The sequence below is a fragment of the Ceratosolen solmsi genome, unplaced genomic scaffold (assembly GCF_000503995.2).
Source record: "Ceratosolen solmsi marchali unplaced genomic scaffold, CerSol_1.0 scaffold13, whole genome shotgun sequence".
In the NCBI taxonomy this organism is placed as follows: domain Eukaryota; kingdom Metazoa; phylum Arthropoda; class Insecta; order Hymenoptera; family Agaonidae; genus Ceratosolen; species Ceratosolen solmsi.
The window spans coordinates 13,708-85,796 of record NW_011948418.1 but is presented as its reverse complement, the minus strand read 5'-3'; the positions used below and the strand labels follow the sequence as shown (position 1 = coordinate 85,796).

Here is a 72,089-nt window from a genome sequence, read left to right as displayed (position 1 = left end):
TATTTCCTTTGTCTTCCTAATCAGTATTACCATCATTAATAATTAATCGGCGCCATTCGTTGATGACTGTACAGAGTTGGAATGTAAATATTTATTGAAAATCTACTATTACTTTTAATAATTGTAATTTTATTGAAAATTTGAGATGTTTAATAATTCATTCATTTATATACATATATATTTAACTCCCTAAATATATTTAAAATATGGTATCTTATGTTTAACAACTTCAACAATAAGTAGTTAATTAAATGAATTATTGTGAGAGATTAAATTTAAAAAATAAATTTTTCTACAACTTATATAAATGAACTTCTATTATGACAATAAGTCTGAGTTTATTTAACAAGTGCATTTCTTACCCTATTACTATTAATTTAATTATAAATAGAAACTTATAATGCAGCTAATGATTTAAAGTTGGACAAGATTTTGATAAACAAATTCTTGAGTAACGATATTAAATAAGTGTTATGTCTATAGAGCAATAAACTATTCACTAAGTGATCCATAAAATTACAATCACCAAAACAGAATAATAGCAATTCACTTTTACATTATAAATATCGCCCAACTCTGACACGTTAAAGTTTCAATATCTCTAAATATGCGTGTTCCTAATAACATCACACGGGTAAAAATGCGTAAGTTTGCAATTTTACTTAATAATTCACGCTATCGCTCGGTGTACAAAAATCGCAAAGTAGGTTAAAGAAAAACGCTTTTTTGTTTTTATCTATTATTTTCAAGTATAAAAAAATACGATTAATGATAGATTTTAAAACGATAGATTTAAAAGAAAATTTTATGTTGCGTATAAATATTTCAATCGAGGCTTCTTCGGAACCTTAAACGTTTTTCCATTTATTTTTAAATACGAATTATTATACTTCTGAACAGTTTTATTCTCTTTTATGCTTTTTGTCAAAGGAATCGAAAATTAAAACGACTATTATACGATCTATTTCGACATTATCAGATTCGGTAAATCGAAAAAATTAAATTTTTGAAAACAATAAGTGCAAATAAAATATGAAAATAGGCTTCCGAGTATCTGACTTTTTTTTTTTTTTTTTTTTTTTTTTTTTTTTTTTGTAGTGACCGCCTTCTGGTAAAAAAATATTGTTTTCTATAAAATATCAATTTGAATATCATCGTCGGTGCTCTTTCTCGAAATTAAAGTTTTTAAACCAACGAGGTCTGGAAAAATACCAGTTTTCCCCTTCCTTTATTGTTTCATTCATATTATTGTTTCACGTCATATTCCTAATTTTTTCTTTTGTAAGTTATTGTGTGTGCATATACATACACGCATATATGCATATGCATATATATATTTATATATATATATATATATATATATACACATATACAAATACGTATCCACGCGTATAAATATAAATATGTATATAACTTCCGGGAGCGTGTTAATCTTTCGATTGAAAAATGGCGCGTGAATCGGCAATGAAATTGCCTAGTGGGTGGTAGATACACACACACACACAGAGAGACAGAGAGAGAGAGAGAGAGAGACGCGTTAGGATTTCACGACGAAACAATTATACAATATTTGGGCACGTTTCAAATTATTTCACATAATAGTCCCTATTGTAGGCATATTTTTCCCAGATCAGCTCGCACATTTAGTCTAGTTTTGCATGTTATAATACGCCAATACACTCCCGCCAACAATAGCGGCACCTAGACCTAATGAAAGGGGCGAAAATAATGACCTCTTGAGCTTCTGCCAGTCTTCCGATTGCTTTTGTCGTCGTTTCATTTCCCGCACCTGCGCATCAATTCTGTCCTTTTTCTCCATTCGCCGTCGACGCAATTCGTTCTTCCTAAAAATTAAATAAAAAATAAAATCAAAATATATGGTATCAAATAAGAAAAATAGATCAATGAAAGTGAGGAGGCGTGTTAACGATGAACCAAATTTTTAAAAGAAGACTTTTTAATTGCAAACTTACGAATCGGGACTGGACGGTGGACTATTTGTCTGAAATGAATTGTCTCCATCGCTTTTACTACGTTTTGTTGATGCATCGCCACTAGAAGCATTTTGTTCACCAACGTGATTCGACGAACCAGTAGAATTTGAATCGATGCCTGCTGATGGTTCGCACGGTAGTGGCTTGTCAGGAGGTTTGTTTCCAGAATTTTCTACAATTTATAATGAAAATTCTCGCTTATTAAATGAATTTAATTTATATGTAATATAAATACATCAGATGTATTGAATAAGAATTTCAGCATACACGAGTAATTAATTGGATTAATTTCAGATACATAAGTGAAATGGAGTTAAGAATGTAACAAATAATCATTTCTATCAAAGCTTTGGCCGTAAAATGAAGAAATTCCTTGAAATGCAGGCTGGCTCACTTTCACGGTGCTGCGTATCTTCCGTTATCTATTGTTGTATATTGTTTCTCTAGGGCGGAAATAAAATGAAAATAGGTTTGCCAATAATTACCATTATCCGTAATGGGGCCAGGCGTCGAATCCGACATCATGCTGCGAGTTAAGGATTCCCCCCTCGGAGGTGGCAGAGGAGGTTGTTCCACAACTTCTGTAACTTCTGGTGTCGTATAATTAAAACTATATATATCATTTTGCGCATTTCCTATTTCACTATTGTCCACATTCTGAAAATTGAATGCAAAATTGATTTTTTTACAATGAGTTTATTAATTTGCCGTTGACACAGCAGACCAATGCCATTAGAATATAGGATAAATGTATGCTAAAATGCGGAATAAGAAGGAAAATCATGAAATAATGCAAATTAATCAATCGCAAACAACACTAATAGCATTGTGCCACTGTGAATTGGTATTAGTTACCACGTTATTAAGAGGCAATTGTTTCGATCCCACGATGATGGCTGCATACGAGAATCGTAATTGGTCTGGCGTTTGAATCAAGCCCATTCGAGATTGTCTCATTTCTATCAAGACTTCTCGTACATTAACGGAATTCAAACCATTCTCTTCAATCTGAAAAAAAAAAAAATTAATAATAATAATAAGAAGAAGAAGAAGAAGAAATGACGGCGGCAACAACGACAATAACAATAATATCGTTAAATTATTTCACTATTTTTGCAATTATCGAACTTTTATTCATCATGATAGTGTATCCTAATGATGTTACATTAATCCTTAAACTATAAAGCAACATTTTATTCTAATAACTTAACAATAAATGAAATTTATCGACTCAAAGTAAATTAAAATATTCTAGTTTCTATATGAGAGTATAACAAATTAGAAACTTAACCAATATCGACAAAAATATTGATACATAGTTCAAAATTTGCAAAAATGTTGCTTAATTCATAATTGTATATTAAATTTTAAATACCATTCCCAATAAGTGGGCATGAAATAAAAATGAAGGAAGGTATTAAAATATTCAGTGGTAATTGCCTTTTAATTCGTTAAATATATGCTGCTTATTTAAAAGCTAAATTAATAAATAATTAGAATTATCTCACAATTGATTATTCATGTTACATTGTGCACGTTATTTTAATTGCTTTTCTCACTTAATTTACAAGGATAAAATTATAATAATAACAATAAGAGAGGACAATAAGAGTAAACATAATAAAACTATCTGGTTAAGTATCAATTATCACAAATTACATCGATTGGTTTTTTATTTAGCGTTAGGCTTTCATTACTACGCCTCTGCCCTTTTACTTGTCATCTCATAGAGACGAAACGCGAGAGAAATCTCAATTGTTTTTAGTTTCGGATACCCACCAATACTAAACATGTGTCTACCAGGCAGAATGTGCCTGATCTGCCAATGCCGGCCGAACAATGTACAATGGGTGGGCCGACGTTCTGGTCCAGGGCACCGGATTGCCTCACATCCGCCAAAAATCGTAAAAACGCTGCGGGACTCCTGGGTACACCGAAGTCCGGCCACGTGGTGTAGTGAAAGTGCAGTATGTCTCGGCTTTTTTGCGATTCAGTATCCGTTAATCTAATTTAAGATCATTATTAAAGATAATTTACATATAATAATATCAATTTTAATGGTCTTAAATAACTTTGAAGGAAAATGCCCGAGATGTGGGAGATTTGTGGTTCTTGGCGTCAAATCAAAACGCCGTGATTTTTGCGGCTATTAAGTCGAGCGTTTTCTCGAGGTCTTCATCGAGCCTTACGCATTATTTATCCTCGAAATGCGGGAAATTTTTCGATTTTACATTTTTAGACTTTAACCACATGACGTTGCATTATAAATCTATTCATGATGCGTAGTATTTGTAATTAGAGCTCTAACATTCTCCTTGGAATTAGTTCAAACCTTTATTAATTTCACACTTATAAATTGTTTGCACTGGCTAATGATTTTAAATGATTTTAAATGACACACTCGTATAAAGTGATAGAGAAATAGATATTCTTCAAACGAATGGATTTTATTAAACTTATCGTAGTATCAACAATAAGATCCGATTATTCGAAATTTCAAAAGAAATAGTGGTAGTACTTGCTTTTGCCTCTCAAAATGCCTTAGCACACTTAATTAAATCATTTTCTATAGATTCTGATAGAATTCTAGAACATTGAGACATTCTGATAGAGAGAAACAGAAGGAAAGAAAAATAATAGTGCAAAATAAGGAACAATTTGTATATTATCGAATTAAAGAGAGTTTTTGGTTAGTCTGTTTTGTACAAATTAAATGTTTGTCTAGTTAAAGAATTATAATAATGGACACGAATATAATAATTCTGCAAAGTCTGTTTTCTATAAGTTAGCGTTGCTCACCTCAGTGTGCAAATCGTGTAATCAGATGACTCAGTTTTACTGATATATTCCACTTTGAGATCAACATCGGTAAGGTTCATTGTGTGATCGGATGAACCGTCGAGTGGCCAATATTGATGGCACTTCACCTGATTTTTCTCAATTACTTTGTTTAGCATTATTATTGCTTTACTATTTTGCTCCCACACCATTAGCCAAAAGTGGCTGATTGTGTTTGGCAAAGGTCCTTGCGTCAAGATATATTGCCTTTGGGCTCGCTCCATCTGTAAGTCATACGTAATGGTTCATTTTTTTTAATAAATATTCCTGACAAATTAATAAGCCACTGCATTTAAATGTTACAATATTATTAAATGTCGAGACGTGGCTTTACATTCTAATTTAATTAAAATTATATGTTAAGCTTTGGCTTCACATTTTGAACGTTTGGTCAAACGGTTGAGAAAATAATTTTCTTTCATTTACATTAAATAAATATAGATAACCGCTCACATTATTTTTGAAAGAAATATATTTAAACATGTAATTTTTATGATTTCGTACAAAAACTTTTTCTTTGATAGTGTCCAGGAATATATAATGGCGAATGAAATGTTTTTTTTTTTTAATCTTACTTTAGTTTCTTCTATTTCTGTTCAAATGGCAAATAAGTTATTTTTAACTGATTAAAGTGTCATTGATGCGCGTTGAGTGAAACTAATTTAAAACAATATGATCTATTTTCATTTCACATAGTTGCAAATATTTTAATTATACATACTGATTTTACTTAAATACTATGCGTTTAATAAAGAATAAATTTCATTCTTTAGCCAAACTAAATATAACATTCGGACTTGATCAGTCACTCTCAACTTACCCGCACAATGTTTGCATTAATATAGTCGCATGGACCTTTTTTGAGGACAATTCTTGTATGATCGTATGGCCAGACATCTCTGTAACGATTTAATGATCTATTTTGTGGTTTTGTACTTTCATCGTAGGTATATTCAAAATGACTGCACTCATTACGCGTATACTGTAAATGATAAAGAAATCACTTTTAAAATAAAATTTCAGAATAACAAATTAGACGGGATTAAAGCTTTAAATTCATAGTAAGGTAACGATGTAATTTTATGAATGTCTTTAAAGTTTGAACATTTATTTTCAAAGGCTTTCTGCTTTTAGTAATAATTCACAATCTTGGAAAATTTTAATTAAATCAAATAGATTCATTTTGGATAATGTATTTATGGATTATTGTAGCATATATTTCCCTTTCAAATCATAAAATTACATTGTAATAATAATAAAATGTACAGGATGCTCGAAGCAAATGATATTCTTGTAAAATGATTAATGACATGTAACGTGGAACAATGTTAGGAAGCCATTATTACAGCTACTAGTTAGAAATATTGATTATCAATTTAACTCATCCAAATGTCAGTGCGATAAATAATTCAAAAGTAAGGCTTGTTTCTACAAGGACAAAGAAAAAAAGTTTCATAGAATATTGAAAAGAGTACAAAGGCAAATTCAGTCACATACACGAGAAAGTTTTTTACTCCCTTGCATTGAAACGTTTAATTAATTCATTAAGAGACATTTGTAAATAGCATAGTAAACAATGTAACGATAATTATTAGTTTTTAGTTGGATCCAAAAATACAATATATTTTGAGAACATATTTTTCATTCAAATCAGACGTAAAAAATGGAGCTCAAAGGTAATAGTTATATTTAGCATTACAAAAGTTCAAAATAACAGTTCTTGAGTTCATATTCCAGTTATACTTATTTCAAGTATAAACTATACAATTTAAATCAACATTACAGCATATAATGATTATTAATTTTGCATATTATTGTTGCTTATTTAATACAGTATGTGTGCAACAATAATGTAAAATGTGCAACTTTGTCATATATTTTTGACAGTTTTAATCCGATTTTTTCTCTCAAAGTTTTATGTAATTGTATGCTTATAAAATGCTCTTGTGATTATTAATTATGTAATATTAATACAAAATTTATAATATATTAATAGGTAATAAAAAATTGGATAGAAATACATAATAGTAGAATGTAGTTTAAAATATAAATATAAGGAATTTTCTCTTACTTTTTCAAAGTTCATTGACTCTATAAGTAAGGTAATCTTTTAAAATAGCGTAACACGAGAACGGACAGAGTTGAATTATATTAGGTAAATTGTATTATAGTATTACTCCTCTATTGGATTGACGGATAACTTTTTACACAAAGAGGTTATTAAAATGACTATAGCTTGGCTATTTGTTATCATACACACGTGATAGCTATTTCTCTTATGCCAAATATCAATAAAAGAAAATTTACATAAAACGCCATTTAAATGAGCTTTTTGAACAAAGTTTTACATAAAAATAAAGATATCTAATTAACGGTACAAATGTCTGTTTTACATTGATTAAGTATTAAACATTCGCATTCATATGATAAATCTTTGATATTCTCAATGTGCAGAATATAAATTTGGAGTAAAATTAAATACAATGAAAATTAATTAATTATTTAGATAATCACTAATATATATAAAATGAAAATTGCAATATATAGTATGAGACATTAGCGTTAGCAGTGCGATATCCAATGAACAAAAAATAATAAAATAATAGGCTTTAGTTTTTAGGATAGCTGCCATAAAATACAAATGAAATTCACAGTTGTCCAAGAAATGCTTTCCTCGAACAATGAGAAGCATAAATTGAGGATTGTAAAGAAAACGCAATTTTAGGTTATTTTTAATTTTAATTTTAGCTATCCTATGTTTATAATACAGTGATTGGGTATTTAAAAGAGTAAAAGTTTCTAATATCGAAAAATGATAAAAATGCACTATAATTATAGAATAAAATTATTTTTAAAGTTCCAAAATTTGTTTTATATAATCCTCTGAAACTATACAAATCATAAATATTAATATGACAACGAAATATTGCAGATTTAGTTTAGCTTCATTAAAGCATATACCAGTGTTGACAAATTTTTTCCCTTACAAGTGTGTATTTCTTAAAATTTTTTCCTCCCTCATACTGTGGCATTCAAGCGAAGAGCACATCGGATTAGAGAATTTTCCGAGGAAAAATCATAGATTAAAGAACAAAAGGTGACTTTTATACATGAGCCTTTGGTGTTATACAGCTACAATCACAAAGGCCCAAGCGAGTTAGGATGACGAATACTGAGAAGAACCAAGATTAACGAACGAGTGAGAGGGATTGTGTGTGTGTATGTGCGTGTTTGTACGTATGAGTTCGAGTGTGTATGAAAGAAAGAGAGAGAGAGAGAGAGAGAGAGAGAGAGAGAGAGAGAGAGAGAGAGAGACGGGAGAGGAAACAATAGAGATAAACTACTGACAACATGAATTGACCAGGATTAATAAGAACAAATTCTGTGACGAATAATCTTATGGGTATGGGTATGGGTGTGTGTGCGTGCATGTGTGTGCGTGCATGCGTGCGCGTGTGTGTGTGTGTGTGTGTTTGTGTGAGTGAGAGAGAGAGAGAGAGAGAGAGAGAGAGAAAGTGGGTCGGGAAAAAATAAATTATGATACTGCACCGAGGGGAAAGCGCGAGACAGCCTTTTTCTTATTTCGGAGCAAAAAGAAAACAATCGCGCGAACTGCTATATCCCGAGGGGGTGGGGATGCGATTTGCGGTAAAAAGGAAAATTTCGGAGGATGGATTATGAAGGTTTTGACGGCCGAAGTATTCGAATGTTTGTCGCTCGGAGGAGATATGAGTGGAGGAAGCATCGATTTGGTGAAAAGCAACGAGAAATAAAAAGATCTCCACCTGATAAAGCATTGGCCAGGCATTTTTCGAGTTGATCTCCAGATACTCCGTTTCCACATTACTCGTCGTCGGCGTCTCACTGCTGGTCATCCTGACTTACCCCAGACTCGCTGGAGTACGTGCGTGCGATAACTCCACACGCGCGCGCACACGCACACGCACACACGGAGACGCGCGCGCGCGCGCTATGAAAAGCGTACGCGCACCGAGGGTCCGTCTTTACCGGGTCTCGAGACTCTTCGTCCACGTCGTGACTCGCGCCGCCAAGCTGCTGCTCTCCTTCTTCCTTGGCTTTGGTCTTCCTTCGTTCTCCTACTCTCTCTTTCCCGACGACGCTTCGGTCCCTTTTCCCACCCGGTCACCTCACTCTCACTCACTCACTCACTCACTCACTCACTCTCACTCTCACTCTCTCTCTCTCTCTCTCTCTCTCTCCCTCTTTCGTTCGTTCGCCTCTCGCCCCGGCGAATATACGTGTGGTCGCGCACGCACGAGTACGCACGCACGCAAGCAGGCAGGCAGGCAGACAGACAGTGAAGCAGGAACGCGCGCAGGGAAAGACGACGCGCACACGTCGGGGTTACAATTCACTCTCGTGCTCTCCCTCTCGGCTTCTGGGGAGGCTCTTCGGCAGATCTTTCCTTTGCGGCGCTGTTAAATGAGCTTTCTCCGGCCTCGGAAAGCACGTTCACGCCGCCACTCCGGTCATCGTAAAGTCTCCAGGTTGCACGGATTTGTTGCCCCTTTATCTAACTCTCTCTCTCTCTCTCTCTCTCTCTCTCTCACTCTATCTATCTATCTCTATCGTATGGTTCTACGCTCCTCGCTCTCGCCCCTGTCTTTTTTCTTTCAATACAGCCACGAGATCCTATTGTGCACACGCTCGCGAGCGTGTAAATACGTGTATTCGTTTACTCCACTCTCCGGTTTTCTTCTCTTCTCCCTTTTTCTGCGTCTTCAAATACGCATGTGCGTGCGCGCGCGCGCATGCTCTCTCTCTCTCTCTCTCTCTCTCTATCTCTCTCTCACTATCGTCGCCTCGAGAGAGACGAGAGAGATTACACGAAGCACTATTAGTAAGTATGAAGTAGTAGAGTAGGGCCACGACGGAACATTATGCGATTGCCCGGCGGAGCATGACCATGGCTTGGGGGGGGGGTAGGTATTGTGCGGTCGGCGGGGTGGGGTAGAGAGAGGAAATAACGAGAGGCAGAGCGAGTGAGTGAGAAGGCGGTAGTAGCGGTGGTGCGTGGTGAGTCGCTCTTATTGTCGTCATTGGGCGTTCGGCAGTCGTGGCGTCGTAAACGTTACTTCCTCGCCTACGTACGCGAGACAGATGGTTTTCGTCTAAAGGTCATCTCTCTTGAATGAAATCATCCATGGTCGAGAAGTCCTGGCGATAAAGGATGAAAATGCCGAGGGAGCCCTCGTCCTCCCTCTCCACCGCTCCATCGTCAACACCACCATATTCCCCAACGACGCATGCGCGCCCACGGAATTCACGATTTCTACGTGCATTCTTCATTTTAAAGTTCTCTCGGCTTACTCACTCTTATCATCACAACTAATTTTTAAACGTACAATGCCTATCACAGCTTTTACTATGAAAACTACACGTTCTGACAAAAGTTGTCATTTGCACCTTATTTCATAGCTTTTTTTTTTTTTTTTTGTTTTTTTTGGGTCGCGCATGCGTCACCGAACACCGTCATCGCCAAAAGATCGCCGTCGGTGCGAATGTAGCGATGGGGCGGTTTAGCGGTCATACAGAGAGAGAGAGAGAGAGAGAGAGAGAGAGAGAGAACGATAGACAGATGGGGCGTCGGGGGGAGGCTGTAGAGAATTGCAGAGAGTCGGTAGGTAGGTAAGGTAAAGCCAATGTTTGTCGCGTACGCAACGATACATATTTGTTCTAAGCTCACGAGTTTATGACTACGCGGGCAATAAGTTTTCCGAACTATTTAATTCAAGGAACTAATCGACGACGAGGCCTTTAGAGAAACGCTGACGCAACGTTCTCTTCCGAGAGACAATTAATCCTTATAGCGTCATTATATCACTTTATATCGTCGTGTTAACATTAAAGTCGGACGTTCAAATAAGGGATCGGATTTTCATTGTAAAACGGTCGTAAAGCACAAGAATAATGGAATTTTGAGGGTAGCGCGCGAGGGCTGAGTGGAAAATATTCAATTAGCCCTATGAATTTTCATAATCGGCTATCTTTCACCATTGCAATACAAGAATTGTAAAGATCGTAGGGGCTTGAAAGTATTCGAAAAACTCATGGGACGCGAAGCCTCGAGCGTATCAGCTTGGAGCGTTTAATCGCGTATGCGACGACGATTACCTTACCCTCGCGATATCCGGCAACGGATTCTTATTAAAGACGCGGATTGTTGTCGCGTCTCGGGAATGGCTTCGGAGGCTGATTCAGTCGCGCGTAGCGATCAAGGAGATCCGGGGGCGGAGGACGGGATAGGGAGACATGTGTGCTCGTGCTTGTGCTTGTGCTTGTGCTTGCGCTTGTGCTTGTGCGTGCGTGCGGGCGGGTGTGCGGGCTGACGCAAGGGGAAGGGGCGAATAAGTGGAAAAGGAAAAGAAAGGCGCGTGCGTTCGTGAAGCTCCGTAGGAAAAGCGTCATCGAGCGTTTGTGGGAAAGAGGCTCGCGACGGGGCAGACAGCAAGAGGCAAGAACGGTGGCCGACGGAGGCCGATTACTAAGCCGACGATGACGTTCTATCGATCATAAATGTCCCATTAATCCAAAAAGCATCGATTGGTTTGCTTTAACTTGCTTTATAAGACGGCGGCCGACAACGAAGCTTTATTCAACTTTTCAAACAGACTGACATGTCTCTTAAAGACGTTTACAGTCTTCTATCGAGCTTAAATCACCTGATAATGACAAATTTTACAAACTGTATAAATAAATTGTCGCGGACCAAGAGAGGGGCGGATGGCGGATGGTTAGAGAGAGAGAGAGAGAGAGAGAGAGAGAGCGAGAGAGAGAGAGGGGGGGGGGGACGACAGTTATGGGCTTCTGAAAAAATAACTTTAACAAAGCTGGATTTACCGAGAGTAAATTAATCGCTTTGCCTCCGTCCGCTTCGTTCAATCAAGCTCTTCTTCGTTTTCTTATGTTTATTAAATAATTCTGATTCATCGCGTGAAAAGCTCGTCAATTGCATACAAGCCTCACTATTGCGTACAAGCGGCGCTGCATATATTAATGTAATAACTTATTTTAACAATAAGCGATGACATAGTAGTAGTATACAAAAAGAAGAAGAAGAAAAGAATATATTAAAAAGGAGAAAGCGACAATCGAACAAGTTTAATAAGCTTCAAAATTATTTCCATTCTCTAATTAAATAAGCATTCGCTTTTATTATACTTATTTCGAGGGAGTGACGAAGATTGACGAACAAAGTTGGAAAATATAGAGAGATATTGAGAAACATCAGACACAAGAAAAATCAGTCATTATTTATAAAAAAAAAGATATCGTTTAAACAGTTATTTCGCTTAAATTGCATTTTCCACGTTGCTTCGTTCTAAGCGGAGATCGCATAGATCGACGTCGAATCGTTAATTGCATTATGGAAGAGAGATCGCGATACATACCGATCCAAATGATCAAAGCAAATGCTTCGACATAGACTCTCCGCCACAATTTAGAATTAATTTTCCAGAATAATACGCGAACAAACACGGACTTACCGCGCTACGATGACTAACTCAAGACTTGCATTTGATCAAGATACGATCGATACGTTGCTATTTGACATTCGATTGCAATGGTGGGACGCGTCTATCGTTCCTACGATCATCGATCGCCAATAGTACGTGCGATCGGAGCTACGGAGTCGACGTCAGGCATATCGCGAGTCGAGTTACAACGACTCGCGTAGCATACGCACATTTTAATCGATTCGCAATCACGTGGAACGTCGCACTTCCATCCCCCTTGATAGGGACTCCGAGGGCGCAGTATTTCGTTCTATTTTGGTCGTCTGTGCCTCTCCCCCTCACCCCTCCCCACCAAGCCCGCCCTCACGAGCCACAGCCGAATGTAGTGTGACATAATGCGAGGCAGCTATTGCTCCCGAGTGAATTCCACCCTGCGATCCGATACGAATTAACGGCATTCACGGGCAATAAAACTTCTAGCCGAAATTTTTAGCCAAATTAATGAATTTTCATATAAACCGTAGGAAAGCATCGCTCTTATCGAGTGTATTCCATGCACACGCTCAATTGGAAATATTCCAGTGAGCCAAGTATTGGCTTTGTTTAAAATTGTTATCTTGTTTATTATAAGCGTGTTAAATAATAGAGCAATAATTTACAAACAATAATTCATCGGATAAAGTTTGTGAAAAAAAATTAAGTTGAATTAACATTGTTATTCCTTTGTTTTTCTACATTTCGGCCATTTAGTTTATAGTGCACACGAGCATGCGAATTCAAATATTGGTGAGGTCAGCTATTTTTGGTATACGTATTCTTCAACGCGCTCGCGTACGCTTAACTTCGCTCGTACTTCCGCTTCATTATTCCTACTTCTTCTTTATTACTTCAAATAGAAGCCTGCAAAATTTGGCCAGATTTTTAGGGATTAAAACCGATAAGAAATACTATGATATCCTTTAATACTATGGCGGCAATATTTCTTTATATTATTGATTCGTATCAATACATAGGGTCGACTATTTTCCATTTTCAATTTCTTGATAACGTACTGGAAATTTTAACTTATTGATGTTTTCTACGTCCCGTATATCTTTCCTTTCAAAATCCGTATAAAGAGATTGGGGAAAGGCGCTGATACCGAAACAGACAACATTTTCAATACTAAAATCAATTACATAAAATTTATTTACTTTAAGTTCTACATTGAATTAATAAAGCTAATATTAGCGAAGCTAATGTTATATCAATTCATACTTACGATATGACCTAAAAATAAAACTCCGTATCGGACACGATTGCTTAAATATTATTTTTTAAAATACTTTTAAAAGGATGACGAGTGTGCGATTTTTCACGATTTAGATAGTCAATTAATTTTTTTTTTTTCGTTTGTTTTGTTTTGTTTTGTTTTGTTTTGTTTACACTAACATGTTGACATTTTAGATATTTTTCCGAATGAAAAATCGTAACGATAGCAATTAGAAAGCTATTTGAACGTGTGAAAAGTGTAACACTTATATCGGATTATTGGTAAAATAGTATTTGACTTGAAAAGAGCTTTAAATTATAAATGACAAAGAACTAATTATTCGAAGACTTTGTTCGCATATAAAACAAAAAAAAAAACTGACAAATCGACCGAGTCAATGATTTGTGTCAATTTCAACATTATTAACACTTGAAGAATTGGTAATATTTGTATGTATGAGACATTTTAAAAGCAAATTCATCTGCTTTCGTAATTATTAAATATTATTTATAAAGAAATTATTCGATATATTTTTAACGATAAGTCAATCGTCTCAGCTTAACATTTGGCAAGATATTTATTTCTAAATTCTAAATTATAATTATGCAATTTGCAAATATTTAATTTTTCTTACGAGCTGTTGACTCGCAACTTCTTCTTCTATTAAACTATTGTGAGCTCGCAGTTGATATGCTTTAAGAAATGTTTAAAAAAAATTAATATACGCAATCATTCTTTTATATAGAATTGAAAAACTTTCGATAATTATTCTATGAATTTATTTTTATCGGCTACGAAGGTCAATAATATAAATAAGAAAATCAAATCATCAGATTTCCCTCTACTCTAGGCACACGTAAAATACACGTATAATAAATTTAATTAAGGAAATATTATTAACAATGGAATTATTAACAATATTACATTGACAAAAGCCTGTTGAATTAAGGCATCTGAAGATGATCAGAATGAAATATGTATAGAGTGATAATATGATCAATAGCGGACTCCAATGAATTATTAAAATGACAATGTTAAAGTTGCGTTTCAAATGTAAATTAAGGAACAATTAAAGAAAAAAAAAACAATATATATTTCCCGATATTTAATATTTTAAGTATTTCTCTGACAATATAAAGGAAATATTATTGCAATATTTTATTAATATCCTCATTATTTATTATACTCGCTTAGCAAGGTACTCATTTTGCAATAAAAGTAAACAAAAATTTCAGATTATTACTAGTATAGCATACATAATTGCTTATTAATTTATTATTGCCTAGTACTTATAGTTTTATAATACAGCACATCGATTATAATTGACAATCAATTGCAATCTTTCTACTTCGTTTACTTTTTATAAACAATAAAGTATCAAGCAAGTTATTCGATTGCCTTTGTTTCGTAATTTTTCACTACTACATAACTTTATACTATTTAAAATTTAACTTTCTGAATTTTTATATTGGATCAAATATGTTTTCACTATGGTTCCCTTCAAATGTAACGTGGACTAAGAATATTTGGTCCTGTTAAATTAGCCTTTCCTCTATTTTTAATATCTTTGTCAATTCTGTGAGAATTAATTTCCTTGCCTTCGAAACAAATTTCTTATTAAGAATAAACATTTTGTTTCTAAAACGCAATAAAATTTTTATTTAATGTATATACATACATAATTATGTATATATATATATATATATATATATATATATATAGATAGATATAATTATCAGTTTTGATATACAATTTAAAAGGCAATTTCATAATGAAGTTGGAAATAAGTGTGGTTAAGTGATTAAGGAAAATAGTTTTACTCTCAAACGAATGAAATTTTGATTTTTGCGATGAAAAGTTGAATCCAGTGACGAAAGCTCCATGGATATGCAGAAGCACGTGACTGAAGTTTGACACAATTTAATTATATATTATGTTGTTGTAAATTGATAATCTTCATTTAATTCATTGAATTAAATTCATCTTGTTAGTAAAGATAATCAATTAATAACGTTGTTATCCTATAAAATTAACTTGTTTATTCTAAAAACGTTCATTTAATATATAAAATAAATATAAATTACATACTTAATTACATCATTACGCAAAATTTACTCTTATAATTGTTATCCAATGGTATATACATTTTGTTATATTCCTCAAATAGAAATTGTGAATTACTAATTCTTAACTAAATTTCTCATTTCCGAATAGATATTGTATTGTATTAATTATAATTATGAAGAATGCAGATATAAGTAATTTGTAGGGAGTATAAAATAAATAAAAACAACTATGATACAAAAACATTGATTATATATTTGATTAAATATATATACATATACATGTACACACACGCGCGCACGCACACTTACCGCGCGCGCGCGCATCCACACACACATATACACGCACGCATATGTGTATGTATGTATATATATATATATATATATATATATATATATATATACATACATACACATATGCGTGCGTGTATATATATTTATATATAAAAGATGAAAATTACTAAATGCTCAATACAAATAACTGTAAAAATCTATAATTCTGATTCATTCGATAGACGCTGGAGATGATGTTACACATAAAAAATGTATGATTAAATAATTCATCTCAAATACTTCACAGTTTTGAGAAATAATTGTTTCTTAAAAATGTAAAAAAAGTGTCGCATGTAGTTTTATGTATCGAAAATACTATAAAGATTTTAATTGTTTATTAAAAGTGATTATTTTTTTAATTAATATATCAAGTATTATTTAAAATTCATATGCAATTGACACTTGTGAAAACGTGGCTTTATTTCTGTACATACGAAGATATATCGGTTTTCTTACTTTTATAGTAATTATTATAAAATGATCAATTGTAGCTTTATCAATTGGAGTCAAACACAAGAAATTCTTGGCTGTTCATATTTACTTATGTCGCCAATATTTATTGTAAAGAGGCTTGTGTGGCTTAATGACGCGATGTTTCTTAATGGCAATCAATTGTACGAAAATAAAACGAAAAGGACTGATTATTATAAGCAAACGGTGTCATTCCACTGATAAAGGTGATCCTGGGAAACGAAGAAAGCACGAGTCGGACACGAATTGTAAAAGTTATGAATAGATATGGGAAGAGAGGGTGAGTGGGGTCGACAGAAAGAGAGAGAGAGAGAGAGAGAACGTGTGTGTGTGAGACACAGAGGAAGAGTGGAAAAGTGCACAGGCCATATTATTATTTTAATTGTAGCACATATACTATCAAAGCAAGTTATTAAAATTACGCTGGTACGATGAGATTCACGATTGCACGATAAATTTTTTTTTTATCTTATTGAATTTAATTAATTATAATAATTTCATTCAAGTTTATGAACTTCCTATAAGTTGCTAGATACGAAATTTTGTCGGATCGAATATTTCATGTAAACAATATTTATCTCAAAGTATTTTAAGATTAAGATTTAAAAACAAATCTAGTTTGCGCTTATCTGCAGTTTGATTTTTGAGTTTCTCCAAATTCTGGATTATTCTTTCTCTTTTCACGTCATCGATTATTTATAATAGGCGTCGCTTGAAAAGGTCCACGAGCCTCTTTACAATATCTCTATATTGATATATATGCGTGTATATATACACATACATACATACATACATACATACATACACACACACACACACACACACATACACACATACATATATATATTAATATTAAAATTAATTATAAAAATTATCATACACGCTTTTCTTTAATTACACGAATCATATTATTTATTATATTGTTTCATTTTTTCATTATATAAAGTGTCCTTATGTCCCTATTTTACTTCACTGTCACAGGCAAATATGAAAATATTAACGCGTGATTAATGTAATTAAAAAAAAATCATTTAAATATATAACTAAAACGTGTATATTTTCATATTTGCTTGATTAAAAGTCTTATCTCATAATTTTTATACATTCAACGTGTAAGATTGTATGAAATTATACATATATACGTTGAAATTTTATTTCCAGTAGTACTGAATACTTAGAAGTAATTAATAATCTAAAAATTTGAACAGTAACAAATAAAAATGTAATACATGAATTTATTTTAATTATCCCCAATAGCGTATATGTTGTAAAAAATTTTTAATATAAAACTTTAATAGAAAATAACTAATAAATTATTTTTATAATCTATCACTCTACGATAGCTTAGTCATAGGCAATTTATCATTATTAATTATTATTATTATTATTATTATTATATATATATATATATATATATATATATATATATATATATATATATTATGAATTAATACCGAACATTAGAATTTTAGCAAATATTTTAATATCTCTTTTTTTTATGATTTTGGTATAATAATAATAATCTTCACCACTTGTTGGTATTGATTTTACAGTAATAACACTGATAAAGTCATTTCGATATTATTTTCGTTTTATAAAATTATTGATAAAATAAAAACTTGATACTTTTTAATAAAAAAAGTTTATTAATTAGATCAAATTTTTGGTATATGTTTAAAAATATAAGGTACAAATATAAGGTACTTTTTAATCAATAAGTCTGCATAAGAAAAAGACAAACTTTAAACGTAGTTTTTTTCAGTTGCGAACACAATTTCACTGAAAATCTTTAATCAATTTGAAATTTTCCAAAATTTAATCTACTCATGATTATCTCCACGCAGATACAAGAAATAATTTTATCTATTTTTTATTTATTTTTCTTTTTAATTTAAAAATACAAATAAGTCTTGCAAGTTTGATACTTTCGTTTTAAACGTCCATTTTCTTATTTCTTAAAAAATTCATTACTTCTAACTCCTGCGGTAATGATAACAATATTAATTATCATTATATTATCTTAATTTCATTTACATTAAATTGAGCCAATATCGTGTTCGCAATGAATTATAATTTTTGATAATTTGTCATTTTAGCAGAAGTAAATATGAAATTTAATCTGATTTTTTTTTCTTATTTCTAAAATAATTCGCCAAATAAAATTAAATAAGAATTTGACTATAAATGAAATGCCTTGTTAGGGGGCAATTTGAAATATGAAAATGATTTGCAAATGTAAAAAAAGGGTGAAATCTGTCCTTTTTCAGGGCGTCGTATAAAGAAGCTCATATTATGAATGAAATAATAAAATTACAACGCATTGATCCGTTAAAATAGCGTTTATCGCAATAATATTGCTAAATAATTTATATGTTCTGAAAAGTCGACGAATAAATGGCACCTTTTAAAAACTTATTCTTCATATCTTTTAATGGCCCAACAGTGTATTTTATATTTATTTCTATAAATCTTCTAATTTTTGTAAATAAAAATGATGCTTATAATAAAATTTTTTTGTAAATTCTTTGACAACTCAGTGTTATCAATGTAAATCTTATTTTTAAAAGTTGCTGCCGTATATTTTTACACAAGTCATGCGTACGTTAAATGCGAGTAAACATCACACATTATTTATCAGTAAATTAGCCTACGTATTAGTTTGTCGAAAATAATCGATAAAGTCAATTCATTATATGCTTAGACAATATTTAAATGCATTGCAGTCAGTGTTGAGTAAAGAATATTTTATCTAAAATTATATTGCTCGTAAGTGTAAAAATTATCAGTGACGAAAAATTAATCGTTAATCGCAATAAAACGCTTTCTTATAGACAATAAATCGTAATAGAAGAAACATCATGATTAGAAAATTCAACATTTAATAATCGCATTATAAATCGGAATTTTTTTAATCAATAAAATAAATTACTATTTAAAACTACAAGGTAACATTCATCGATCCATTTAGTTCCCCTATCTTTAAAAATTCATCTTCGTCGCTTCATTTATAGATTCTGGGCCAATAATACATCGAATAAAGTAAAATAAACTCGTATCGACCGAAAAAAAACGTACAAAAAAACGCGTGTGTAGCTCTTAAAAAAATTTCACCATTAATTTCAAGACTACCGCTTGTTTTTCTTATCTTTTTCTTTTTACACACACGCACACGCATATATATATATATACATATATATATATATATATATATATATATATATATATACGCGATTTGGTATTTATTTCTCGTTAGCAGGTAGGAGAGTACAAGTTTCGTTTACGCTTAGCAGCTGCCAAAATGCAGAAGTAAATGTATGCAGCATGTGAGCATGTGCTTTATTTTCGATAAAGTGACATTCATCCACGTACATATGAGTTAATGAGACGATAGGTGTGAGTATAGAGGCAAGATACTCAGAACGTGTATACGCTTTAAATAATATGCACGAAGTCCAGGGTGTCGGGAGCCTTGGGACGTATCGCGTGCTCTGGCGTGGCGTAAAATTCAGCCAACGAGCCGTCACGGAATTATTGTTTGGAGAGTCTCGTCTCGGTGAGGACTTTGCTGGGGTCGGGCAGCCTGACGACGAGCTGGGCCCCATTCTGAATGGGCCTCGTGCCGTTCGCGGGTCCGTTGCACTTGAGTGCCGGCTGGTGATGGGGCATGACGACCGCGGGCAGAACTTTCTTGGCGCCGCTGAGCTTGGGCGAGCAGCACTGCTTGTCGTCGTAGTCGGGGACGAGGGGCCCGTTCGTGGCCTTGTAGCCGAGTTTCATCGGGGTGACGCCGGCCTGCTCGGGATAGGTGACGCCGTAAGGGCCACAGTTGTTACCGACCCCGTTCCCGTTCGTGTACGGCTGCTGCTGGGTATTACAGTGGAAGTTCGGCGACAGGATTTTCATGACGTTGCCCGGCTGCTCGGGCGTCGTCGTCGCTCCCGAGGCGAGACCGTACATCGTCTGGCTGTCTGGCGCGTGCTTGTTCATTGAGAGCTGCGCCTGCTGATTCCTGGTTAGAGAATCGCTTTTGTAGATTGGCGCGGAGAGCTGAGTCGAGTTTGTTTTGTTGGTGCTCTTGTGACTGCTGCCCGAGTAACTTGTTATCGACTCGCAAAACTCACTGAGGTATGTTTGATTGACGTACCAGTTGTGCAGTCGGTGATGGATCTCGGGGAACTGGGGTCGGCGATTCGCCACCTCGTGCCAGCACTCGATCATCAGACTATAGATCATCGTTGGACAGTCCTCCGGGCAGGGGAGTAGCTGCCGCGAGCGAATCATGTCGATAACTTCTTGATTGTTGTATCCGTAGTATGGCTGTAAAAATTTTTTTCATCATTTTTATAATGACAGGGCCTTTCTTTCATCTTTTTACAACGTGATACTGATAATATTGGAGGAAGAGTGGGGGGGGGTAGTTGTACGATTGCATTTAATATGCATTGAATAATTCTTGGGAAAGAAATGTCAAGTTTGGGAGTAACTATGTGAGAAATGTTATATTTATTGCACGTTTCAATAATGGATTGGATGACAGATGAATAAATATGGCTTTGTAAAATTAATTTTGCAAATTGCAATGAAAGGATGCCGAATAGAGGACAATCTGAGAAAGGGCTGCTAAGAGGCAAGAGCAGCTTTAAACAATTAGAAAATCTTTTTTTTATCCATTTGGTATTAAATAGCCAGGGGGTGAATAATTCTTTACAATTTACCTGTAAGCCGTAGCTATAAATTTCCCACAAAACAACTCCGAAACTCCAAACATCCGACTCTGTTGTAAATTTGCCATATAGTATTGATTCGGGTGGCATCCACCTCACTGGAAGCAAGCTTTTTGATTGTACTCGATAGTAGTCGCTGCTGTAGATATCGCGAGAGAGACCAAAGTCGGAAATTTTTACTGTCAAATTATCACCAACCAAACAATTTCTCGCTGCTAAGTCTCTGTGAACGTAATGATGGCTGGCCAGGTATTCCATTCCTTGAAAAAAAAAAAAAAAAAATTCCTTTAAAAAAAAAAAAAAAAAAAAAAAAAAAAAAAAAACCATCAATATTAGTAACTGGCATTTCGTAACAGTTCGTTGTGATAAAAAAATAATTCTCTACAAATACGCTCTAATAATATTCTTATTTCGTTCAAATAAGAACATAATTCGGAATATTTACCCGATGCAATTTGAAGAGCTATATGTAGAAATTCGGGCTGCTCTAAAACTTTTCCATTTACGTTATTTAAAGGGACATCGGATCTCGGTGAATGACAAATTAAAAATTCATGCAGATCGCCTTGAGTCATGTATTCAAAAAGCATACACATTGGCTCGCCATTAAGTATCACACCAAGCAAGCATATGATATTTGGATGCCTGAGATCTGTCATTAGATCAACTTCGCGTTTAAAGTCGCTCTGAGTCTTCGGACTTGCGTTTTCCTTCAATGTCTTAACAGCTACGTAAATTATTTCGTCAGATTTATTTCCAGTCTGTAATTCTCCTTTATAAACTTTTCCTATAAAATGTAAATTCTCATGTTACATAAGGAACGTAAGGTGAATAATAATTGTATGCTCAAATTAATATCAATTAATATTTTGGATCGTGAATATCTTCTTCTTTCAAGACAAAAATTTTGTATTTATCTTGTAAAAATATTTGTCAGGATGAGATAATATTAGGTTTTGTTTTTGATTTCCTTTCTTTTTTGTACACAATATAAAAATAGTATTTTCTACACTATAGATTGCAAAGTTATTTCTCATGATTTTATCGATCTATTAAAGTTGATAAAAATTATAATTGACACATTGATAAACGTAGTGCAATTATTAATAAAAATATGCTGTTCTTTATCAATTACTCGATCATATTTTTAATATACGATTTATTTTAGTGTTATAAAACATCATTAAATATGAATGTGAAACTTGTAAATGGTATTTTTAAACTAAAGATGCACGTAAAAACTTGTTAAGGGTAAAACTAATGGATATCCCATCATCGGTAATTGGTAACATAAGTAACAATAATGCATTGATTTCGTACCAAATGCTCCCTCTCCCAATTCTTGTAATAACATGACATTATTTATTGTAAATTGTGGCACACGATTATTGGAAGTTCTACTACTTCCACTGCTTAATGTACCAGTACCAGGGGTAGTGTTACCGGGTCCAGCTAAAAGTGAGCTCATCTCCATTGGTTGTGTCGTATTACGTCTTCCATCGTATATATTTTTGTCGCACTGCAATCCAGTTAACATCTACAAGAAGACAAATATTGAATGTACATTTTCTTTTTCTTCCAATTTAATTTTTGTTATTATGTGTCGGTAAAGTAAAGCGCTCGAATTGTCGGCACGTGGTTGAAAATCAATATTTACAAGCTGAAAAATCGTCAAAAGCATTGTATTGCGAAGTATTGCGCGATATCTACGTGATACTACGTAAACTAAAAGGTAAAGATAAATAAACAAAGCAAGAAAAAAAAAAGAAAAAAAAAAAGAAAAAAAAAAGGAAAATGTCAATATGATTATAAATTGATGCAAATATTAAATAAATAAAAAGCCGTTAACGTAGAAAATTGCTTTGCCGACAATCATCTTGTATAATTCAATGGTGCATATGAAAATTCGTTGTGCATAATAATTATAAATTTTATGAATCACTTGGTGATAATTATATGTTGACAGCTATGCACTTATACAGAGGCGCGCGCTAATAATCGTTTATTTAATAATTTTTTATGTTTTATTTGTACACGTGATTATCGTATCACTGGCACAAATGGAGATTAATTTTTATATCTTTTTAAATTAATATCATTCCGATCGATTATTAATTCTGTTTGAATTTCAATTTTCAATTTTCAATCCAATTATGATTTCAATAAAATTAATAATGACAAGAAACATAAATTGCAACTTTTGAAATGCAATAAATTGTTTTTCAAGCTTACTTTATTTGTTGGTAAGTGGTTAGTCTGTCTCCTGGATTTTCTGCTTTTATAGCAACAACAATAACAAACTAATATAATTACAAATCCTCCAGTAAGTACAAACCCAACAACAGCATAAACCCATAAGTTTTCAACTGAAAGTAAAAGTTATTCGTTATTAATTTTCAAAGTCCAACTGAAAATTAAATAAGTGTCTCATAAGAAATAACTGCGCATATTTCATTGTATTTTATTTTATTCTTTAAATAATTTAAGAGCTCGAATGCATAATTGTCTAAATTAGTAATTAGTTCTTACACGTTTTAACAAACTACACAAATTATTGAAAACTTTCTTTTTCCTTAAGAGACCAATAAGATTTATACAAAATTCCGTATTCATTTACTTACCACATTTAGGTATATTACATATCTCTTTCTGACTACGATTATTCAAATCGACGTAACACCAGGGCTGTGGTTCGGTACTACCGGGGTTTCGACAAAACGAATGACGTCCTGCAAGCTCTGGATGATCAGATATCTGAAGATTAAATTGATTTATCCAACGCAAACACGGACGGCCGGTAACACTAGTTTTTACTACACCGCGATATGAGTTTCCAGTGCCCCAGTAACAATAGTCATCTATACGGCAAAGTAATTATAAATTTTATTATAAATTGATTATAATATTAATTCATCGTATTATTGATAATAATAGGAGTTGTAATTTTCCGTCTTTATACATATGTAATTCATACTTATTATTGTTGGTATACTTTTATCGTGTCATCCACGCATACTATAATATTCATTACCGTTCAAGCTTTATGAAATCAATTATTATTATTATTATTATTGATTTTCAATGAAAACTGCCAATTTAGCTTGTCTCTTACTTAGGACGAGAGATACGTTACAAAGCAATCGGCGAATAAAACTTTTGCCCCATTACGTAATATCAACCCACTTATAAATAAATTATTATAAATATATTTGTTCAACAATTTGAGATTCTAAATTAATTTGACCATATTAAAGCTTCAACGTTACAACGCACATCACCATTGTTGCCAACAATTACAAATAATAATTAGTAAGAAATCGGCGCTGAAAATTTAACGATAAAAGCGAATCTTGGCCCGATAGGATAGACTAAGGTGGTCGCCACTTACTCTCCTGGACATTGTTCTCCGTGGAGATGCCGATGCTCATGCAGTCGGCGGCCTCGGGCGTATCCTCGCCCGGTAGGTCCGAGCACTCGACAAGCGGCACCTGTCTGCCGATCTCCGGATGCCTTTTCGCGATCGCGTATTCCTTCCTACAGAGGTCGTTCTCCAGCATCTCGCATTCCTTACGACAGATCCTTCGGAGTTTACGGTTTAGGCTCTCCTTTTTCGCGGTCCGCGAGTCGCCGTACGTCGTACTGATGATCTTGTGATTAACACCTGCGGTTATTCCGAATGTTAGCTAGGCTTCTTTCAAAATGAAAGGTGGCTGAATCGTAGGCGTCAGTGGACGTGAGAATTAACGAAATCCAAAAGCGGCGATTCACAGTCACTGATAGTATCGCTAGAGCTTATCGTCTAATGACATTATTACATAGCCAAATGCAGCAATACGTAAGTTTTGATATTTTTCGCAATATACGTGCATTTTGTTTTGTTTGGCTAGTAATCGATGAAATTTTGGGTACGAGAACGGAATCGAACCACTCCAATGAGGATAATTTTTCCAATTAGGATATTTAAGTATTATATCGCGTGAGAAAAATCATAACACAGCAATACAAAATATTTTAGGTTCATTTTAATTTAACCGTCTTCTCGTCGATTTATGACCACTAGATCCATTATTTCCATTATTATATTTATCCAATACAGCCAATATGTTGTTACTAATTTACTATTCCAGCGCTGCATTATATTACACACGCGCGCGCGCGTATAATGTCATAATGGTATTTAAATTTTATGAGTAAACTATGAAAATTACCGAGGAGATAAATATAAAAAATGCCCACCTCGTTCCTTATTGTCCAGCGTCGGGTCGAAGCTCGATCGATACTTGGCACCTCGTTTGCGCGGCACGCCATCCTGAAGTCGGGATAAGTTGTCCAGTTCGTCCCAGGCATCCAGCTTCTCGAACGAGTCCTGCTGATTCGAGCTCTGTAGGTCGAAAAATTGGCTGTTGGGCTTCTGATTTCGCGTCTCTTCCCGGCAAATCGGGAATGTCGAGTAGCACAGTGACGGCTGCGCGTATCGTTCGCAATTCGATGATAATTCGCTGCAAAGGTATGCAAAGATGTATGATAACCTCGGGACTTCTCGCACACCAATGTACGAGGGCACGTAATTTGTGGGGCTGTGTATCGATGGACCGATCGAAGATCCGAACCGTTATGCACTTTGAAAGTTATTTTTAATGTAAACGCGGCTGTGCGAATGAACGGAAGCTCATTTACCGAATGCTTGTATGTATGTGTGTGTCAATATATATATATATATATATATATATATATATATATATCGGTTGCATTTATCGGGATAATAAAGGTTCTTGTATTATTCTCAAAAGTTTAGATAGTCGTGAATAATTCATCGTAAGCTCTGCATCTGCATACAGATGAAAAAAATAGTAAGATTCATAATTGGTAGTATTGTGCTAAAATTTATTAAATTACTTTGGTATTAGATTGTCTTAATCTAAATATTACGGGGGTGTCTTAAAAATTGATAATTATAATTAGAACTAATAAAGGTTACGTAAGTGTTAAAACTATGCTATAAATAATGAACGAATATAAAATTCTTACAATAAAATTGCCTAAGTAAGTGATTTATTAATTCATTACATCAATAAATTGTTTAAAAAATTCTATTGTTAATGAAATTCTGCACACAAATTCAAATTCCGGTCAACATTTAACATCTTAAATATACTGGGATGATCTATTCAAGCCAACACACTAATTGTTATATTATCATAAATTAATTGTAAAATTATCCTATTATTTCGCTCCGACAATTTTATCCTGTTAAGACATCGATCCTTCGACAAATCATTAAAGGCTATTTTAGGGCAAATAAAATATTGTTACTGCTACATTGGGAGGTACTTGAAAAGCCCCCTTTATAAGCATTTTAAATTAAAACAAAAGTTTAAGTACTGATTGTTATGGCAGGTGTTCTATTTCTTATTTAAAAAAAATTAAATAACACTTACTTTGATTGATTAATAACGTGAAAGGCTTTTATAAGTTTTTCTTCTAATAAGCTCTGTGTTATTGGATGAGGAATATAGACAGACTGGTTACCAACAAATTGTGCACAAATCCTGCCAACGTAAAGCTGAAACAGATATTGTTGTCTAGATTAAATTGATAATTGTACACAAAGTTGATATATATATTCAAGGGAATCTACAGATCTTTATCGACTATATGTAATAATAATATAAAAAAATAGACTCGACCTCGTTAGTTCAATCGTTTCGAATCAATCGATTAAAGTTATTCAAATTTATTTAGCTATATTACACAAAAGATTATACAGAAGAGAACGATAAATTGATAGTATCATGCGCTAAGAAGAGAAGTTTGTTTGATGTAAATTGTAACAAGCCTTACTTTTATCCATAAAACACTATCGTCTTATTATGGATAGCACGAGTATTATAAAAAATTTTATTAGCTTTAATTTAAAACCGACCTCGCAGATTCCTTCATGATTGTCTTTGCGTCCCGGAAGTGAAGATGCACCAGGAAGGCTAGCGAGACTAACACCCACTGGTAGTTGCATATTGACATTTTTAAGGCCGCTGATTTCAGTGAGATCTATGGTGCTGGTTTGCGAGCTAGTTGGCTGAGGACTAGGTGGCAATCTTCCAAAGGGATTCGTCGATCCTACCTGATGTGGAGTCGAGCCTCCGCTTCCAGAATTATCAAATTTGTCTCCATCCTCGTTGCTAATAAATAAATAAATGAAACGTAAATAATATTATACAAGGATATTATTAATGAATTGGAAAAAAAATATATAGAATGAAATAAACTACTCAAGTTTATTAGTGATAATAAATTGGACTCAATGAGTTTGCAATATAATAAAAGTAGCTGTTCAAAACATGTGATCGCATTAACAGAATCGTTAACAAACATATTGTAAGCTACTTCCTATGCTGGATTACAAGTATAACGATAAAGTGTAACATGACAATTGTCTACCGTTATGCATTCCTAATAAATTTAAAAGCATCACGAATTAATTATAAAGGCTCGTCAGCTAACAATATGTCGCTCACGCGTTTTGGAATTGTAAGCAAATTAACAGTGTTGTTTACAGTGAGATAAACATAACCTCTCAGCCGAATAAAAATAAAATTCGAAAAATAAAAGTAAGACTAGACAAAGCAAACGAGGAAAATGCAAGTGGTATTTGCATTTACTTATAATAGGGCAAAGACTCGCCAGAAGCCGTCGGAGTATAGAAGAAAGAGATAAAATGCACCGCACTCATTAAATTATACACACGCACTCGGTTGGTAAGGAATCGGATGTGCTCCTGACACTTATCCCTGCTCGTATAAAAATACCAGAATTTAGAAACAATAGTAGGTACGCGAGTAGCTTCATAATTACAACAAAGACAACAAAACATTAAGTATAATATCGAGGCTTGTGTCATTTCAGCGAGTGTTCGGCAGCCATTTCCGGGGACTCGCTGCGACTCAATGTCGACGACGTGAGCGCAAGAGCCTAACTAACTCTCGCTCGTCCTCGTCGCTCTTTCTCGCCTCTTACATCCCAGTATGTTTTGAGCGCCACCACCACGTGAGCAGCCAGGACGTACTGGGGTCGTTGAGATTCCAAACATAGGCGTCCAATGATCTAAGTATAGGAATCGCTTGGATGAGAACTGCAGGCGTTGGGGTGGGGGAACGGGCGGGGTGGCTGGGGCTGGGGCAGCGGCAGGGGCAGCGGCAGGGGCAGGGGCAGGGGCAGGGGCAGGGGTCTGAAGAGACCTCGAATTTATGTGCCCTTTGTGCGCCTCCGTGCCCATATGCTCGCTCGTGCTATTACGGGAGCGTGCACTTGGTGTGCTTAAATTATTATTATGCTGTAATGTTAAGAGGACGGTGGTGTGGTACTAGTACTAGGCTCTATACGTAGTCGCATTCTATTATTCAATTTCTTCTCAATTTCACTTTACGGCCTATTTTTCATTGGATCTTGTTTGTTGGTCCGGGCGTTATTTTTTTTTTTTTTTGTCTATCAACTTAAGTGCCAACTGATCGAAGATATGCGAATTCTTTGATTACGTATTTGTTATGAAAAGGTTTTACAGTGTTGCGACGAGGAGCGAATATTATGAAGGAAATAGGGGGATTATTGGGGTCATTGTGTACGGGGGGTTGGGGGAGGAGGGAATAGAATGGAATACGAAAAAATGATCGAATGCATGTATCATTCGGCTTGAAACGTACATAGGAAATATTACATTCCGTAGCATCGCTACGGATTGGCTGAGGATTGCTTGATGGTGAACAATGACACAATAAGTCGATTTGAATTATCGAATCGCATCTTTTCCAATGCTTCTTAATTTCTAATTGCACGAGTACGTTTGATCCTTTACTTAAATGGCGTCCCCCCCCCCATCACCCCCCATCGTTACCTATCAATCAGTATATATAGTTTTCATGTTGTTTTTCTTCTCCTCCTTCGTTCATCATCAACAACATTAGCAGTATCAAATATCGTATCCATAAAATCACGTATTATATCCTTTACCTTTATATGACTATTTTGCGCAATATCGTGAAAAAGATTAATAATAAGTAATAGGAAAATCATTGTACTTACTCGTCGAGTAAATCTGGTAAATGCGGCAAAATTGGGGAGTAGCTGCCTATAACGAGCGAAGGATTAACTCGATGTCCTCCTGCAAACATGATACATAATAAATCGAACGTTAGCTTTATTAGTAATGAGACTTAAATAAAGAAAAATAATTGAAAAACACAGATATACAAATTTCAATAATCGCAGCATTATAACTTGATTAATGAAAAATTAATTTCCCCCTGTATTATTATAATAATGGAACAATTACGTCAATTACAACGTTTTGCCACTGTACTAAATATATAATAATGTGTAGACTCATACATATATTTCTATTTCACTTTTTAATTAAACTTTTTAATTAAATATAGTCGATAATAATAATTTAATATAATTTAATTCGATGTTGTGTGTTGCACGCATAGAATGTAGATAATAATCGAATGTCGTATACAATTGTCGTTTACTTTGTAGTGGTACGGGGGTGAGGATTTTGCCGTTCGCTCGAGTGACTCTTGATCGAGCAGTTTTCTAAAATCGAGTCGAGCATTCGAGATCGGCATTCTGCGCATCGGACTTTACTAAACAAATTTGATTTTGTAGATTAGCAATGTTTCGACAGACATTCTTCGTTAAAAGTTAATATTACGTGTATCGGCGAGACATGGGACACGAAATTATAAAATGTTTACATTATGTTATAGGTCTTATTGAAATTTTATTTTCATAAGTAGGTTATACTTTACATGTATTTACAATACACACGCGCGCACGCACAGAGAGAGAGAGAGAGAGAGAGAGAGAGAGAGAGAGAGAGAGAGAGAGAGAGAAGATGTTGAAAACGTGCTAACACGATAATTAAAAAGCAAGGCGAAATACGAGACGTAGGAGTGGAAAGCATTAATTTGATGGAAGAGTGATATAAAATTGGCAAAACTTAATCACCGACGCAGATAGCGAACAATGCAGTAATTATCGTTATATAATTAACTAACTGCCCATGAAATTTCGGATATAAATAATATTATGAAAAAGTAAAAAATATTATTGATCGAAAGTGGCCATCGCGTCAATTTATCTCCATGCAGACGGCTTAAATGATATATTGCCGCAAAAAATCTAAAATATTCTAAAGTTTAGTAACTGCAAGCATTAAGTCCAATAATCTTCTTAAGAGTCGTTTAGTTAAAAGAATTTTAACTACGTCTCGTGCGTCTCGTGTTGATATTTATATCCGTGGTAAAAAAAAAGAAAAAAAGATAGAAAGTCGCCAATTATGACGTATTGGCTTATACGCACATTTTACGAAGGAATTTAATCTGTTTTGCAAAATCGCGCAGCTTAGCGGGGTAATTATCAAGGGAGGAGCTGTGAATCTTGGAGATTCGGAGAGAGTAATAAGACAGCGTGCATCCGTTATGTCAACTGTCCAAGTATTCACGTTGAAGAATAACAAAAAAAAAAAAAAAAAAAAAAAAAAAAAAAAAAAAAAAAAAAAAAAAAAGTAAAAATGATTCGCCGGGAGGAGATACGTGTTTTATCATTGGGATTTCGTGCTTTTAAATAGCTGCATTCATTAATTTGCACTTTCATTTCCACGACCACGAGCAATAGTATAATTATACTTTTTCATATTATCGATTTAATACTGAAATTAAACAATTTTATGATCGATACGCCAAAATATCATACAGTGAATCACGCTTGTAAGTTTAAACGAATATAATCATAAAAGCCAACAATTTATGAAATAAAGTTCGAAGCATAAGAACTAAAAAGTACTTACAAATTTTGAGAAATTTATGTATTCCTGTAAATCCTTCTATACGGCACTACTATAAGTCATTTATACAGACATAAATTGTATACAATTTCATTATATATCATAAAAAAAAAAAAAAAAAAAAAAAAAAAAAAAAAAAAAAAAAGACAATGCAAATATTGGACGTGCTAAAAGAATCAAGTCACCTTGGGAGTTCTACAAGATTTTTAATTTTAAATTTTAGATTGGATTCTGCGACACCCAGAGAGGAAGAGAGAGAGAGAGAGAGAGAGAGAGAGAGAGAGAGAGAGAGAGGGGAGATGTCTAGATCGAGAAAGTGGCTACTTAAGTATCCGAAGGCGATTGAACTCTGTTGGTTGAGTTCCAGGCGAATCAGGTGGTCTCAACGGCGACGAGCGAAATTCCAAGCTTCCATGGTTGGATATTTCCTTTGGCATTTGCGAATTTGCTTTGTAAGATCTGCGGGAGATTCGCGGAGTAATTTTCTGGCGAGGCAGCTCCTCCCGATGTTCCATGGGGCATTCTCTGATGCTTCCTCAGGGTAAATCTTATTCTCCTATTCTCGGATCTTTTATACCTTTATAACTTTAGGTTTTCTATAATTTTTCTCGCGTTCTATCGTCGGGTAGTTCTTGTTGTTGCGTCTCATTCCAATCAACCGGCTCTTCTCTATAATTATATAATTATCGCCTCTCTTATTTCTCACTATATTATTTGCAAGAGTCTTCTTCGTCTCCTTATCGACTCCCAACGACAATCTTACGCGACGCTCAAATCATTGTTTACAAATAATAAGGATAATTCTATTAAGCTTATAATTATAATAATAATTCTTAGCATCTGGCTTTGTTTATGTATTATAGTGAAATCTGTCGTGTTACAAAATTTACAAAATTTATGCTATTATTTCAGTGTGCCTTGAAATATTAAGACCTTACAAGGAAAATTAATTAAAAAAAAAAAAAGAAGAAAAAGAAGAAAAAAAAGAAAAAAAAAGAAAAAAAAAAGGAAAAAAAAATGTTGAAAATACGAGGATAAAAGAATTATAAAGTAAAGAAAAATTGTCTGCTTATGAAACAAAATATATTTCACATCATTATTCTTCTTAAATATTATTCTTTAGGTCATTAATTTAAAAATATAGCTCTAACTTATCTTAAAACTTTATGTTGGACTCTTTAAAAAAACATTATATTGATCTTAAGATGGAAGTTATTTTGTTAGGAATAACTGGATGAAATAAAAAATTGTACCTATACGGTGGAAAAAAAAAAAAAAAAAAAAAAAAAAAATTAAAATTAAAATTATATATTTATTTATTAAATAGGGATTTTTATTAAGATTTATGAGGTATAATTATGAATTATTATACATCAATGTAGCTAGGTATAAAGGCATATAAAAGATGTTTTAATAGAATATTTTTATTTATTGAAACAATGTTTTTATCAATTTTCCTGCAAATATGTGAACAAATTATGTTGGTTGCAAATTCATTTGAAATAAAGTTTATATATTAGATAAAAGCATAAGCATATTGTACATGAATTCATCCTTATATATTTTAAAATAAGCAATCAAAATTTTATGTAAAATATATATTAAAAAATAAAAATGACCCAATGGTTGTATAATGTTCAGAAACGCTAATGAAAATCTGATCAAAGTTATCATTTATATGACCTTTTAATTATGTTTTAGTAATGACTAAATGTTGAATATAATAAACTGACAGACTAAGTATAGATATAATTTTATTAATGACTTAACGAAAGTAATATAATTATAAAAGTTAATATACTTTTTTTTTATTTGATTTTTATTTTTCGTTATTACTAAATTATCGGCTTTGGATGAAGTTTCACTCTCTCGCACCGATAATTCCTTGGATTTTCAATTTTTCACAATTGAAAATCTTTATTTCATAATAATTGGATAATTAATATTTTGTTTATTATTTTTAAATGTCTTATCGAGCAATTCATTAAAAAGGTTTTGTAACTGTAGATTATTAGAATAAAATAGATCTTTCGAGTTATAAGTTATAAGTTTATAAGCTTCATTGATAATGATGTTTTATTTCAAATTTCCTTAGTTTATTTTTGCTTAATTCAACAGTTAAAAAAAAGGCTTTTAAACGGTTTTTTAAAGATAGGAATAATTTTTTTTTTTTTTTTTTTTGTGGTTCTACTATATGTTAGTTTCATATTGACATTTTAAAATTAAATTTATATATTATTATTTAATTTTTATATTTATGATATACAAGGCTTTGTTTATTTTCTATTATTTTCTATTATTTTCTATTATTTTCTATTATTTAATGATACATCGACTGGATGTGGAAGAATCGAATGCATCATGTAAGTGACAATATTAGAATTTATCTAATCTTTTCCTTTCCACTTATTCTCTTTCTCTCGCAAATATGGGTAGATCTTTTCGTTATTTCTTATCATCCCTAGGGTAACATGTATTTTTCTCAATAAAATTGTTTTAAACTTTCGACGTAGGAAATTCTTAACAAAATAAGTTGGATTTGCCCACATACGTAAATTATGATTGATAAAATGTAAAATTGATAAAATCAGAGTCTAAACATATATATTGTTTATAAGTTATGTAGGTAAGTTTTATACATAAAGTTTTGTACAGGTAAGTTTTGTAAATATCAGTAAATGATTTGTATACATTGAAATGTACAGTCATACTTATTTTCCGATATTGTAGATATTTTATTATAATAATTTTTAACGTAACAAGTCGAACGATTAGCAATAGTTTTGATTATTAAATAATTGATAATCTTTAGGGAAAATGATTAGAGTTATTATTGCCAAGTACTAAGATGAAATATATTTAATTAATTGTAGCATGATGAAAATTGAATTTTGTCACAAAGTAATTTTCATTCGTTATTATTAAATGCTACTAAAATTGCAATTAATTTAATTGTACAAATATGGTAATACATAATTATCGTTCATATGTATGAGTAAAGTAATTAAAAATCGTGTTAATATGTATTTGAAGACATTTAATTCATACAGCTTGTTCGTCGGGTGGAATTATGGAGGGGAGTTGAATCGTTTGTATTAAAAAATTAAAAAATACAATGAAAATGCACGAAAAATTCAGAATGTTCATCTCTGTTGGCTTAGAGTTGGTGAAAATACGTAGTAAAAGTATCGTTTGCCAAGCACAAATGAAAACTGTGGACATAGCTTATTATCGAATATAGCATAAATAATCGATGCGTTTTCAATGATCAATGAGGCGTTGAATAGACGTGACGATATATTGCTTGACACTCAACCATAATCATAAACATATAAAAAAGACACTGTAAGCCGCAGAAAATGTTGAGCATCGTAGTTAATAGCATTGATCGAAGGAGCGAAATAGCCATCGCAAAGTGACGAGGTTGATGCTGGAGAATCTCGGGTTCTCGGATGTTGTAGCCTTGGATAATGTCACGGCAAGGTCAGGTAATTTATCATTTTTGTCGCACATCGTGAAGGAGGAGTGGCTATTGTGCTGGGAGTCAGTAGTCTTTGAGAGGATGTGAGGCGCACATGCTCTTCTAATTCTAGACGTTTCATCGATCGACTGCTCGCGGCGACGTGAAAAGGTTTGATCGCCATGAAAAGGCAATGAGCCGAGACAAAAGAAAATTCGATGGTTGGAATGACGAGGGGGAAGATTGGTGAGGGGTGAGGGGTGAGGGGGGGGGGTCATAAAGTCGAATTCTGTAGGAGATGGTTGTAGGTTAGCCATCGGCTCGGAACCGAGGCAGCCCAATATAAACGAAACCTCTAATTATTACGTGGAACCGACGCAGTCTTTTGCGATAAAGGCATTGGCCAAGGCCTCGCTCCGACTCCAAGATCCTGCTTATTATTTACAAACCAAGTGCCAAGATTAATAAAGAAAAAGTAATAAACGCGGGCGCACACGACCACCTCACGCGCGTATCTCAAGACGCACAACTGACTTCGCGAGACGTTGAAGCCGAAACGAGGGACGGCAAAATCAAGAGATACGTGGATCGCTTGAAATTAATCTGATCTGCCCCTTTTGAGAGAAAGGATGATTCGCTGACAGAAGTAGGCGCAGCAGCACGGTTACTCGTCCAGATTTAACGCCGGAGATAAATAAGTACACGACATTGGCGGGCGCATCGCGAATTCGGGATGATTCGCTGACGAACAAAATAAAAAGGGGATTCGTGTGACGACCTCTGACGGTTTGATTATCGCTTCCGGGGCCGATTTTCATCCTTCGCAAAATGAAAATCCCACTTTAATTTTGCCGGAGTCCTTGCATCGGCAATTTTAATTTATATTATACATTCGCTTATTAAACGTAGGATTTAATTTTTCATTTTTGACGTCGTTTTCTTACCAAGCGATCGCTGTTTACTTTTTCATACCATTACGCGTGCTGTTATGAAAGCTCTACACGCAATAACCGCAAGTTTATTGTTTTTCACTGGCTGTTGGTTTTTGTCGAGATTACTTTATACTTTATAATTGGTCCGACATATTACTTTCATTACCAAATAGCAATTGCCACAATGTGTATTTTCAAGTAATATCTCTTGCGAGACGTAAAGCATTGCGAAACTCTAATATTAAATGTTTAACGAATACGTTTTATACGTTATGTCTAGATTTTCATTTTAATATGTCTAAAAGAACGAAAAAAAAAGAACAAAAAAGAAAGAACAAAAAAAAAAAGAACAAAAAAAAAAAAAATTGGACAAATAAACAGTGTGTACTTGTCGGTTATATCCTTAGAATTTTATTGAAAAAATAATTCAAACAAATTCAATAGTCGATTAAACTTAAACATCATTGCATACTTTTGCATTATTTTGAATAATTATTAAAAAGCAATTAGAATTGAATTTGACGCAAGCTTCTTATCATTTATATCATTTTATATTATTTCGAAGGAGTTTAGTTATTTAATTACAAGATGATAAATTAATTATCATAAAGAAAATCGACAATTGCTTCACGATCTACTAAGCAGTTAATCCGCATTTATCTTCTAACATATATTTAATGGCTAATATTTCGCAGTACATGAAGTACAACTAGGAAGTCCTATAGAAAATTTGCTTAATGAGAGGATGTATTTTATACATGAAAATACAGATTGAAGACTCTAAGCTACTTTTATTTGCACAGAAAAATTCCATTACCATTTAAAAGTCATCTTTCTTTAAAATCATTTTTATCCCAAATCACCGTTGTAGCATCTATTCGCAAGGAAACGAAATGCCACCGTACATTAGCAAATTATGATTTTTTGACGCGCAGCTCCACATATCCAATATTATTTATATTGTCAACCTACCCTCCTTCGACATTGTTGATGATACGTAGTGTGGCACTGTCTATCGGCCGATCGTCATCAAACCTCATCTATATATGTGTGTGCTATTCGCCCATACGAAATGAAGAGAAGAAAAAAGAATAAGAAAAGAAAAAAAGTACCTTCGAAATGCACGCGCGCTTTCCTTCCCCCGTTGGTACGGAACTTTGTTTAGCACTTGTCGGGGAAACTCATGGGAAAAGGCGTCGCGTAACGCCGCGGGCCAAATGGAATCCAGGCCGAGCGGGAAATTGGCAGGTTGTCAGACACGGGTCCCCGTCTCGGCCTGGGGAGAAAAGGCGCGAGGGTAAGGTCCCCCTGGATCTAGCCCCGCGCATTTTGGCCGCGCGGATAGGATCGAAAGAACATTCGCAACTGTATTATCTCGCGGTGACTGTACGGCCCGCGGAAACACTCGGCTCCTTGTCACTGTCGTCGTCGCGGGGTCGACGTGAAACTTGATAAAAGCGAGGAAGTCGTGCTGCCCTCGAGAGTGAAAGCGCTTAGCTTATCGAATGTAAAGTAGGGCGGAGCTGGTCGGGAGCGTTAACTCGCGTGCATTTGCTCCGCGCATATTGGTAAATCCGACAAAGTTAAGGGAATAGAGGGGGCATCGGCTGCTGCACGGACGGACGAGTAAAACAGAAACGCACATAGAGTCGTCAAGTATTATTATCTCGAGATGGCCTTGAGATGGACGATAAGGCGGCTGGGCTTTGGAATCATTCGACAAAGTTTCCTCGAAATTGCCTTTCTCGAGGTCAAACGGATAAGGATACGAGGAGCGGCCCTTTGATGTTGCGCCTCGTTCTCGGCTCGCGCGTTTCGATAAGTTTGATACTGGAGTGGCGGGTGGCGGTTGGCGGGTGGCAGTGAAGGTGGAGGAGGAGAAGGTGAAAAGGGGATGGAGGGGGGGTCGAGAATTTGGTGCACCTCGGCGCTTATTAGGGGCTCGGTCGTTCGATCGAACACTTTGCTATTTGGGGCTCTTTGGACTCGGCCGGCAGACTCACTTTTGTCGGATTAACTTCGTGCCGAGGCGAGCCAAACCCAACGACTCCCTCTTTCTTGTTATTCTTGCCGGGCTGTCGCTCCATTTGCCTCTACGCGCTCCCAACCGTTTGTTTACCATGAGAAATCCGATGATGGACCATTGATAGCGTTAACGCCGATACTCTTAATTCGGTTAAAGCAAACATTGCCGCGCGTTTCGCGTGACGTGTACGAGGAGATGAAATTGAAACACCCTTTGTAAAAATATAGTTCTGTCGAATTTTTTTTTTTTTATCTTTTATTAGAGTCATTGGAGGATCGCGGCAATGTCCTCGTATTTTAGGATCGTTATTCGTTCCAACGAGAAAATTAGCGGAATCTTAAAGCCGAAAACTTGAATTAAAATCTCAACAAAGTGATTTTGTTTTTGTTTTTCGCATAATGAAGATTTTAACTCGAAAGCGTAATGTTGGTGTTGCTTGAAATTTTTTTTTAATAAATGCACGCGACGTCTGGACAAATTCTATCCTACGAAGCGTATTATGTTGTTGTTGTTGTTGTTGTTGTTGTTGTTGTTGCTGATGTTGTTGTTGTTGAAATTTCGAAGTACTTTGATAAACAGATATCCATTGGAGATTTAGTTCAAAGCTTTTTGCTGCACAATGCGTTTTCACGATATAATAACATTTCTAATTTTCATAGCGAAGTTATGATTCTCATTATTGCCATCGTATCACCATCGTAATCATCATTATCGTTATTATTATTATTATTGTTATTGTTATTGTTATTATTATTATTATTATTATTATTATTATTATTATTATTATTATTATTATTATCGTTATAGTTCTCGTTATCGTTAGCGAACGTTATTTTGAAATCCATTAGGTGCATAACAGGATAATGCTTTAATTTTTTTATTACCGAATCCTTCTACATGTATTTAATTCGGCCGAATTTATTAGTAATAGTGTTTTTATAATATTAATAAAATATTATCGGCAAAGTGTAGTCTTTAAATGGAAATTAAATAGTCGAAGATATTTCAAAAAATTTGCATGCAATATTGATGAGGGAAAATTTCTATAATTAAATTAGCAGTCGGTATAGGACGTAATTTTATAAAAGCCACGTGGCTCACGGACGGATTAACAAAATTCTTTTCTAAATACACTTTATCCGCAGGGTAATAATGCTGATACATCCGAAGCAGTTCACATACCACGGGCGTAGAAGTTGTTTTCTATCACTATGACTACGAACGACTACAAACTAAGAAGATGATTCTCTCCCCGCTTCATCGAAGGTCTAAAATTTTCATTAATAAACTGAATAGATCTGGCTACTATTACCAAAATCACGCTTCAGTAATGAAATTTTGAAAGACCTATCGTTTGAATAAGTACTGTCAACTTATGCTTTTATCTTTCTCAAGAAAAAAATTGTTGAATAATCCGTTGCTTTTACGTCAGTTATGTAGTACATTAATGTTCTTCTTTGTAAGCGACAAGAAGCGTGACATAGTTAACATTCCGTAATTTTCAATAGATAATGTCGTTTTTTCGAATGAAGTATACAGAAAAATGCACAAACGACGCACAAAATTGTGATAAAAAAAAAAATTAACACAACACCGTGCTTTATTTAATGATATAATGCCTCTCTTATTTTTCATCTTTCGTATATTACTTTCAAAGCCCTAGCTTACGGAGCAGAAAGAGCGCGCCTTTAAACTCTTTGCTGTGTCCGTGCTCGTCGCCCCTCCCTCTTCACACCCCCCCCCCTCCCTCCCCGCCCGCCCGCCCATGTCACATCGTCCCATAGCCTCATCGCCCCATCACCGTCGCTCGCTCATTTGCTCTTCGCGAAAGGGACAGTGATTCGTTGGCACGGGGCTGCGGCCGCCGATGAATCTCAAGGGCTTGAGTAATTGTTCGGCGGCTCCGGGTGCAGCGGCGAGTAAAGACTTCCGCTGATGAATAAATAGGCACGCGAGGCTAGCGCGGGAGTCGGGGAGATAAGGGCCCGTTAATAATGACCGGCAGTATCGGGGCTCGCGGGGCTTCCGGCCAATTGAAATTCGTCCGTTACAAAGGGATTGGCCTTGGCTTAGCGGCTTTGGCTCGTTGGCCGGTAAATGACGAGAATCCTTATCTCCTTTGAGCTTGAATTTATTCAGCGATGCACTGAGTGAGCTTTCTTCCGGGCTTCGTGGAAGTTTGATTAGTTCTTAAATTGGCATTGATTTGAACCTGTGATTGTAATGTGTAACGAGTAGCCGTTTATGAAGTTATTGGCCTTGCTACATTAGCCGTCTGTGGGTGGTGAGAGGGGGATGGAAGGGGTGGGGGAGTGGGTTGGAGGTTTTACGTGTTTCTTACGTGTTTATATTCTGGTGATATCATCTAAAGGGCGCTTTCAGTTTAATCTTTCATTGATATTGCATTGACTATCCAAAGCCATTGACAAGGCAATTAAGTAAATGCATACTGTAAAATATCATTAAATGTAAATAATTCGCTAATGTAAGGGAGAGAGATAGATAGATAGATAGAGAGATAGATAGATAGATAGAGAGAGAGAGAGAGAGAGAGAGAGAGAGAAATTTAAAAAATAATTACAAAGGTAGTATAATGCAGTATTTTTTCGAGCATAAACGCAGCTGAAAAATGATTGTACTAGCATTAAATTTGTTGAAACGACTGCCTTTAGAAAGATAAAAAAAAAGGCAAGAAAAAAAATTCCGCACAACTTCGTGAATCTTAATAAAAATGTATTCTGCTTAAAAGGTATATAAGATATTCTTATACACGGGTAAATCGAAAATGATGGGCCACATGATGAACGACGTTAACATAATTCATGTTCGAAAAATTCCAAGTTCGTATTATCTCGAGTGCTTTATTCAAGCAAGGCGTATCGATATATTTAGAGCGAGCGATTACGAAGAAATAAATAAAAGTATGGAGCTTGTGATTCGTGGTCACGTAAAGCGAGAAAATGCTCTTATCCCACAGGAAGTACAATACTTTTGTTAAATTTATCTTAACCGCATGATTCATGCATCGGAGCTTATTGGAATGGATAAATTTATTCGCATCATGTACGAGGGGAGGTGAATTTTATTTGAAAAAAAAAAAAAAAAAAAAAACAAGCCGGGCATTAAAATGGTGATGGACAGGGGGTGGCTACGGGGATGGCCAAATAATCGTCGCAAACGGAGTATTATGGGTGCGCAAAAGCAATGAAAATAAAATAACAAGGCCAGGAAAAAACAAGAAAAAATGAATGAAGGAAGAGGCGCGGGAAGTACGTTGGCGTGTTGTAGAGAAAGGATGCGGAAAGGATGCGGAAAGGATCCGGCCAATATCGATTCCTCCAAGCGCTCGCTCTCCAGCCTCGTTGCGCAGCTTTTCGTCGGAAATCGAGGAGTCGAACGAGGAGCGACGGATGAGGAAGGGACGGAGGAGAGGAGCAAGCCAAGTCTCGCACTCCTCTGGATCTCATTGAGGAGCAGGTTATAAACAGGGGAGTTAAAGGCGTAAGAGTCCCTCCTCCTCCTCCTCCTCCTCCTCCTCCTCCTCCTCCTACCCCCTCCCCCTCCCCCTCCCCCGTCCGCGTGGCTTATCTCTCGATGAATAATTCAGGAGCGGCCCTCGCGGTAAGTGGCCAGTCCGTAAATTCAATCGCGCCCCTCGCGACGCACGCGCACCAAACTCCTGATAAGGGCCACCGGGCGGCTACTTCGCATCGTGCTCCTTAATTAATGCCGATTTGCTTTTTACGAGTCCGCGCCAAGGGCAGATGTTACGCTGCTCTTGAGAATCTTGCGTAACTCGGCACGCTAGTAGTAGCGCCTCTACTTTAATGCCAAGTGGATTCGCTTCAGTTCGGCCCAAGTGGGGATGGATCGTGGCTCTTCCTCTTGTCCTTCCGCGCTAATTCTCACGATGCTTATTCGATCATACTCGAGGCCGATTCCAATTTGGCTTTTCTGCCGGCATATCACAATTTAAAGATGATGACATTCGAAACGGCGCACGCGTACGTGTTGCCATTTGATTTTGTGCGAGCCTCGCTCACTGTGTGAGTGCATGTGCAACTGCATTTCATTTCATTCAATTTTTTTTTTTTCCAGAAAATTCTTGCTCTCTTGGGGTCAATGGGGGTACAATACGAGGTACACAATACCAGCGTACATTCGGCTATTGAGTTTATTAGATCAACCATCGTTGACGTGTAATTGACAACTCGGCTTGCTCGTATAGTGATATAATGAGAATGAGGGAGAGAGAGAGAGAGAGAGAGAGAGAGAGAGAGAGAGAGAGAGAGAACGGGATAATAAATATGATATTTCATTATAAGAAGTGATTTTTGTAAATATTCCAAAATTTTTCTCTCCAATGATGGGCCGTGATGAGGAGATGCGAGAGAAGACTATAAGCACGTGGAACATTGCATTATCGAATAAACGTAATGTTAGATAGATAAGCTTAAGCAATGAGACATAAATTTGAAAGTATTCCATTCGCAAAAAGGATAGTTTGCATAATACTGCGTCACATATTTATTCCCACCTATCAATAATTCACAAAGTGCTTTCTTGCTCTCAGCTCCTTCGCAGCCGTTCATTAGCCTCGTATTCCATATCGGATATGACGCAATACGGTGGAAGTCGCTGTCAATTTCGAAACATTCGCATTTCATTGGCTCGTAGGGTTCGAACAATTTCGTATTGCTCGCTCAGTGCCGCGGGCGACTTTTACTCGGCGGCAGTTTGAAAGAAAAGAAAGAGGAAATTAGAAAAGTCGCAATCTATTTCACTTTCCCGTAACGCCTTTTCGCACGTCTTGCGCTTCTAAAAAATTCAGCAGCAATACCGTTGATATAAATTTTGTATTATATGTATAGTACGGGATATGCTTACGTATTTATTCATCATATGCAATCAAAGATTATTGTCGTAAAAGAGAGAAAGGTAACCGCAGTGTTACATGGAAAGAAATTAAGATTATTATAGGAAAATGTGCCTCCATGCAAAGATATATATATATTTCAAATATTTTATAAACCAATTTGTTTTTGATTTGCATAATTTATGTTCCCGTATAATATGGTGTGCGTGCGAGTAAGTGAGGCTGTAACCGACACGTTATGATAATATTGTCAGTTTGATTTCCAATACATAGCCAATAAGAAAATGAAGAAAGAGAAGAAGAAGAAAAAAAAAACAAAGAATCAAATTTATTCATACTGCGTACTGCGCTATGTTATGCATTAATTTTGATAAATAATATTAATAGTGCCGTTATTTAGACTTATTTAGAATTTATTCCTACGCTATGAGTAGTTGATATGATTTTTAATTTATTATTAAAAATGTAAGTGCAGGTCGGGAGCGCTTTTCTTTATAAAAATTTCAAGGCAATCGGACATGCATTTACAAAGCAAATTTATATTGACTTTATTCCATTGGAAACGAATGTACGAGTTTGCTTGTATTTTATTTATTATTTCTATTTTTTTTTTTTTTTTTTTTTTTTTTTTTTTTTTACTGCATTGTCCGATTTTTTTGGAGATATTTGCGAGCTTCAAGGGCGGAGAAACCGATCGGTTATTATGAAAAATAAGTCATTCGCTGTGTTGCGGATTATATAAAGACTGTTACACACTTTGAAGCTTTGTACACGCTAACAAGATACCCAACGTTGGATTGTTTTACATGAAAGTATCCGTTCCCTCAATATTCAACAATATGTTTTCAGTTTGAAATAATGTACATAATATGCTAATATTGATTATGTTAAATTAATAATAGGTGCTTGCTAAGCTTCTCTTTCTATTTGCATTATATTGAAAAATAATTTTTTTCATCCTGACTTTTGTTAGAAAGTAAAATAATAAATAAGTTAGAAAAGGTTGAAATTAGAATATCTTCGCCTATTGTCCAACTCTTTAAACAAATTTTGATAAATTTAATATTAGTAATAATACGATATAATATTGGCAATAGAGTTTATCATAATAATTGAAATTATGATAATACAAGCATTATTATTCCCAAAGTCTTGTCTAACTTTTAATTAGCGGTTCAACATAAAATCATATTAAAATATTCAATTTAGCTTTTTGGCCTATTTATTATTTTATATATGTAAAGAGTACACGAAGAAATTACCATATTTTCACGATGGAAAGTTTTGAAACACTCAAAGCCTCAAGAATTTCGACTTTATCGTAAAAGTACAATTACCGTTATTCTAATTTTCCAAAGTTACTTTTTTTTTTTTTTTTTTTTCATTTATCATTTAAGCAATACAGCTGATTGTACATTTTGCGTACTTCATACTTTATATATACAATACTTATTTCAATATGACAAGTTAAAAAGTTAAAAAGCTCTAAGTAGAGCTTGAGAAAGTTAATTCGAAATGTAAATCTGTTTTAACGTTAAAATGTTTTTAATTTATTTTTATGTTAAACAAGCAAGGCTCGTCTCTACATAGTATATGAACTGAAAGAATAATAATTAAAATGAATGTAAAATTTATATAAATAAGTCTAATTTAAATTAGAGCATCAAATTTTTAATCTTGACTTTCTAGTTGAAAGTTCCACGCTACTTTTAGAAGAAAAATATCGCTTAGTCTTGTGGTTTACAAATTGCCGAGTACGATAAAAAGATGTAATTTAAATTATTATAAAAATGGCCGTTTTGCAAACTAATTAGTGCTGTAAGAAATTACTTGTTTATCATCAATGCTCGAGGATATACAATTTTTAATATAAATTAATTTATTGAATTAATTATTCACAATTTTATGATTATTATTTAATGAATTGAACACAAATTTAAAGGGTATAGTGTGTCTCATTTCCTTCCATATTAAGTTAAGGATATCATTTTCCTACTATTGATTTCTAATATTTATAATACTAAGCAAGGGTTTTCAGTAAAGGGTTTTCATGTAAAGCATATCAATTGTACGAAAGTATTATTATTATTATTACTAATACCATTTATAATATTGATAGTATGATTATTTCGACGAATAAAAAAATATATGCAAACTCTTCATCCGAAATTTAGGAAAAATACGGAAATACCTTAAAACGGAAACCTCTGTATGATAGAGTATTACATTCCACCAGCGGTTTTACGTAAAGGAATTTTCACAGTTGCAAAAAAAAAAAAAAAAAAAAAAAAAAAAAAAAAGAAATAAAATTTGCCACGGATTTTGTGGCAAAGGAACGAAAGGGCGGGCGAGAATAAAGATATAAATAAAGAAATAGAAGAAGACGATGAAGGAGGAGCGAGAATCAGAGGCTCGCGTGTAAGCCCTAGGGTCGCTTTACGTTTTTGCCATAATTTGCGCGTAATTCGCGCTAATAGAGATTAGCCAGGAAACGGGCATAAAATAATATTAAGCGGATAAAGGAGGAGCTTAGTCCCGCCTTAATTCGTCTCGGCATTATTTTTCGCGACTTCACGTAGGTCCAGCCGAGAACTTGGAACTTTCTCCAAGGGTCGTGTGCGGGCGCACATATGCGCTTGTCGCTGAACTTCGAGGGTCTCGAATTTATGAATTCCTTTTATTACAATGGCACGTTCGATCGGCAATCGCTAGACGGCCGATGATATTACATTTATTCTTGAAAATGTCCAACGCCTTCATCGACATTGTTATATTTTCCACGGATTTATAAGTTAATTATATTTGTCTTTGACGTGCGTTTGGGATCGAGTGTGCGGGATCCAAGGGCGTCTCACTCGCACTCCATTTTTCACATCGTGTAAAGTCGGACGTCGACAATGGCCAAATCTTTACAAATAACCTTGAAACTATTCTTGAAAGTCGCCAGCGAGTGTCTCTGACTTACTTGCGGCTGATTTATGAGATTAAGAGAAAAATTGGTTCTTTCACGTAAGTGGATTTCCTTTTTTTTTTTCTTTCTTTTTTTTTTTTTTTTCTTATTACCTATATCGCCGCTCACTCGATATTGCTTTCAATATAGTGCGACGCAGAATTGAAATATCGCGCAAATCTATCGAACAATTGTATGCTCTGCGGTACATTGAGTCGATGTGGTAGTTAAAGCTCGGCCTTGAAATAGAAATAAAGCATTAGAGAATGCGAGAGCGAGACGAGGGCCTAAGGCAGCCATCACAGGGACATCGTAGTTAAGTGACGAAATGTTGAGTAAGGTACAGGTACAGGATTTATTTTACATGGCCATTGTACCGTTTTATTAGTCTCGAGCAATGCCATTTCTAATGGGCCGGAGGACCGGAGAAGTGCGTCGGGCTGCATTTCGCAGGCTTGAGAGGAAAATTTAATTATAAAATCCGTCGCCGGCCTCGGTCCCTTCCCATTATTCGCGATCACCGCGCAGTTATATTCGGCGCAGAAATGTTTATGAATTACTACTGTGTGGCTGCGAAAAGCTCGCTTACTTTATATTGCCTGGGCGACGAGAGTGGAAATCGTTAGACAGCTTCCCGACGACGACGCCCGTACCATTTGTCATGGCCGCGCGTTAAAGTCGACTGCGTTTGCGAATAATGCGTGTATCGTATTTTTTTTTTCTTTTTATTTTACGGTCAAACTTGCCCGACTGCCCGCACTAACCGACCAATTATTTGTCTATTTATGAAATGGTCATTCAGTTGACTTTATGTACTTTATATAAATATTATACGCATCAGCTTATCAATAATTCTTATTTTTTTGCCGCACATTTAACGTTAAACGTGTGATACTTTAAGAATCATTAAATCATTAAATTAAATGGAAAATAATATCCTTCGCGATAAATACGATCGTTCACTTTTGTTAATATATTAAATATAAAATATGACGTTGAATAATTTTAACGCTACAATATTATTATTGACTTCGTTGAATTGTTTCGGCCTTTATTTGTTAAATAAAAGATTCGATGGTAAATCTCTGAATATTTTGAATATTTGCGACAGTATGGTTTGGCACGCGGCTGAAAATAGTTGAACACAGCTGCTGTAAAAGCGCGCATCTCAAAAATAAATCCTTTTACCGTACATTCGAGCAAATTCGCCATAAAATAGAAATATTACCCGCTGGCTCAAAAGTCTCAAAGTAATTGAAAATTAAACGAAAGTCGTACAAGTAAATAATTTTCAATATCTCCTGCAATGAATATCAGAGACGAGAGAGAGATTTTGAAGAAAGTGAATATTATAATTTGCAAGACTACGAGCTAATCAAATTTCTTAATGTTATTTGTTATTATAATTATAAAATTAATATTCACGTGTAATTAATTTTGGAATTTGAAGAGGAAATTACTCATTTTAATCAAGGTAAAATTTAGATAAGACTGCTAATTTTAAAATATTTTTAATTAAGAATTAATTAAAATTTATATTGTGTCTTTCCAACGTTAAACTTTCATTCCTATTAAAAGTTATATATGAAATTTTAAGCCATATGACAAAAACAATGTAAGTAAACATAAAAACAATGTATTTTAGCGGCTATTAATACTAAATATGGAGCCAATGTATTTTATAAAATATTCAATTAAGAATTCATTAATTAAATTTACGTGTTCATTAAATACGAGGAAGTTTATGTAATGCCAAGGTATTATATTCACTATTAATGATTTAATGAGTATGAGACAGCAAATATTTACATAATATTAAGTGGACTATAATAATAATAATAATAATAATAATAATAATAATAATAATAATAATAATAATAATAATAATAATAGTAGTAGTAGCAGTAGTAATAAGATTTTATAATATTTTAATAAATCAAAGGTTCATTTTAATAATTATAGATGAGATTCTACTTCCTCGTTAAATAACGAGAAAATATTTTTAGTTTTTTTTTTTTCTTTTAAATATCTTTTAATATACGAGGTTTTAGGCAAGGAAAGCTAATGTAGTGGTTATATTATAAGATATGTAAAGAATTTGTTTGTAAATGGTCGATGAACAGATTTGTCATCATATTAATTAATTATTAACATCTTATCTACATTTTAATTTCAGGGAGTTTGCTTGATAAGATGTAAATCTTTCGTCGTTTTAGTACGACTTACCCTCCTTAATTGCATTGCTTTTAAAAAAAATTTAACTTAACGATGATTAATATGTATCATGCAATTAAACATAATATCCTAACAGCGATCGAATTATTGCTTTAAAGAATGTTCGTACAAAATTTCATAAGTAACGTCCTACTATAGCTCAATGTTTTACAATCTTGTTACAAAATTTTAATTGCAATGCATAATAATTTATAAGACGCGTACATTTCAACTGCAACGGTTGACAATATTCCAACGAAGAGCTTAAACGACCGCCGAACATAAAGATACGAATCAAGTTATTGCCACAGCATAGAAATTTTGTACGCGAAACTGTTCCTGGAGCATCAGGTAAATTTAATAATCTCACTCCCCTTACATTTCCATCTCAGACGTTTGAGTTCAAATTTTTCAGCATGTTTATGTCGATAGTGAGATTACGAGGAGTAGAAGATAAAATTGCGACGACTGAGAAGAGCAGTAAACATCAAATTGTCAATGCTTTGTCGTGTAAGGCGTAAATATATTCTTGCGAGTCCTGCCAAAACATTAAGTTTCTATTGAAATTTAAACAGTGGATGCAAACAAAATTTACACAATACATTATTATAATTGTATTTAGCATATGAAAAATTTCTCATTAATTTACGATTATCAATTCATGAATATCTAAATATTTATTAATTTTTCATAAACTCACATTGCATAAGTATTAAAAAAAAAAAAAAAAAAAAAAAAAAAAAAAAAAAAAAAAATCCCTTATTGATTTATTTGTTGATGTTCGCTGTTGTAACAAACAATTGGTATTTAAAAGCTTTAACGGCTGTTGCAAACCTATATTACTGAAAGTGCGATGGAAGCTAGAGAACTGCTGTATCGATCGTCTCCACTACCATCGCATGATTATGTTGTCTAGACTGTTTATTCAAAGCATAACATAGTAGGAAAATTTTTTTTGCACGAGCCGTAGTTACAATATTCAAAAAGGTATCTATTTGTAATTTAATGCAAAAATGAGTGTCATACAACGAGTGAGAGGACTAGGCGGCAAAATTGTATAGATTTTTAATGTCACGACGAAATCAGTATTTTTGTTATGATATTTGTAAGCAGCATAAAGCTTTTTAACATTCATTATTATTGGCATTTGAAATGAATTTTCAGTTTATATTGTTTGGCTCGTGAAAAAGAGGATTTGCATGATACTTCTGCAAAACAAAACAAAAATGAAACAAACAAACAAAAACAAAAAAAAGATAAATAAATAGAAATCATTGACAGGAAAATTACATTCCGCACGTAGAATATACATAATATACATGCTCGGAATATAATACAAAAGAATGATTTATATCGTGTGTACAGATTTATGCTCTTTGAATTCGAACAGAGTCGGAGAAATCCGAGTTATTTTACTAGAACAAATCAATTTAAATTTTATTGGGAAGCAGCTTTGGCTTATTAAAATTCATAGCGAACCTACCGTCGAGTATTCTAGTTATTGTCCGTAATTATGATTATTATTTAGTATTTTGCTGATTACGTTATGTAATTGGTCATAATAATGTGTTTTGCATATACGGACATAAGCATTTCAAATGTAGAAAGTATTTCAACATATAATGAAATTATCTGGGTAATTTTAAGTATTTCAAATGGACGATAAAAATGAAAAAAAAAAAGAAAAAAGAAAAATGAAAAAAGAAAAAATTAAATTTTATACATTCCACTATAATAAATTTTAATTTAATTCCCATTAAAATTTATTTATAACTCTTGCTAATTTAATTAAAATTTGCTTATTTTACCTTTTAGGATTTTTCCTTTGGCAGGGGGGAGTCACATAACAATTATTCGTTAGACAAATCGAAACACAGATAATCCATGAAAATCAACATAATATACAAGTCGTAAGCTCACCCCGTGCAAAATCAGAATTTTCTGGAAATTAATTGATGATTATATAGGAATAAGTTATTATTATTATTGTTATTATTGTTATTATTGTTATTATTGTTATTATTGTTATTATTGTTATTATTGTTATTATTGTTATTATTGTTATTATTGTTATTATTGTTATTATTGTTATTATTGTTATTATTGTTATTATTGTTATTATTGTTATTATTGTTATTATTGTTATTATTGTTATTATTGTTATTATTGTTATTATTGTTATTATTGTTATTATTGTTATTATTGTTATTATTGTTATTATTGTTATTATTGTTATTATTGTTATTATTGTTATTATTGTTATTATTGTTATTATTGTTATTATTGTTATTATTGTTATTATTGTTATTATTGTTATTATTGTTATTATTGTTATTATTGTTATTATTGTTATTATTGTTATTATTGTTATTATTGTTATTATTGTTATTATTGTTATTATTGTTATTATTGTTATTATTGTTATTATTGTTATTATTGTTATTATTGTTATTATTGTTATTATTGTTATTATTGTTATTATTGTTATTATTGTTATTATTGTTATTATTGTTATTATTGTTATTATTGTTATTATTGTTATTATTATTATTCAAGTGTAATTTTCATATGTGTACGGGAACACACGCACACGCGCACACGCGCACACGCGCACACGCGCACACAGTGGTTATTCAAATTTAATTAAATCCTTCATATACAATACACGTTGATTTGACATGTCGAAATTAGTAATGAGATTTAAAACAAACGTAAACCAGTTGCATTTGGTGATGTACGCGTGTACGCATTATGCACTTTTGGAATGAATATGTTTCACTGTTTTTTCATTCTTTCTTTATTTCTTTTGTTTTTTTTTTCTTTTTCATTTGTAATGCATAAATATCATACAAGAAATGACGATGAGAAATAGTAACGATGCTTGCCAATAGAATGATTAGTCGCGCCCGTTGAATCATCAGTTATCGCTAGGTTTACATGCATTATCGAGTAAGTAGATTAAATGTCGCTACTAATGTCGCCGATGGCTCGAAACGTAACAATGCACACACTTACATTAGTTATCGGGCCTTTTCGAAATAAGTAGCAATGGCGATAAACGTTGTGCATGACGAGTCACCGCGATTCCCTACATTTTCATGCGCCCGGTCAATTTTATGTTCACGAGGCATTCGTTATTTCATATAAGCCTAGCGACAGCCGCTTTTCTCTGCCAAGGACACGGATTTTGTCGCTGCTCCGACAGAACTTGGAGGTTCGAAAAGCAATGACAAAAAACAAAAAGAGAAAAAAAGAAAAATATCAGCGACTGTTCGCGTCAAAGAGAGAAAATCCCACAGTGTTTTGCGCTTTGCTTTGATGTACGTCTACGTGCGCGTGGGTGTGCACGCGGCGCGCGTACGCGCCATCTATCGTCAGCAGCGTCGCTATTAAAAAGTTCAAGGAACAATATCGCCGGTGTTGTCGGAGCGGATCAAAACTCCGGTGCTGTTAATTGGAAACGCGAGCGAGTGGCAGAGTTGAAGCGCGCGGGCTCTCGTTAACTTTTCGGATTACTCGAATTAATTGCGTTCGAGAGTTTCAACTTTTTCTATCAATTTGAGCGGGCTTCCTCTTTTTTTTTATTTTTTTATTTTCGAGCCCGGATTTTCGTTTCAGTAGGTCGATATGCCTGCCATTATGCTTTGACATTGTCATAATGTCCAACAGTTTTTACGAGTGTTTCGTTATTTCATTGGGATATAAATGCGGTATGCTTTTGTTGGGAAAGTTGGCCCTTTGGCTCATACAGTCGGAGAATTTCGTTACGAACTTTTCCAATATAATTATGCATCGTTATTGATTTGTATATTCATTTACATGCTAATAAAGCAAATGTATAATTAAGTAGAGATATTATTATCCGAGCTTTGTTGCATAAATTAATTAAGCATTTTACTATAATTCACATACGTGGGGTTCTAGTTATATAAGTATTTCTTTAAATTATCTGTAATATAAGGGTGCACTCGACGTTATATATATTTTAATATTAAGAAATATCGTACAGACAAATTCATTTGTAATGTTAGATTTTTCAAGCTTTGCCTCACTTACACACGTGACTTCATATATTCGTTAGAAATACGTCGATAAATACATGCTGTTTTAACTATTTTTTTCTAGAAACTTTATTATTAGTAAAATGTACAAACAGTACATAAATTAATGGACATTGTACTGGAATCAAAGAAAAATGAATTTTTACAAATAAATTGATTACTCAAATTTTGTTTTACCGAAAAATATATATATATATATATATATATATATATATATATATATTTAGTTTTCTTTTCTATACAGTCGAAATCGTCAATATTGATAACTACATTTTCAAAATTGAATTGATACATAACGCTCTGATTGGAAATTTTCTGTTCGGATGTTTATGTTTTCAGTACATTTATATACGCACGCACTTTTATTTACCATTCCGAGAGATATTTACAATATTCCCGAAGCGAATATAAATGATTAAAGAGATCTTTTGCAATTAATCTCTTATCCCATTCTGAAATTAAATATTGAAATTCTTGTATATTAAAAAGATTATTGTAACTCTATAATCAGTAATCTGCTGAAATATGTAAAAGATTGATTAGCGTATTAACGAAATATTTTTCATCTGAAATTCGTTTTATTTTTAGTAGCTTTAGCCTTCGATTATTATAAATAATTTTGTTAGCAACATAAGAAAAAAGTTATTATTATTCAGAAAGATGAGATCGCAATTGAAATCGAGCCACTATCCCTTTATGTACACAAATAAGAGATTAGAATACAAGTTTTCCCAACTAATCTGACTATTTTATAATAATAATAATAATAATTTGCAACTTGAAAACTTTGCATTTTTACAATTACATGATTTTTTTTGTTCTTAAATAATTTTTACAAAAAATTAAATCTTACTCATTAGGCGAAACATTTTATTATATTCTACTTGTTAGCATAAAAGAAGCGTAAGATTTCAATTTGTAATTTATGTTTATTACTAAAAACTCTGATAAAATAAGTTATTTATTTAGCGGTATATTAGAATTATTACAGAAATTATCATTAACATTATTGAAATGTATATTGTATATATTATATAATGCAAAATTCCAATTGCAATCATACAATTTTTTTTTTACATTTATTTACTTATGTATTGGTAGGTTTATCGAGAAACTCGATATGCGAAATTATAGTGAGATTCAATGTATATTGTAGTTAAAATGAAAAAGAATTTATAAATTTTTGTTATTCGTAATTCATTATTTTGTTTTTCTTACATTAAACATAAAAATTAATCTTTTACGTCATAATATATGAAGAATGTATGTAATTTACATAATATTATAACTCATTCGTGATTATGTATTTCAAATGTATACTCTTTTATTCAGCCATTTTTTCAAACTTATTAATTATTATTAATAATTCTTGATATTCCTTTCTTTATTGTTCAACGTATTGTATTGACGGGCCTATGAGAAGTAATTTACTCCCACGTAAGAAAGCCTATGCATTCAAAAACATTCACAAACAAAATTCACAAAATTTATCCTTCTTATTTTCGTATCTCGGCCAATATTAAATGTAATATAAATATTTTTATGAACCCGTGGATGCAGAAAATAAAATTGGTGTCGTACAACTTATGGTTACAAGTAAATTATATCCGGGCTCCGATAATGTATACATACACATATGCTGATGTACTCATAAGTTATCTTAGTATATTGAAATGAAAATTAAGTAAGCGGATAGTCATAAAACAGATTTATTACGTTTATTATTTGCATTAAATTTGCCGTATGCGTGTGGTATTACTCACGACGACTTTCTAATGGTTATTAAAGAAATTTTCTCAAATGTGGCCGCATTTTCATAGAGGACCAATAACTGCTAAAACTTTCAGCAATTCACATTGTAGTAGTACACAATATTATTCTGTAGCATGTGATAAATAAAATTAATGATCTGTTTAGTTTGATAACGCGTATACGGGCGAATAATAGATTGTAATAACCGCCCAATGTCTACTGTTTTTTTTTTTTTTTTTTTTTTTTTTTTTTTTTTTTTTTTTACAAAAACGATACATCCGCAGTAGTATTCATATTGCTCTCACCTCGTAAAATCTAAGGCAATTTCTGTCTTCCTCGGACTTAAGGGCAATATAAGCAATTCTACATATCGATCTTGTAAAGTGGCTCGAGAGTCCGTTGATTATTCTCCAAATTGGCTGCATCATAGTTATATCCCGCCACGGCGTATTAGAAAATCATATCATACTTTGGATTATTACGTCTGACAATTTCTCGTGCAATTGTGAATCGGCATTTCGTGTACTTGAACAATATTAAATATCACAAACTCTATTGATCCTGAAGTATTGCGCACTAATGGCGCAACAACTGACAACAATTTAAATAAATAAACAAGTAAGTCATTAATTAATACTTTCGAAAGATAATAGAGATACTTCACTGCTCCCACCTCTAAAAGCTCCATCTCAAATCCTTGTATAGCAAATTATTCGTCAAGTATGGCTGAATCGGGAAGCATCAAGAATTTAATAAAAAAAAAAAAAAAAAAAAATCATTATTCGAAATGACTGGTGTGCGCGTCCGGTTACACATGCGACTGCTCAGGCATTAAAACGATAGGCCAAGTTGAAGTTTACGGCAGGGTTAAGTGCCTCGGGCGTTTGCCTGTGATGGCAATAAAAGTTTAGTGTTATCCCTTGAATGATGATCCACCGTAGTATCGAGTGCAAACGAACTCCTTTACCATCTCACTTTATGAACTTCACCGCGAGGAAGCTACTTCCGCTACTGCCGGTATTTATTAAATAAATTGTACTACACAGGTAGCTCGCATTTATATGGGAAGTGATAGTGTATGGGGGAGGCGTTAGTAATTGAGCGATCGGAGAAGCTGCCAAGATGAGATATTCCCTTGGATTTTGGCGTTCGTCAGTTGGGGCTTCTTCGCCCATCAACGAAAGCTGCATTAAATGAAATTTTATCTCGAATTCGTCCCAATGTTGTTTCATAATGTCTAACAGGTTAGATTAGATCAATGCTTGCTTCGGCACAACCTCGTACGTAACGCATTTTCAAAATTCAATATCCAATGCTTGCATGCTGACTTTTCGCATCGGCAATAATGCATCCTCTTTTTGAGATGAGATTGTTTGAAATATATTAGCAATGTTGCGAATACCGCGATCCCTCAAATATTCGGCATTGAGAGAGCAATATATCATACGACAATGTCGAATTTTCCGTCTCCGATATCGACTATAATTCCTATTAATGACTACATAAGCTCTCTCGAATAATTACAGACACGCGCACGCGTGCCCAAACAAACATACAATCAAACCATGGGCAACCAAATGTATATATGAGGAAAATTTGCCGTTGTGTAGGCAGACATTCAACACTAGTTAAAGCTAAATAATTAAACAATAAGATAATTTGAATTTTACAGCGTTAGGTAATGTAATTTTTGCAAGCTTCTTTGATACTCAAAATCCTCATTTAACCTATCATCTATTCCATAATTTTTAAGTTTTTAATTGAAGTCTTTATTTTATTGGTATTAGATTTTTAATTACACGAGGCGGAAGCTTAACATTGAATATAATTTTTCCAAAATCATAGAAATTTACTCTGGAAATTTAAAAATTTTAAAAATTTTGTATATTAACGAATATGTATTTTTAAGAATATGTAATTGAAGGCAAAGTACCGTTGAAATATATTATCATTAAAAATGTAACATTTATCGTTTTTATTTTGTTAAAAAATTGCAATACCTTTTTCTTCCACAATCAACCAAATGCATACAAAAGTCCAAAATAAATCCAGCACTTATATTAATAATTTTCGATCTATATAGACTTTGATCGTTTGTCTGGACGATGAGGCAATTAGAAGAAGAAGAAGAAAAAGAAGAAGAGTTAGCGAGCAATATTATATAATTGAAATTTAAAATTGAGTGTCTATTAGCTCTTATTTTATTACTCACATAATACAATATTTAATGCAATATAAATTAAAATTGTAACTATCATTTTAGATTTAGTCGTTGCGTAGATTTTAGTAGTGAGAGTGAGAGAGAGAGAGAGAGAGAGAGAGAGAGAGAATCTAACGAAAGTCACATGGTTCACCTCCTATTAGTATCCAAATTCAAGCAGAAACAGCACGAGAGTACAAGTAACGAGTTAGCGCCATGAGAGAGCACGAATGAGTTGTCAATGTATTAATTGTATTCGTTATACTCGGGCCCCAATGGTGCACATGAGAACTAAGATCGGCAGCTCGAAACAGACATATCCGCAATAATGCTCGATTGTTCACATGTTGTGCCATCGGAACAAGCGCATCTAATTGACGCGGTCGATTGCGGGTTCGTGGGCGGAGTCAAACAAGCCGCCGGCAAGTCAAAATTCGTATATACACGGATTCGAGTCACTCACACGGCAAAATACCTCAGATCAGGCTGGAGCTGCAGTTTCTGCTCTTTCTGATCAAGGATCCACTGCAATCCTCTTAACGAGAAGAGGGACTCTACGCCCTCACCCAACAACTACATACGATACATACGAGAGTCAGGATTATTTGTATATGCGTGGGCGCGGTGCTCGTGTGAGTAAATCAGTATCCGAATTTGACTTTGTGCTCATGTCTACGTCTACGTACTGCAATGATGCTCCAACGTATGTAGATGGGCGCGCGCGCGCGCGCGTTTGTGCGTAACCGGTCGCTGCGCGTGTGCGTTGGCGTATATTTGCGTTGAACTGATTAAGAGGGAACAGGTGTTTGTTTCTTTGTGCGTGTGTGCGTGTGTGCGCGTGTGCGCGCGCGCGCTGCGCGCTCGTAGAGTGACAAAGAGGGGGTGAGCGAAAATGCTGGAGGGGTTTGGCGCGTGTGCCCGTGTGGTCGTGTGCCCGAGTGGAGTGAAAGCCAGTGCAGGTGACGCAATGCGTGGTGTGTGTAAGGGATTGATAAGCGCAGATTGCTTCATTATCATGTAAACGGGTTTCGGCATATCTCCCTATTTGCGACGCAATGAAGTTTCACATCGGCGCGCGCGTGCCTTCCAGTACTGTCTTTAATCTTTGTCTTAGCGCTTCGTAATGGGATGTTTGTGCACTCGTAGAAACGTTGATGTTACCAAACATTTTGCTTTGATACCGTTTCTTCCCTCACCGTACTCCATACTTCGGGCTCGATGTAATTTGAAATTAAACTACAGCTCATTTGAAATTCATCTCACACAATGTGTGTTTAATCGTTACTCGATACTTGTAAAACCTTTGAAATTATAATCTTCGATTAGAGATTTTTCCCACAACATTCTCGCACTCGCGTTCTCAAAACTCATAGCTACGAATTAATTTGGCATGATACAATAATTAAAATGAAAATAATAAATAATGATAAATATAGATAATATATATAGATATAATAATATATATATATATATATATATATATATATATAGATAAAAAAAATAAATATAGATGATGTATACGGTTATAGTTTCTTGCGAGAGTTCGATTTATTTTAAAACTGAGCTTTAATAGATCAGCTACTGCATTAATAAAAACGTACTAGACTTTTCTTCACCATTATTATAAGTTTAATAAATCGTCGCACGTATCGCAAAAACATTTTCTCATACGATGATATTTTCTAATTGTAATATTTAATAACTCATCGACGCTTTCAAACAACAATGACAATTACTTGGTATAAAAATTTCTCTCCTTATTATTTTAACTTATGCAAGTAGGAGTAAGAGTTGTGGAAAATTGGTAATACTAATTTGACATTAACAGTTGCAATTATTTTCATTTATTTTAATATGATGTAGAAAATTTTATGAAATACTAAACGGCTTAATTAAGGTATAAAGCTTCATAATTTTTCAAATAATATTACATTATATCTTTTAATATTTCTCGTCCCATTTTCCGAGCCAAAAGAGCATCGAGCAGAGAATTTAACAAATTTTCACGTTTCATGATTCAGTCAACCAGAAAAACCAATTTCCGGGAATCGATGTTACGTTCTACTTTGTTTTCGCAATGCGAAGTAAAAGTAATAGAGTGAAAATTGAGGGAAACTGGCTGGGAGAAATAGAAATACTCGATTGATATGCATCAAACAGTTTGCGTATCGATCACTTATTAATACATTATTACCTATTCATATAATAATAATACGATTTAGAGATGACAGTACGACTTTGGTATCCAGGATTAAAAATATTAAAGGACAATTCGTTTGTCTATTTAATGTTTATATAAAAATGTTAATTTGCCTTTCATCATTGTAGGTAGTTTAACTTTGTTTTTATCGTGTACGTCTATATATATATATATATATATATATATATATATATATATATATATATATATATATATATGATTTAATTAAAGCTCCTAATAATTTTTTTCAATAATACAAATTCTACCTATAATACTACACTTTCAATTGTTTAAATGATTTATTTTTGTTGAAATTGCATTATTGTTAACTCGTATTGTTAAGCTCACGCTACAGTTTGTCACTTGATAATTCAATTCAGTCTATTAGGCAAATTTTTAAAACTTTGTATCAATCAACATAGGGAATAAATTACGTTAATCAACACAACAATCAACAAATTCCCTAATTAAGGACAATTTCATTATTAAACGTATGATAAATTTTCAATTATTGTTTTCAAATATTGTATATTTTCCCCCTGCCATTGATACTTTTCTGCCGATTAACTTAATCATCTATTTAATTAGCGAAAACACTTTTTTTACATCGATTGGTTAGATAAAGAGGTTCAAGAGACTCGATGAAAAGAATGTATCGATCCCCTATAGCGCGTGAAAATTTCCATCATTATCAATCGGGCAGATCGAAGAAAAAGCGTCAACGTTAAAATTTTCATAAATTTTGTATACCGTAGATGAAAGACCATTAAGCGAGAATTTATCACGATATGCTCGTTGACGTGATTTCCCGCTCTCGGTCCCTTGTACGTGTACGTGCACGCGCACATTGTCCTTGATAAAGTCCTACGAAAAGTTGCACTTGTCCCTCGAAAAGGCATTTTGTTTCACTCGTTATGCGAGTGAAATTGCTAGGGTGTATCGCAGGAGAGAAATTAAGGATAGTCTGATAGGTTATCCTTGAGAATTCGAGTGCTGCTCGAGGTTATACGCTGGATTTATAGCCAGGGAAGAAGAGCCGGAAGAAGTGCGGGAAGAAGAGCGGGAAGAGGGTTGAAAAAAACAATAGGGGCGTGGGGGGGGGGATTTTGAGGTAAAATGTTTTTGTAGTTCGGTAATCAATGAGGGTCGAGCGGTCGGTGAACATTTACTTGTCTTTATGAAAGAGAGTCGTGGATTCTTTGAAATTTTCCATTTTTGACTCCCACGAACAGACGATCGTTTCTTCCATTAGGAAATTTCGCGGCGCACGTTCGATTTAATGCTTACGCAAGTAAAATCATACGCTTTTCATTGCCTACCGTTCTTCTTTATCGACGCGTGCACGTCCGCCTGCACGCATGCGCACACTCTATTCCGAAATCGCGTCCCTATATAAAGCGACATTAATAATAGCGATTAATTTCAATTCGGGAAGTTTCTGTAATTTTATGATAATCCCCAGATCGGTTACTCGTTAGCTGTGATTTCGCCAAGGCGGCAAGTGAAAAACTCTCATTATCCACGCCAAAATAAATTTATAGACTCAATAGCCTCGCCGTGTATTGTAAAGGGAATCAAACGTTCCGTGCAATCACTCTCCCGACGCAATTATAATCCCTCGAAAAACGCATTCGTGTCGTTACATTCAAAAGCGGTCGGAGAAAGGCCACCGATGAATCCGAGGGCCCGTGAGTAAATATCATTGCATAATTAAGCGGCTTAATGAGCGACCAAACCCGCAAGTGGAAGATGCAAATGATGCACGCACGCAGAATGCGCGGCACGCGAGGAGAGAGATTATTTCCGGCCTTTTAATCCCTCGGCGTGTGCGTGCGCCGGAAGTCCCGAGCTTGCCGAGGATTATTTCGATCGAGCCTCCACCTTCTCCTCCAGCTCCTCATCCTACTTCTCCTCCTTCTTTTCCTCCCGGCGATCGCCACGCTTTACTTCGGCCGAGTGAAATATCAAGAATCCGCTCGACGACTACATTCCGCGGAATTGTTCGCCGAGTTGCCGCTCAACTCAAGTTCCATGCGTTATTTGGACGTCGAAAGCTTTCTTCTTCCCCCTTTGAGTATTCCACTTTCGACGATTCCAATTAGCCGAGCCGCCGGCGCTTTTAACGTAAACGCCAAATCAATCATTTCTTCTGCCTATTAATACGTGTGCCTATCGTTTGAATATTTCTCTCCGCAAAGCTTCACCAACCCCGACATATACTCGGGTTAGCCTGTTTTCACGTCAGGTAGATTTTCCATCGATATACGAACATTTTAACATTTCAACCATTACAAATCAATACGAATAATAAATAACATGTACAGTCGACGCCCCATGTATTAGCCATAATCACTTTTTTGCCCAATAATCAATGCTAAGATATGGAGATCGAATGGAGCGGAAGAATGTATACTATTTGCTACTGTCCAGTTAATTTATTAAAAAATAAGTATTTGATTCGATACTTTTTACTTTTCAACATTACTGTTCCTAATAACACAATAAATCCAGCACAAATATCGTTTCATACACTGTATTTTTTATTCAAGTTTATTATTAAATTCAAAAATAGAAAAAAACAAAAAGAAAAGAGTAATTGTATTGTTTATTAATTGAGAATCGAAAGACGAATAGGATGGGACAAAGGCTTAATGGCATAATATTTAATGGAGGTGTTGTTGATTGTGTATCTTGGGTTGTATATAGGATTTATATATAAGATTTTATATATATAAGAAAATCAAAGGAATTTAACTTGTAATATTAAAATTTCACCATTATCATTATAATTGTAAAACGACTGTTTTAATTAAAAAGGTTTTCTTTATTTTTATCAAATTTAAACATATATAACGCACTTATGCCTACAATTCTAGATTAATGATTATATACTGCAATATTTGCTAATTAATTTACTTTATATTCGGATTTGAAAGAAATGTATTATTATATTAATTATTATATTACCTTAAAGCTTAAAAGTATATGGTAAATTTAGTTGCAATTACCAGCTCAATTATGAATGTAAATTTTGTATTAGTTTCCCGACATTTTAAATATCCCTATAAAATTTGAAATTTATTAGCCTCATTTAATACTTGTGTATGGGTTCCGTAGCATTTAAAACGAGCGTACGTTTATGTAAATTACACTTTAGATATAAATGTTATAGTACGAATAATGTTAAGCATAGATTGTCAATGCTTATTATTTTTGCCTTAGTATTTTAATTAAAGAAGTACTTTAGTTGTAACAAGTGAAGTTTACTTTTAAGGCAAAAAGCTGTAAGTCGATAAATTAGAACTCGAGTGCTGCAATTTATGGAGGAATCGCTTTTTTGTACACATTTACGTAAGTGTGGTGTATTATCCTCGTTGTGAAAGCCTCTCCTCCGCTTTTCCCTTATTATTTATTATTGTTTTTTTTTTTTTTTTGTTTTTTTTTATATATCGCGACAGGGAATTTCAATTTCCCTATCAGTAGTTGACAAACATCGGTATAAACGCGAAGATCCATAACACACGGATATGTTTCGAATGCTCCAACACATTTGTATAAAAATTTACCGCGATGTTCTCGAACGGCTCGCAAACGCATTTGCATCGAAAATCTTGGAGAGTATATTTAAATTTTCTAATCCAACCTTCCCATACCCACGCTTTGTTTGTTTTCCTTTGTTGTCTCGATATACAAGGGCTTCGTCGTCTGACCCTCGCTACGGAGCTTATCTAATGTGCTCAAGACACGTCGGTCGCTCTTCTCCCTCCCTTCCTCCCCCCCCCCCCCCTCTCTCTATCGCTATCACTCCCTACCGCTTCTATAGTCTAGTCTTGTTTCTTCTTCCCCCATCTATTACTTACATCATTATTTTAGCACTGTATATCGATACTTCTTTTCTCTTCATTCGAGCTCTCTAACATGTCGTACTAATTCTACCCTCGTCGCTCACTAAAGTATTCCTAGACATGATACGACCGTACCAAAAACAAAAAAAAACAAAAAAAAAAACATTCATCATATTTACTATAATATCGATTTCGCAAATTTCTTGTTAAAAACAGAAATAGAAAAAAAAATACGTGACTCCACCTCGACAGCCCATTCACGATGGTAGTTTATAGTGGGAGGACAGGAGGATCCTATCAAAGTGAAAACAAAAAAATATATATCTAACGCGAGCAATAAACGCAGCTTATTAAAAAATATACTCAAAGCACGTACTTGGCTTGGAGCAAATGGGAGAAAGATAGAGGTTGTGTCGTAAAAATCTTTCGTCGCGCGAGCCCATTGGCAGGCAGAAGGAGGAAGGTCGAGCAATTCGCAAGCGCGATCGATGATAATAATTTTTCCTTCGCGTCGCAGGAGAGTGTGAGAGAGAGAGAGAGAGAGAGAGAGGTAGATTGGTAAGGTGCGCTATTGGGTGCGCTGGGCAGCATCGAGAGAGGCGATAAGGGCCGGTGAAGCAAAGGCGAACCGGACTGACGGCAATCCAATTTGTTAAAACGAAGGAGGACGGCCGCTTGGTTAAAGAGGAGTGAGAGGGAGAATAAGCGATACTGGGAATAATGCGAGCGGGCGCATCGCTTTGATGCCGGGCGCGTTAACTCTTTGTCCTTTGAGGAGTTATTTTTTCCGCCTACGGAACAATCGAGGTTCTCGAGCTGTCGCGGCGATAGGGGGAAGGGCCGCCCGCTCCCTCGACCCCACCCACAGATAAGAGCTTGCGATTTTGTTTCAGCTCGTGCCCGAGCATTGGCCTTGCGTCGTCCCGAGGAGATTCCATCGTGAAGATTCCCGGCAACGACTCTACGTCTCCCGGTCGAAGTGCGGAGCCTTTCACGCCGAGGCTATAACTCGTCCATAACCAACCATACCATACGTGTTTTCCACCGTCTGCGCACTTCGTTCTCGCGTCCTGTTCGATCAAACGAATTATCGAAACCAGTGAGTCGAACTACTGATACGAGCGGTCGCGGACACGTCTCGGAGAAAGGCCAGATGATCTGTGCCAGGTGATCCAGGCGACAAAGTTATGCAATCCTTTCTCAGTGGATTATCGTATTGCTTATTGCCGGAAATGTGATATTTCAATTTAATCGAATTACCGACGCGTAAAAATCTCTCGATTTTATTTATAAACGTTAACTTATTATTTGGTTGATTTATTGGCTAGTTAATTTATTTAATTATTAGTCAATAGATTATTATCCTTACTCTCTCAATTCGTTAATTACGTTCAATCTCACAGACAAATAACGAGCAATTAGCAATAGGCTATAAAATAAATTTATCCGTTAATAATGCAATGTATGTGTATAATTCGGTAAAACATTTTTCTTTTTTAATAAAAAGTCCACATATATATTTATATATATATATATATATATATATATATATATTTGCAAGAGGAGAAATCGGGAGGTTAGCATGTAGGAAAAACGTGACTCTCGATTCTCCTCTTCAGTCCCCTCGTTCAGACACAATGGTATTCTCGTTCGTGTATGGCGAACGAGGTGCGAACGCTGCACTCCCCCTTCCCCTCCCCCTCCCGGAGATCCGTCACCCCGCGCATCCGCTGATTCCGCCCACCAATTGCCCCGTTCTCCTTCGATCTACGACCACCCTCGTTGACTCAGGAAGACTTAAAAAATGCAGTCGCCCGAGCGACTCGAGGGCATCAATGCCGCTGCGTTTTTGAAATTGTGTAATTGACTTTTCGAGATGGAAAAACTGAAGTGCAAGGCTAATTGTGTCGCACCAATGCCACTACGCGACAATCCTATCAATCTTTGAGCCCCCGCGAGCCATTTACATACGCATGCAAATTATTCGGGACATACGAGCCCAATGCTTCTATAATAAATCCATCTTGTTTTTCTTTCACGATAGAACATTGTCCGTTGCTTTGTATTCCGATACGAGGTCCACGAGCGATGGCAGTCCAAAAGATTTTTAGAATATAGCGAGGGATAAATTGCCTTTAACGTGAATTTTCTCGAGCCGAGAATATTCTTGATTTTGCAATTAAGCTGCTAAATAAAATTCCGTTACAAACGTATCGTGTGTCGCTTAGTTGCTCCTCGGGGAATGCCAGCGAAATTTATATAACTGCCAAGATCACACAGCAATCTTAATTAAAGAATAATTCTTATCCTACGCGGCAAACTCGGCCATTTATTAACGCGGGGAAGCCTTTAATGAATCATTTTTTCCAATAGCTGATTAATTAAATTACTTTGCCATTTAAGGTGGCACGAAGCTCATTCACGGTCATATAAATTGATGTTACCTCCACAATCGTCCGAATGCCTTACCTTAAACATTCGTTTAGGCTCAGTTTTTGTCGATGACGATCGATAATTATCGACATTACGTACTTAAATTATGACTGCGATAAAGAGAACGAAATCCAATGGACTCTTTGACAAAAATCGGACTTTCACATCAATTATTCCGAGAATCTCGTAATTGGCAACGGTTCGTTAAATCACAAGTTTATTCGCATTCGATCATTTAAGATGGAATATTTCCTGGACGGAATAACGACGTTTATAAAGTAACGTAAGTAGGGTCCTACGAGGAGAAGCGCATGTAGTAATTCGAGCCTTACTACGACAAATCTTAGGTCAATCTACGCCAAGTAATAGCCGTATTATTATTTACGTTCATCGTTTGTAAACATTCGAGGCGCGACCAATGGGCAAATTGCAAACAATTAAAAGTACGAGCCTCGGTGTCCGATAAAGAAAAAAAAAAAAAAAAAAAAAGAAAAGAAAAAAGATAAAAAGAAGAAAGGAAAGAAGCAAAAATAAATGATGAAAAAAGAAGATGATGATGAAGGAGAAGAAAGAAATCATGGAATTAGGTATTAGGTATAATAGGTCGAACGGAAGTAGGCGACGAAAGAAATGAGCCTCGCGGGCGTAAAGCTCTAACGGCTGCCTCGTAAATTATGCAAATTGATCCGGGTGGGCCGGCGAGCGTGTGCGAACCTCCGAATTATCGTGTTTGTCGGAACGCCCAGTAGACACGCATTCGTTCGGCCCTTGACGTAGGTATTAGAGCCCGATACCTTGCTCCTTCTCGGGTGTCCTTCTCCGGCCAATTCATTAGGAGCATCCTTCCCTCGACTCGAATCCTTCCTCTGCCTTATTGTCCGACAAATTTAATGCACACTGTTATGTCGGCCTTCGAAAAGCAAGAATTCATTATCATCGTTATCATTATCATTATTATTATTACTATTATAGAGTTTGCACCGTTAGAGCTTTTATCGAGCCTTTTACCTTAATCAGTTTTACGCGAGATCTGTTGTGAAAAGTATTCTACCACCGTTTAGGAGTAGCCGAGCTACGAGATACGAGGAAATCGAGAATGTAATCAAGGGAAATTCCTAGTGTCCGGCGAGCGCGAAAATCAAGCTCGGAGTAACGGACTTGGGAGTTGAATTTTCGAGTGCCCATCGATTCCACTCGATGACCCACTTGTAAGTTCTAGCTTGAACTTGTCTGCCGGAACTCGTTAGGAACTAACTGATTGCTCGACGGGTTTGACCCAGCGACAACCATCAACCTACGGCTTGATTCGCTTTTCCAAATTCTGATGGAACTCCCAACGATCGCGACGAGTTATCACGAATGTTATCACGGCGTTTTCAGCTCTTAATTCGACTCGGCCCCTTGCCATTAATTGCGATAATTTTTTATACTTTTACCATCGGCTCCCTTAGTTCATTAGACGAGATTATCTTTAGACTAATGGATTTGTCGGTTATACATTCTGAAAATTCGAGGCAATAATTTCAAGTCATTTCAAATTTGTATTTTTCATAACTGATCGTGACACTTGATGTTTTGACTTGACACCTCATCATTAATCGTAACATTAGTATTCAAAAAAATTTGATAATCGAATTTTCTTTTCTTTTCTTTTTTTTTTCTTTTTAATACTCTATTTTTATCCTAACTTTGATTCAATTAATTGAAATTATAACACTTAAACGAATCATTTTATAAGAAAAACAAAAAAAAAAACAAAAAAAGAAAAGAAAATTCGAAGTACGCGCAGTCATTTTATTTAATATATATATATATATATATATATATATATATATATATATATATATACATATACATATATAGACATGTTTACCGAAAAATATCGTAAAGTTAATAGAGGAAAGCTATAGAAATAGACTCCAGTGTCGTATTCATGTTCCCGAGATAAGATCTTCTTTAGTGTATTTTCTATGACTTTCATAGTACTATTATGTGTAGGAGTACGAGGTATGTATGAACGGATCCAACAAGATATTAAACGCGTGTATTACAGTCATATATTTTGCGCTACAGTTACAAACATTTCAAAATACGTGTATTTTATTAGGAATTTTGCAATTTAGCGCTCAACAATCCTGCCAAACGACAAATTTTATTCCTCGCAACATTCACTTGCATTAATATTAATTAATCTAATCCGATGGGCTAACATTTATAGGAGTGGATGGGCATGTTCGTGTGGCCAAATTCATAATCGTAATAACATCAGCAAAAGCAAATGTAATCTAAGAGCTCCTCAATAATATCTACTAATAAGCCATTAATAATGGTAATATCGCAATGACCATAATGGAAGATTATACGAGCGATTGGATTTAATCGTGAGATTTATCCAAGTAAAATTAAGAATAGGAAGCATGGAAATGTATTGCCCTCGGAGATTGTAATAAGAATTGCGTATTAGCCGTAATGCTCGAACATTCAAATTGCCTCTACAAATGAGAATACGATAGCATCTGGCCGAACAAGCGCATCACCGTCGCCGTACGCATTGAAAAAGTAATGCAAGCAAGATCCCCGGCTAGGAGAGTACTTAGGTACGAGGAAAGGGCGGATCCTCGTCTTTTCTCCACGACTTTATAGCGAACTCTAAGAGCTCCATCATTTTTTACGCCAGCGGAGAATCGCTCCGCGACTTTCTCCTCCCCCGTATACCGATAATTTATTCGGGATAAAAGCTCCGGGAGCGTAGACTACGAGGACATACTACGGGGCCACGGGTGTGTAATTTCATACGTGTCGCGAGGTTCTCGCGAAAAGCTTGCGCGCGCAATTTCGACAAACAAGGCGGCTGCATCCACGGAAGCCCCCGCCAAAGTCGTATTTCAGCGCACGGAAGGTACTGGCGAAGTCGACGACTTAAGCTCGTCGCGGCAGCCGTCTGAGGAGGCAGCGTCATAAGGACCGTAGGCACGCCAACCCATCCGATTACGAGCGTTGTCGCGTGTATTTCTAACGCTCATCCAACGCTCATCCAACGCTCATCCAACGCTCATCCAACGCTCATCCAGATGGATGGCAATAATATAACGAAACCACGGCGCAATGGGCGCGAATGCGATTTCAGCCCCAAAAAGCAGCGGGTTTTCTTCAGAAAGAGAGAGAGAGAGAGAGAGAGAGAGAGACAGTGGAACCTTACCCCATCACTCTCTCATCCGACTCGATGGGCGTTTTTATCTCCTCCTTTGTCCTGGGCTCGCAGCTCGATCGCGACACGACAAACCGATTCACCGCGGCCGTTCCTCCTTCATCCTACGATAGAATGGATAACCGCCACTCGGTGCCCCAAACGTCTTTTATTCGCTGGTGGCGCGAGGGCGGCCTTACGATGATCGGCAATATTTTAATATTTCCCGATAAAGGGACCCGGTGGCTTGTAAATTTGCCAATTATCGAGTGCCGCCACGAGATCTTTCATCTTTTTCAGCGAGCGTTCGGCTCGAGTCAGTCGGCCTCTAATCCTCAATCCCGACAGCTCGTCGATGGTCCTTACGTTATTACGGAAAGCTCGTTGCTCGGTGTAAAATTAATTTGTCAGTGACGATGCCGAGGGCGCATCATCGACAATGGGGCGAAAGGTCTTGTGGCGAGTGCTCGTTGTCGAGAATTCGCGTGCGCGAGCGAACGGGTCGAGCAAATGTACCTTTCGCAGACGTCGGCCACTCGGCCGTGACTCGGCTAGATTGCGATCGAGTTCGCGTGCCTCTCTCCCTATAATTGTTACGCACGTTGGAACGGCGCGAGAAAATAATGAAATCCGTCATTAGGAAGGTCGAGGGGTGCGATGGACGTCGAGAGATCGCATACTCGAAGTAGGACGTTCGGTTGATAATCCGGAGTAATCGAAGCGATAAGAAGACGATAAGCCGGATTTCCTCGAGTTTCGTCTGTCGCGAGGCGAGACGTCACGGCACCTTCTTTCTTCTCGTGTGAAAGTAAAAAAATTATCCTGTCGTTTTGTCGAATATTGTTCCTGCCTCGAGAGGGTGCCGACTTAAAATGAAGCTATAGATTATTTTCTTCCTTTTTTTTTTTTTTTTTTTGTTTTTTTTTGTTTTTTTTTTTTTTTGGGAATAATATAATCTTGATTATACATACGGAGATTCGTTTCATTTTATTCCTACGTTATATATTATCTTAAAACTCCGTCGACCATTAACATTGTTTCAAGAAAAACATTTTCTCTCCTCGAGTCGTATGCACTTGGTAAAAATTAATGCCGGCGCAGTCTCTTAGGTAAGGGCAAGCGGGGTGAGGTATGAGCAAGAGATAGCGAGAGACCGCAAAAATTGTAGCCGACTCTCCGCACTGGCATACCTCCCTTAAAATGCCAAGTTTAAAAGCCCATCGAGCTCGAAAAAAAAAAGCGCGCGTGTTACGCCCACGATCGTCTTCTACCAATAAATCAGCAATTTTCAATTTACATCCCTGGACGTGGAAGCTCGTGCAGGTCGAAATTGACGAAGACAGGCAGCTGGAGGCAAAGGAAGCTTCGCACTTTATTCGATTGATGTTGCCTGTCGCGTGTACTCGCTCGGACGATACTCTCTTCATCATTCGGCCAAACTGAGCGCCAAGGCTATAATGTAGACGTCATAAGGATCGCGAGGATAATGGACTATTCGTGGCTATAAAAACGCCACGTGTGTATTATTTACTCAGGGCGCGCGTATCTATTGAATCGAAGTGCCGCCGCGCCACATCCGAGGCGAATTGTTTCGCTTGGTAAAGCGCACCGGAATTGCTATCGACCGACGCATAAACGCGCGCGCGCGCGCGTCCACCAACGCCAACACTGTCTATACTCCCCCATCATCGTATAAGCCCATCCCCTCCGCCACCAATCCCACCCCCCATCCTCCTCCTCCTCCTCCCACACCCCTCCCTCGCCCTTGCCAACAATCCGCTCCACGCCCGCCCACCGATTCTCCTTTCGTCGGCTCTTGTATTTTATTGTATTTCTTTTTTGAATCCAACCCTCCATCCCTCCCTCCCTCCCTTTATCCCTCCTTCTAAAATATTACGTACCCAGTGACTTCTGAAATAAAATATCCACTTCAATTTGTCGCGACGAGCGGCGGCACTTTTCTTTTATAACGAGGCAAATTAAAATAAATGCACCCACATTTTATTAACTCGGCAGTCTTTGACATTCGACGGCGTAATATTGGCGATGATGCACGGAAACAATGTCAATTTTATGAAATTCATCGCTCGTTACGGAGCTTGCAACCTGCCTCTACCCATTAAGAAATAACAAAACAAGATATTTATATACACAAACGAGGCTTTATTATAGCGGAATTATTTATGGAAGGACAAGTAGCATAATGTCGATGAAAGTATTTAAATTGAAATTTGGGAGCGATGCGATGATACTACCAACCAAGATCATAAATATTACTCTCCAAATGTCCGAAATCTCTAAAAAGCCTCGACAATATTTTTAGCATAAGCTCGAATAATCATAGGACTGCGCGTGTTTATTCGAGCGAGAGAGACGCGCGCCATTGCGAGGTCGAACAAACGTTCCTTAGCACACGAAACGTTTACACGCGACGCGCTCGAGCAAACAGCGCGCACGGAGCAATGGACAAAGAAGAGTCGTCGGGATTAAAGGCACGCAAGGACATTCGAGTCCTGTCGAGATTTCACCTGTCGAATTAAGCGATCAAGCCCTGTCGCCCACAATTGGCACAATTGGCGCCGTGAAAATTTAAAGCACCGCGGCAGCCGAGAGCACCGGACAACAGCCTGCGATTATTTTATCAATATCGGCCATTATTAATTGACGCAGAGTGTACGTGGAGTCGTCACCCCGGCCGTATCGATCAATCCTTATTTGAGGGGGTTGAGCGGGAGTCCTTGACCCTCGAACATCGTTGTCGTCGAAGGCAGGTCCAAGAGACCCGAGGCCTTAATTATCGCGATAAGGATATACAAGGGCCGCTTGTTGTCTATTGTGTCTAGGTTGCGTCGAAGGTTGGCACGACAGCGATAATAGACGCCGGTCATATTGACTTTCGAGTCTTCCGTTGTCATTTCTGCGGTGGCAACGGCGCCGGAGCCGGACACGACGGCGCCATATTTTCACCGCCACGAACGACGCCCGAGCAGCGGATTTTCTCGATTTTTAATGTCGATGCTACTGCTGCTTGGAGGTCAGTGGTAACAATTACCGTCATCAATACGCAAAAACATAGAGACGCAACTGCGAGTGATAGTAATAATAGCATAGTTGGACCAATTCATTGCTTCAACGTATTTCATTCAACGTATCGTCCATTTTTACATCACCCGTTGACATTTGTTGTAAGATTCGTCTGAAGATGATGTAGAAAGTATCTTGTAAAGTAGTAAGCCGAGACTCGAAATAAGTCTCCAGACAATATCACTGACGCGCAATCTGTTTATTTCGTATATTATTCGGGGCTTACTTTTACCATCGTTAAAAGACGTCAAAATCAATAGTCAAACGGATAATTATTTGATTTTTAATAAGAATGTCCTTAAAAATTTGGTGGCAATTACACAGACACTATACAAATATACGTGGCTTGAACTTGCATTACTTTCACTGGAATTTCTCTGCATACGAGTGTGTATGAATTATGAATTTATATGGAAAAAGTTTTTTTCTCTAGTTTAAAAAAACAAAAAAACAAAAAAACAAAAACAACAACAACAACAACAACAAAAGGAAAAAGAAAAGAAGAAATTCAAGATTTCACGATGGTTTGATTTCACCATTGTTTTCTTATTTTTTGTTGGGAATTTCGTTTGCGCGTCATTAAGCAACGAATGACTTAATCTTTATTTTCATTAATATCGTATAAGTACATAACGTACTTACTATTAGCGATATGATTTTTGCACGGACTCGTGTAAATGCATATCGATCGAGCTTTTCCACACCATCTGGCAACACTTGACAACACCTGCACCATAAATTACACGGGCTTCTAAAGGAATTTCACCTCGATCTTCGTCGAAAATTGTACGGGCATTCGCCGTTGCGTAAATTTCGTTAAATTCACGGCAAATTGTAAAGCCAGTCGCTCGATAGCTAGCTCTCGCAAGCTAGTTTTCGCTAACTCGCGCACGGCCATTGATGAAAATTTGTTTCGTTGACTTACAGGAAGCCCGGCGACTCGAATAATAAAACTAATGCAATTTGTCCTGACCAATCGCGTCCGCACGATGGCCGATCACTGAACGTCCTTGGGCATAAAACGAGCAGGTCGATGCACCTCGATGCTCGTATACATCGGCTCTCACGGAATTCGCCCGGGCGATTGGATCGACACTACGGCCAACATAAATTTCGGACTCTTACGCTTCCGGCTTTCGAGGCTCAGCGCGATTTCCGATAAGTACGCACGTGACGTCGAGTACATCCTCGATGCGCTCTCCCACGCTCACTCGGGCGTGAAATTCGGTATTGTTTCCGCCGAATAATGGGGCGATGGATTTTTCTTGGATTTAAGATTAGTGCGGAGCAATACTTTATTCATTCCCTTTTTTATTTGCGTGCGAAAAAGTCACTTCAAGTTGACCCAGCCGCTCTAATCATCCATTATCTTTATAATTTATGGATTATAGTAGTGTATAACCTTGAATTTAGGGGTTTAATTGCTTGGCTGGTTAACACGACTTGATTATATATTAAACAGGATCAAGCTTTACATTCTATATGCGCGCGCGCGTGTGTGTGTGTGTATATATATATATATATATACATATATATTGCGCATTGATAAATATTTAAAGCCTTTAAAGAATCAAGAGATATTATTTCTCTACTAGAACGTATGTTTAAATCATTCGATTTTTCTAACGTGATACAATTTAATGTCGAGCGTTCTTTTTCTTTATCTTTATTTATTAAAGATTTATTTATTATATTTATTATAGTATTTATCTTTATTTATTAAAGGTGAAATTATCCGTAGAATGAAAATTTCTCGTTAATTATCTAGTACTGCAATGATGGTAGAGAATTTTATCACTGGTGGATAGTAACTTTCTCTTCAGGTACTAAACTGTAATCTCGAGTGCTATGAGTTTACGACCGCCGATTGACATT

At 35.3% G+C, this 72,089-nt stretch overlaps 2 protein-coding genes across 9 annotated transcripts in view; both read right to left on the bottom strand.

Moving 5' to 3' along the window:
* LOC105360078 (Protein tyrosine phosphatase 61F) overlaps positions 1 to 9,039 on the bottom strand; it is a 22,361-nt gene extending 13,322 nt beyond the window's left edge. For 2 of the 4 annotated variants that reach the window (XR_912792.1, XM_011496859.1), the window contains exons 1-8: positions 8,618 to 9,039; positions 5,653 to 5,814; positions 4,794 to 5,056; positions 3,774 to 3,999; positions 2,850 to 3,002; positions 2,480 to 2,651; positions 1,974 to 2,166; positions 1,734 to 1,844 (exon numbers count right to left, since the gene is read on the bottom strand). Coding sequence is in view for 3 of the 4 variants with exons in the window: in XM_011496859.1 (XP_011495161.1) it covers positions 1,734 to 1,844; positions 1,974 to 2,166; positions 2,480 to 2,651; positions 2,850 to 3,002; positions 3,774 to 3,999; positions 4,794 to 5,056; positions 5,653 to 5,814; positions 8,618 to 8,707 (1,370 nt within the window). In the remaining variant the exon portion in view is untranslated. Of the gene's footprint in view, positions 1 to 1,601; positions 1,845 to 1,973; positions 2,167 to 2,479; positions 2,652 to 2,849; positions 3,003 to 3,773; positions 4,000 to 4,793; positions 5,057 to 5,652; positions 5,815 to 7,793; positions 7,811 to 8,617 lie in introns of those variants that run through there. The other 2 variants (XM_011496857.1, XM_011496860.1) reach the window with 2 other exon arrangements.
* A 10,846-nt stretch (positions 9,040 to 19,885) lies between these two features.
* Positions 19,886 to 29,302, bottom strand: LOC105360076 (tyrosine-protein kinase transmembrane receptor Ror). 5 transcript variants are annotated; one of them, XM_011496853.1, is made up of 12 exons: positions 27,902 to 28,111; positions 27,077 to 27,332; positions 26,592 to 26,716; positions 25,390 to 25,652; positions 24,542 to 24,814; positions 23,775 to 24,011; positions 23,386 to 23,519; positions 22,474 to 22,690; positions 21,599 to 21,940; positions 21,145 to 21,413; positions 20,574 to 20,746; positions 19,886 to 20,513 (listed from the first exon to the last, which is right to left on the bottom strand). In XM_011496853.1, exons 1-12 carry the CDS (start codon positions 27,997 to 27,999, stop codon positions 19,958 to 19,960), a joined length of 2,943 nt encoding a protein of 980 aa, XP_011495155.1. In that variant the 5' UTR covers positions 28,000 to 28,111; the 3' UTR covers positions 19,886 to 19,957. The 5 variants fall into 5 exon arrangements, with proteins under 5 accessions (XP_011495155.1, XP_011495156.1, XP_011495157.1 ...); XM_011496854.1 differs by having other exon boundaries at positions 19,886 to 20,510; XM_011496855.1 differs by having other exon boundaries at positions 19,886 to 20,438.
* Between the last annotated feature and the right edge of the window lie 42,787 nt (positions 29,303 to 72,089).

Bases quoted from the DNA above. Each gene is read 5' to 3' on its own strand.
- LOC105360076 (XM_011496852.1), bottom strand. From the start codon at position 27,999: ATGAAGCTACTCGCGTACCTACTATTGTTTCTAAATTCTGGTATTTTT. The intron at 27,333-27,901 runs GTGCGTGTGTAT...TTTATTTATTAG, and splicing joins TCCGATTCCTTACCAACCGA to CAACGAGGATGGAGACAAAT. The intron at 20,747-21,144 runs GTAAATTGTAAA...AAATTTTTACAG, and splicing joins TTTATAGCTACGGCTTACAG to CCATACTACGGATACAACAA.